The sequence below is a fragment of the Chlorocebus sabaeus genome, chromosome 17 (genome assembly GCF_047675955.1).
Source record: "Chlorocebus sabaeus isolate Y175 chromosome 17, mChlSab1.0.hap1, whole genome shotgun sequence".
NCBI classification, from domain to species: domain Eukaryota; kingdom Metazoa; phylum Chordata; class Mammalia; order Primates; family Cercopithecidae; genus Chlorocebus; species Chlorocebus sabaeus.
The window spans coordinates 60,734,492-60,806,580 of NC_132920.1; the positions used below are offsets into that span (position 1 = coordinate 60,734,492).

Here is a 72,089-nt window from a genome sequence, read left to right on the forward strand (position 1 = left end):
TGCTTGCTGATTTTCTTATAAATTAAGTCAATTTTAAGTCAGAGGAAATAAAAGAGAGATAAAGGAATAGAGGTAGTAAGTATATTAAGTTCCTGTAAGTGAACTTCAGGTAAATGACTTATTTTAATTTGTTTAGAATGTAGGTATTCAAGTAATTGTAACTGTGTTTCTTTCCTTTCTCTCTCCCCTCCTAATTTCTCTTAATACCAAAAATGAAGGATATGCTTTAAGTATTTCATTCAAGGTTAAGCACATTTTTAAAATGTGTTCTTTGCTTTCTATTTACAGAAATCATAGCAGTGAACAGTTTTAGACAATGAAATGAAGTGCAGGGATTTCAGTGGATTGCAAAGCCAGAAAAAACAAATTCATTACTATCTCTTTTATTGGGTAAAAAGCTATGTTTGTATTAGCTGGGGAATTTAAGAAAAAGAAAAAAATTTTGGAGAAGGCTTATTGAATTTTGCATAATAATACAGAGCAATGAAGGTGGATTGCCAGGTATAAGTTCCTCTAGCAATTATGAAGGGATTAAAAAAAATCATACCAGCACAATGTTGGAACATATCCAGGAGCTATTATTGATTTATAAATGTAAATCCAAACCAAAACTATTAGAAAATATAATTATTCTGTGACAATTCTTTTCCATACATATTATACAAACAGCATTTCACTTAGCTTAGAAAGCTTCATTTTTAAAGCAGCTTCTGGCCTTCCTATAATAATTCTTGCTTTTTACCCAATTTGCCAGTTGGATAATTTCTTTTAAAAACCTAAAAACTGAATTGTATAATTTGTGGATTAGTCAGGTTTAGGTCATAAACATGTATAACAGATTTTTAAGGCCAAATTTTTATTCAGCAAAGGTCTAAGAGGCAAGTGCTGAAGGCTTTATTGTTGTTTTTTGTTTGCTTTTATGAAACTGAATTTTTAAGAAAGGTGTTGGTATTTGATGGGTTGTGCAAGCCCTTTGGAAGTTATGTAGTACAAAAAGAGAGATTTTAATATGGGACACTCATCTAAAAATGCACATCCTGAACTGATTTAGAAAGTTAGCAGAGAACATAAGCAAACATAGGTCATACTGTATCATACTCTATAAGCCTGCTACAAAGAAAGGCAAATGTTTTGTTCACCTATTGTGCTGTCAATTTGTTCTATTCAGTGTTTAGTGTTTAAAAGAAAAAAGGAAAAGAAAACTCAAGCAATTCCACACAAACAATAAGTTAATTCAAGTATTTGGCCAACTTTAAATTTTTTAATAAGCTGTTTAATTAAAATAATCAATTTGGGTATACTGGGTAGACAAAATTTAAATAAATGCTTCAAGTTGATGTAATAAGAAACCCAGTTAAATGTATCTGTTTTATTTCTTTTCTTTACTTAAATATCCTCCATTAATAATATTAACTGCTAAACTGATTTTCTGTTAAATACAGAAATATGATGAAATCTTAAATACACATTTGTTTTTTTGGAGTAGGTCACTTATGACTGATCAGGTTCAGATCTATTATTCAGTATTTTCCTAATCCAAATCTCTTGTTAGGAGTTTGGACCCTTTATTGCCTCATTTGACAAATGGTAAATTTTCCTTTTTTTGTAGTTAGTAGTGATTCCTTAGTGCCAAACAGCTCAAATATTTAACTCAATGACTGTCGCAATCTTAGAAAACTCTCCGTTTAGAAAGATTGCTTTCTAAGATAAAACAGAATTAGCATCTAGGTGATGCTATGTGAAGACAGCAGTGAGCACCTGGGTGCTATTTTTTTTTTTTAACCTTTTATTTCCAGTTAAAAAGGAAGCAAAGGTTATCTTTAATAGCAGCTGGTGAAAAGATTGGAGTTTTGGAGGATACTTGGACTAGAAGCCTTGTATAGAGATACTTAGCGTAATTGTGTAGATATGACTCATCATGCTGTAATTTCCTAAATGGATTCAGTGCTTTATTTAAGAAAACAAAACAACAATGTGCTTTGTTGTTAAGAAGCGAATTTAAGATCTGGCTGCTCTTGTCATGTTCTCACATCAATGGATGAAACAGAGAAATCTGATACAAGAGGGGAAGATTGAGTGGTCAGGCAGAGAGAGGGTGCAGATTCCTGGGATCCAAAATAGGATTCAAACACACAAGCCTTAGTTTGACAGACAAGAGAATAAACTGTTTCCCTTTGAAATTTTGATAAAGCACTATGTAATTGTGCAGTGGGATAGCTACTGATGACAAACACTTTTTTTTAAGCCAAAGATGATTCTACGTACTACTCAAAGTATTTAAATTATAAGGTATTTCAAACACAGTGGAGACCTATGGAAAATTATATAACAATCCATGTATTCATTATGAAGATTATATACCTTTTTTTTTTTTTTTTTTGCCAAATTTGCTTAATATTTCTCTTTTTTTTTTTGAGATGGAGTCTCGCTCTGTTGCCCAGGCTGGAGTGCAGTGGCCGGATCTCAGCTCACTGCAAGCTCCACCTCCCGGGTTTACGCCATTCTCCTGCCTCGGCCTCCCAAGTAGCTAGAACTACAGGTGCCCGCCACCTCGCCCGGCTAGTTTTTTGTATTTTTCAGTAGAGACGGGGTTTCACGAGGTTAGCCAGGATGGTCTCGATCTCCTGACCTCGCGATCCGCCCGTCTCGGCCTCCCAAAGTGCTGAGATTACAGGCTTGAGCCACTGCACCTGGCCAGTATTTCTCTTTTTTAAAAAATAAAATAATACATTATATGACTAAAGCCCAGCCATTCCATGCCTTCCTGACCTTCTCTTCTCAGGTTAGCCTCTCTTCTGAATTTGATATGTAGCATTCCTATGAATGTTACTTAGTATTTATTGTATATATTTATGCATCTCAAAGCAATATTTGCTTTATTTTGCAGGTTTAAAAAATGGACATAAACAGTGTTGTATATCTTTTTTGCAGTTTGCTTTTATTCACCCTTAACATTATTTTTAAAGATTTATCCATGTAAATACTGCATTCATTTAAATTACTGCAAATATTCATTATATAGACATGCCAGTTTATTCAAATGTTTTTCTGCTTACGGACAGTTAGATTGTTTCCACATTTTGCCAATAGTCTTCCAATGAACATTGGTGTTTTCCTCATCTTATGGGTATGTGCAAGAGTGGAATTGTTGATTCATAGGATATGCCCATATTCAACTTTTATAGGTATTGTCAAATTGCTTTATAAATCAAATTGTATTAATTTTAGCACCTCAGCATTTGTGTGTACATGAAAACATTTCCTAATATCTCTGGTACTGATTTGGGTTATTGAATTAACAATTTTTCCCCAACCAAATGTGTTTAAAATAGTTTCTCCTTGGTTTGTATTTTATGGATTACTGATGAAGTTATGTGTTTATTGAGATATTACTTAGCTATGAATGAATCTTATTTAACATGTTTATAAAAGCTTGAAACCAGATCTATGAGTATATTGGAAGTTATTACTGTGCTGATGCCACACTATTTAACTTACTGTATGTAGCGTCATGGAACACTTTAATATGTCGTGGGTGACGGCCTTTTAATTACTTCTCTTCAAAATTGTCTTGCCTAGTCTCGACCTTTTCCTCTGATGAATTTTAGCCATAGGTAACCAAACTTTGGGAAAGAGTCTTTTGAATTTATAGCATTGAATCTATAGATTAGTTGGCAGAGACTGGCCATCTTTAAGTGTCGTTTTTGATATGGCATTTTTAAAATTAATTTAGGTCTTATTTACATTCTTCAGTAATAAAGTTTTTGTACTTTCCTCACATGTTCAGATTTATAGTTACCTAATAGTATTTATATTGGATACATAAAAACCAATATTTTAGATATGTTTTATTGTAAAGGGTAGCTTTTAAATACTTTTTAAAGCATTTATTAATGATAGATAGAAATATATTTGCTTTTTGATTATGATCTTGAATCCATAAAATATGCCATACTCTATTATTAATTCTGCTAATTTGTCAATAGATTTTCATAGATATTTTTATATAGGCAATCACACTGTTTATTTGTTTCCCTTGGATATATACTCAAGAGCAGAATTGCTCCGGGAAGAGAATACATAAATGTTTACTTAAGAGATACTGCTAAACTGTTTTTCAAAGTACTTATACCAATTTACATTTCATTCCACAATCAAAGAGTGTTACAGCTGTTTTTCGTCCTTGCCAACATTGGGTACTGTCAGTCTTTTAAATTTTAGACATTTTGGTGGGTGTGTGAAATCCCCTTGTCATTTTAATTTGCATTTCTTTGATTACTAATGACGTTTGAGTACCATTTCATATGTTTATTGGCTAAATAGTGTATTGATATTCTTTCCTGTAGAGTGCCTACTGAAATTTTCTCCCTGTTTTAAAATTGTATTTTCTGCTTTTTAGATAATTGAAAATATCATGATGGGTACAAATATAATTGATTTGTAGCATATAAATCCTTTGTTTGATGGAAGTATTCTTCCCAGTATGCAGTTAGTCTTTTTATAGTCTTTTTTTTACCTTCTTAATGATATCTTTTGGTGAACAGATGTTCTTTATTTAATGAAGTCAAATGTATCAGTTTTTTCTGTTGTTACTAGTACATTTTATGTCTTAAGAAATTTTTATCTATCTCCAAATTAAGAGTATATTCTCTTATGTTTCTCTTAGAAATGTGATCGTTTTGGCTTTCACACTTAGGAGTACAACTATTTCCAATTTAATTTTTGTCCATGATTATAATATTTATAATTATAACTAATTGCTTCAGCATCATTTATTGGAAATACCACCCTTTCTAACTGAGTTGAATTGGTACCTTTGTTATAAATCAGATGACTATGTGTTTGTTACCAATTTTAATATATTTCACTCTTACCTGCCCTAATTTTTTCTACCACTCATTATGATGTGTTTCTTTGAGCTATGTTTTAAAATTTCCAAATATTTCCTCTTTGTAATTCTTTTAAATTTTACCATGAATATGTAATGACTATGTTTGCTGTTAGGTACATATAAGCTCAAAAGCATAGTATTTTCTAGGTGAACAAATTCCCTCATTCACTTAACACATTCTATTGAGTATCACACATTTATTTTTAAGGGACTAGGGACATAGCAATGAGCAAAAGAAAGAAAAATCTGTTTACATGGGCCCTACATTCTATTGATTGAAGAAAGATAAACAACATAAGATATATGTGTGTGTGTATACATATGCATATACACATACATATGTGCATACATATGCATATACACATATACATATGCATGTACATATACATATGCATATGTAAGTACATATATGCTTGTATGCATACAAACGCATGTACATATGTTTACTTATATGTGTATGTATTTTTTAGATGGGGTTCAGTGTACAATGTAGAAAAATTGCTGGAAATGGTCACAGAGTATGTTAGAGCGAGATACTTGCGATTTTAAATAGGGAGAATAGTGAAGACCTCACACTTAAAAGGAGACATTTCAGCAAAGGCTTGAAGCAGGTACCTGCAGACACCTGAAGGAAGAAGATTCTAGGTAGACGGCACCGCAAGTGCAAATGCCCTGGATGACATGTTCCAAGAAAAGGAGCCAGTGTGGTTAGATTTGGTTAAGTGTGAGAGAAAGCAGTAAGAGACAAGTCATAGAGGTAATGGGACAAATAAACTGAGTAGGGCCTTGAGAGCTATCTGAATGCCTTTGGATTCTTATTTTGAGTGAAATGAGAATCCATTGGGAGGTTTTGAGCAGTGGAGTGATATGATACAGCTTCTGTTTTAACAAGATCACTCTGGCTGCTGTGTTAGGAACAGCCTGAAGGAGAACAAGGGTGGTAGTAGGAGACCATTAGGGGCTATTGTCATAATAGAGGGGAAAGACAATGGCTTGGACCAAAATGATAGATAGAGGTGGAGGTAGTGAAAAGTGCTCTGGCTCTGGGAATGTCTTTTGAAGACAGAGCCAAAATAATTTGCTGATGGTTTGGATTTATAATGTCAAAGAACAAAATGTCAAGAATAATTTTAAGTTTTTGGTTCAAACAACTTTTTTGCTCACTGTGTTATGTCCTATTGTATCTTTAATAATTTGTTTTGCCTTAAAATCTATTCTAAATTATATTAATACTGCTAAGTATTTTCCTTTTGTTTTCAACCTTTCTAAGGCCTCCCTGGCTCATAGCTGAATTTTCTTTTTAAAATCCATACTCAAATCTTATAAATTCTACTGGGTTAATCTATTTGCATTTATAATTATTAGTGTTATTTATTTCTATCATCTTGTTTTGTACTTTCTATGTATCATTCTTTTGTTTTTTTCTATCCCCTGCACCCCTACCTTCTACTATAGTGATTACTCTTCTTTATTCTCTTTTTTCCTCTTTATTGTTTTGAAAATTATCTATTTTATGTTTATTTACTTAGTAATTACCCTTAAATATATAACATAGCATTCTTGACTTGACAGGCTAAAGGAAATCAGTACTTCTCTACTCCTCCCAAAACATATCCAGACAGAAAATTCTTGAACTTGAATCCTCCTTTCTGTTTTATATATTATTGCTTTCAGTATTTTATTTTAAACTTTTCCTAATAGAATTTCACATCTGTTCACAAAAGCATAGAGAAACATATAATAAACGCTATGTACCCTTCACTCGGCTTCAATAACTACTTGTAAAGTCCCATCCTGTTTCCTATACCTCTTCATCCCCCCTCATCCCTTTCACGTATTCTTTAAGTAAAATAATTTCTTCTTTATTTTAAAACAAATTCCAAACATTTTAGATATAAATAATTGTATATGTTTTCCAAGAGAGAAATGAGCCACTGTTTTAGTTCCCTCTTGTTTGTATTCCTTCAGATTATTTATTTTTATTATTGTTCTACACTGTGGTATCTGTTTAGATTTAGCTGCACATTTACCCATTTTATTGCTCATCTTTGCATTTTGCATCTCATTCATTTGTTTTAGCTTAGTTCCCTTCTTCCGAAAGTACATTTTTAGTAGTTCTTTCAGCAAAAGTGATTAATTGTGACTCCTTGTGAATTCTCTTTGTATCAATTTTTAAAAATGTGTACTCCCTGTTGAATAACATTTATCTGAGAATAAAATACTTGGTTGACAATTATTTTCCAAAACATTTTGAAGTTATTTCCCCATTGACTTCCAATCTTTACTGTGCTTTTGTGAAATCAGTTATCAATCTAGTTGTCTATTTCATAGTATTTCAATTCACTGCTATATGTGAGGCTGTCGAGTTTTATTTATTTATTTATTTATTTATTTATTTTTTATTTTTTTTATTTTTTATTATTATACTTTGAGTTCTAGGGTACATGTGCATAACGTGCAGGTTTGTTACATATGTATACTTGTGCCATGTTGGTGTGCTGCAGCTATCAACTCGTCAGCACCCATCAACTTGTCATTTACATCAGGTATAACTCCCAGTGCAATCCCTCCCCCCTCCCCCCTCCCCATAATAGGCCCCGGTGTGTGATGTTCCCCTTCCCAAGTCCAAGTGATCTCATTGTTCAGTTCCCACCTATGAGTGAGAACATGCGGTGTCAAAAAGTGGGCAAAGGATGTGAACAGACATTTCTCAAAAGAAGACATTCATACAGCCAACAGACACATGAAAAAATGCTCATCATCACTGGCCATCAGAGAAATGCAAATCAAAACCACAATGAGATACCATCTCATACCAGTTAGAATGGCTGTCGAGTTTTAACCTATTTACCTGAGGTTTCTTAAAGCTGAGAATTCTTGGATGTAATCAATTCTGAAAATTTTTCACTATTATCTTTTTAAATTGTCTCTCCCTGTTCTTGCAATTATCTTTTGGAAACTCTTATTTAAAAAATATTGAACTCTTCATTGGTTTTCCATGAGTTTTAACTTTTTTTTTTTTTTATGATTTCTGTCTCTGGACAAGAGTAATTTTCTCAGATTTATTTTTCAGTTCTCTAATTTTCTTTTCAACTATAGGTTTCATTTCTCAAAGCTCCATTGATTTTCAGATAGTAACTGATTACCTATTTTCATAATGTCTTACCTTTTGGGGTAGTGCAATTAATTCCTTCTCATCACTTTAAACATGTTGCATTTATATTCTCTTTCAGTTATTTCACATTCCTGTTTGTGTCTATTGACTCTTTCTCAGGGTTGATTTATCCCCAAGTTACTGTGACTCATTTTTGAAGATATGTTGCCTTTTTTTTTTCCTTTGGTAGAAAATATCCCTTCCCTAAAGCCTAGAATGTGGAAGAATTCCTCCAGAGCAGTTGGCATTTTCTTTTGCTATATGATCCAGGGACACCACTGATCCAGGACGAATTTTTGTGGTATTAATAATTTCTCAGATTAGAGTTCCCCAGACCACAAAGGTAGAAGAAATTAAGATTAAAAATCTGTGTGACTAACAAACCTGGAGTTTAAATTTGTGAGGGAATATTTTTATTTCATTTTTTTCTTTATTTTTGCTTTTCTAGAATTACATGTTTTCCTAAGCAGATTTTTAAAATAAATAAATATCTAAAATGCCTAGACTGTCATAATATGCTGCAAAAGAAATTTATATTTATTGTAGTAAATGGGAAAAAACTAGAAAATACACAATGAATAAAGAAAAATTACTGATGATCCCACCACTAGGCTGATGATCACTTTAACATTTTGATATTCTTAAAGTTCTATTTTTTATAAATGTATATATTTTTCAAAAATGAAATTAGACCAGATAATACATTTTATAACTGTTTTATTTAAAATATTTTAACTAATTTATAATATTTATTAAAATATTTAAAATTTATTTTACTTAAAATATTGTAAAAAACCTTGCATATCTTTAAATATTTTTCTATAATACATTTTTAACTAAGATGATTTTGCTCTCCCACAGGACCTTTGGCAATATCTGGGGACAGTTTTGATAGTCATTAATGAGCAGTGACACTGGAATTTAGTAGGTAGAGGCTAGGGATACTGCTAAGCCTACAATACACAGTACAGCCCCTACAACAAAGAATTAATCAGTCCCAAATATCAATATTGTCAAGGTTAAGAAACTGTTCTACAACATCATTTGAACGGGTACTAATAAGATTGTCTTTCTAATGTGCTTTATTCTGATCATGATAGTCCTCAAAAACTCCAGTAACCTTTGTTGGTATTACTCCTTAAGCAGTAATATATGTTGTCTTGAAGTATTAATCATCTCTTTATGCTGTTCAGCTAGTCTATGTTCTTTAAGGAGCTGCTTCGCTGTGCTCTGTTTTGTTGATGACCAGTAGGCCCTCAATTCTCGTCAGATGATAATAGTGAAGTTGATCAGTATTACCAAATAATGAGAATATGAGCTCTCCTTTTGTAGAGAGGCAATGTAGTGTGTTGAAATACGCTTGGATCTGTCATCAGATTCAGGCTCTGTTTCTTAGCAGTTCATGTGACCTGGACTTATATTTTTCTAGCCTTAATTTAAACAGCTATAATATGGACATAATAATATTAGCTTATAGGGTTTCTGTTAGAATTTGAGAGCATGTGAGTAAAATGCCTGGTGAGAGTAGGTAATATTTTTATTTTTTATTTTTATTTTTTGAGATGGGGTCTTGCGTTGCCACCCAGGCTGGAGTGCAGTGCTGGCAATCATGGCTCAATGCACCCTTGACCTCCAGAACTCAAGCGATCCTCTCTCCTTAGCCTCTCAAGTAGTTGGGACCATAGGCATGTGGGTCCTCAGTAAGGCCCCACCATTGGGCCAGGGAGCCCCTGAAGGCTGGGGGACAGGCTGCCAGTCCTGTGGACCAGAATGGGGACTCATAGTGCCTGTTCTGGGCATATCCATGGCCACCCATGGACTAATTAGCATGCACTTCCTCCCCTCTGAGGTCCATAAAAGCCCTGGGCTCAGCCAGAGCAGGGCAAAGGATGGCCAGAGGACAAAGGGAGACATGGGACCTGATGACCAGCTGTAGAAAGGAGTACCCTCTCTGCTGAGAGCTGGAGACAATGCCATGACCAGCTGCAAAGAAGCTTACACTCTCTGCTGAGAGCTGCAGAGAGGACCTGCCAGGAAAAGAAGAGCTACCCTCTCTGTTGAGAGCTTCAGAGACCTGCTGAGATGTGGGAATGACTTGCTTGTGGAGAGAATCCACTCTCTCCAGGGCGTCCTTTCTGCTAAGAGCTGAACACTCGACTGCACAACCTGCCTACAGAGAGAAGCTACTCACTTCTCTGAGCTGTTCTAACACTAAATAAACTCTTCTTCACCCTTCACTTGTCTGTGTACCTCATTCTTCCTGGATAGAGGACAAGAACTTGGGCAAAGGCCCTGTGGCCACAGAGTTTTCCAGTCAGAAAAATCGACACCTCAGAGATCCTGTAACATTTCCGTCGCCTCCAGAATCATATTTTGATATACTACTTCTTTCTTATAAGGCTGATTAGGCCTTTGAAATTTAGGCAAATACTGAGAATCACTGAAGAATTGTAAAGTACTTGCAGGTACTGTATCTTAATTTATTAAACAACTATCATGGACAAGATACTGGGCCTGTTATTCTTGCATATATTAGTATCTCAATGAATCTTTATATTCTGATATAGATAATTTTATTTACAGATGAAGTGAAAAAGGTTGTATGAATACATCACAGAAGTTGTGAACAAACTCGTTTTCATACCATTCACGTAAGAAGAGTTACCATGTATTTCTCTTACTGGCCCTGAAAAACACCAGTCATTTCTGTGGTAGTTTGTGGTAAACTAGGAGATAAGGATTTCTGTACCTCTGTGTTCAAGGTTTCAAAGGATTCTGCCAGGATAAGTAGCTATGGGCCATAGGGTAGAGAAAGAAATTATTATGGTTTCTTTCATGTATTTCCTGTCATCTCTATTGCTAGTTATTCCTAGTCTAGTTTTGAAAAGGATGGGCCATAAATATATATGTTTATATGTGCCAATGTACAGAATGTGTATGGGCATGTGTGGCTATGTATATGAGGTTTTGAATTGACTTGGGTTTTGTACTATCCTGGTCCATTGACCACAATATCTCTCAACCAGTCCCAAGTAGTTTTAGAAAAAGTTAGTGTTGCCTCAGTATACATAACATCTGGTCTATCTTGTTTATCATCTGTAAACATTGAAATTTGTATACTTCCACTGCCTTCCCTTCCACTCGACGAGTTTCATTTGGGTTTGTAGGACTTTGGCGAATTTTGAAGAGACTTCTAGATAGATATTGTAGGACTCATTCACTGCTAGTCACATCTTACCTATAGTTTTATACTGAGAGAAAGCGAGAGCTTTGGAATCATAGAATGAAGTTCTAATCCTACAATATACTTACAATGTAACCTTCCAGAATTCTGTCTGTAAACTGGGGATCATAATATCTATCTCTATAATTTAGGGGAGTTGAAAATAATATGTTTAAAGTACCTACAGTGATGCCTGACACATTGTAGGAGTTTGAATAAAGGCCTAAATTTGTTTATGTGTTCATCTTATAAATGAACTATTGTATATGGAAGTCACTGAGCGCTGTGTCTTTCATATAGTGTTCTGTAATTGTTTTGTGGGCAGATACACAAATTGCATTTTATTCATTTGTTGTGTATATTCACTTATGGCACACAATAGGAAACTGTGAATACTGGTCCTTAAATATGAGAAATTCACAGCAGTCCACCAAGAAAGGCTGCTGCTTCTAGAATTTGTCTACAATGCAGTATAGACGACAGAATCTCCCAATTAAAAATTTTATGTTTGCGTGTGCAGTATTTGTGAGGTGAAAACATTTGTGTTGGCGTTCACAAATTGGTATGTTTTAATATTTTGAAAATTAGAACCATAGTTCAAAGAACAGATTCTTAAATTTCATGAAAATTATATGCAATAATTTTCTTAATTTCTCTTAATAATTTAGAGCTTTTTGGGTAATGAATGTTTCTAAAGTTGGAATAAAAGATGACCTACAGAGGTGAAATGCATTTTTCTTCTCTCCAGGCTTAGGATGGGCTGTTTCTACATATTAAGTGAAACAAGATCTTGACTGATGCAGTCTGTTTCAAAAAACAGGTCAAGGTTTTCTGACATTGCTCTGAGAGAAAAAGGAATCAGAATGTCTGGGGAAAAAATTGAGATGTTCGTCTTCTCTCTTTTACATGGGAAAAATAGAGCAAATTTCTGTTATTATCTCAGGATCTGAAGACTTAGGACAGTGCAGGAGAAAATTCTGTTTTGGATGCTTCTGATATCCCCAAGTCTCTCAGGAGGAACAGAATTCTGAACTCAGTTCTTGACTTGTGTGTGAATAGGATGACACACATTTTTGATTTTCACAGGGTCACTTTTATAGCTCAGTGCCTATAGGGCAGAATACAAAATAGGACTATAGAATACAGAATGCCCTAGAACAGCTATCCTTAAAATATCATTCTAAATATTCCAAGGAAAATCTCTGTTTATGATGGAAATAAAACCTTCAGCAATGCGTACAAATAATAATTCAAACAGCACTAAATATGTATCTCACTATGGTTTATGGTAAGCAGTGAGACCCTGGTGGAACAGTACTGGGTCATGGAGTGCTTTGGAAACAAAAAATGGCAGCCTGGATCTCTTGCTACATTGTGAATTCCTTCAGGGCCAGAGGTATGTATCCTTTACCTTTGCACCACTGGCAGCAACACTAAGACTGTCCTCTTCGTGTAGTTGACACTCAATAACTATTTGTTGATGGGATGAGTGACAGACATAGTTGACCACACTGACAAGGGACAGGCTTTAGGCCACATTAATTAGGGCTGTAAAATAGGTCACATGGAGTTCTGGACAGATCCACTATCTCTGTCTTTGCACTTCCTGGGAGAGGCAGGGCAGACACATAGTATTTCTTGTGGCTAGAAGCTGTCACCACTGCACTGTTACATTGCTCTGGACAGAATGAGTTTCTAAAAGAAGCTTGCCTATATATATATATATTTGCAGACAACTGAGCATATTATATAAGTTGATAGTATATCTGCATTGTTGTCTTGGTGCTTCTTGAATATAACTTCCTTGAAAATCACATTTGTGTCTTGTTCTGTTACATTGAGACACAGTGTTGTTTAATGGATAAAAAATAGACTCTGGGTCAGACTGCCTGCAGGAGAAGTCCTGAGTTTGGCAATTACTGTGCAACCTGGGCAGGTTACATAACCTACAGTTTCTTGGTATCTTCATCTGAAAAATGTGATTAGAGGGTTATTGTGAAGATGAAATAAAGTTAATGTACAAAAATAGACATCTAAATGTTATTTGTCATATGGTAAATTCTCAATAAAAGGTTGCCATTTGACAGTACTATGTACTTGTACTTTGCAACAGAATGTAAGAACAAAGATGCTTATTTTATAAGCAGCTACTCTATGCCTGTTGCTTTACATAACTTATTTATTATGAAACAAAGTGTTATATAAAGCATGTCTGTCTTGCCTCCTATCCAAGGATATCTAGTAACTGTAGGCTAAAGTGCTTATGTTAGTTTCCTAAGCCACCTATAACAAATTACCACAAATTTAGTGTCTTAAAAGAATACATATTTATTCTCTTATACAAATGGATGTCAGAAGTCTACAATCAGTTTCACAGGGCTGAAATCAAGGTGTCAACAGGGCCACACTCCATTTGGGTACTCTAGAGGAGAGTTCATTTCTTGCCTCTTCTAGCTTCTGGTGACTGTCAACATTCCTTGGCTTGTAGAGGCATCAGTCCCAGCTCTGTCTCCATGGTCACATTGCCTGTTCCTCTGCCATGTGTGTAAAGTTTCCCTTTGCCTCCTTCTTATAAGGATACTTGTGATTATATGTAGGACCCACCCAGATAATTCAGAATAATCTCCTCTTCTCAATATATTTAACTTAATCATTTCTGCAAAGACCAGTTTTGGTCATAAAGGTAATATTCACAGCTTCCAGGGATTAGGACATGGGTATCTTTTTGAGGGTCATTTCTCAGCCTACCACAGTATCCTATAAAGATATTTCAGAGAAGGTACTCTAAGACTCTGTAATAAGACTCAGTATACTTATTAAACCATCCTCACTGTTGCTATTAAATAGTCAAAATAATGGGGTATCTCAGTATCGAGTATCACTAAATTTGAGTTAATCATTATGCCTTTTTATTTTTTACTGTTATTTTAAACTGATTTTTAACAATTTCTGATACCATTTAAACATCAATTACATTAATCCTGACATTCTATAATTTCATATTCCCAACGATTCTCTGATTTTGTCATGAGTGATGTTATCTTTTTATTATAAATGAGAAAACTAGTGTTTAGAAAAGATAAGTGTCTTGCCCAAGATTAAAACTTTGAGTAGATCAATGATGCCAGCCAAGGTCTTTTGACTTCTAAACACATAAACATATATATATATATATCTCACTCTGTCACCCATACTGGAGTGCAGTGGTGCAATTATAGGTCACTGCAACCTCAAACCCCTGGGCTCAACCGATCTTCCCACCCCAGCCTCCCAAGTAGCTGGGACTATAGGTACGTGCCACCAAACCTGGCTGATTTTTTTCAAGTTTTTGTAGACATGGGTTCTTGCTTTGTTGCCTAGTCTGGTCTTGAACTCCTTGGCTCAAGTGATCCTACTGCCTTGGCCTCTCAAAGTGCTGGGATTATAGGCATGAGTTACTGTACCTGGCCTGGGTTTTTTGTTTGTTTGTTTGTTTTTGTTTTTTTTTAAAATAGGTTTTAATTTTTTGAAGGATCTTATACAAATTTAATAATTTTTTAGGATTTAGAAAACATTTTGATGATGAGCCAGGTATTATAGTTTAGAAAGGATAAATATTGCTCGGTATGAAGAAAAAGTAAAGAATAAGGAGGGAGCATTCTGGAAATTTTTAACTTTTTCTTCCCTATAGTTTAACACCCATAGTTTTTAAGAAAATATAAAGTTGCTATAGCATAACTCCTATGGAGTTCTGTATGTGCAAAAAGCAGGCTGATATTGGTCTGTTGAGCTGGCTGTGCACAATACAAGCATTAAAGCACTTACAATTGTTGCCTGGCAAGGTTGAAAGATTGGAGTGAAATATTGGCAATTATAGAAGGATTAACGGCAAGAAATAGCTAACAAAAGGAAATAGTGCACTGTTAGATAAGGAGAAATTGGTGACTGGCTGTGAAGGGGGCCTACATTATTAATATCTTCATCACATTTTTGTTTTCGTGTTTTGCTTGTTCTTCTGCTGTCTTGTAATATTTGCTCTCAGAGAATTACCAAAGCTATAATTGGAAAAGATGGTTCCCAAATGATTTTTTAATTCTTCATAGTTACAAGCATGAGCTCTAACCATGAAAGTCACATAAAGACTGTGCTTAAGTAGTTCTCCATCCAAAAGAGGAAGGGGGAGGTGTCAAGTAATGATTTATTCTATGTACATCGATTTAAAAAATTATAAAATTATAATATGGATTGAAAACATAGACAAATCTAATAGAATTATAACAAAAATTAAAATAAGTACATTTTGTGGTTCATTTTATTTACCATTATGTGAGGAAAATGGAATTTTCTGTAGCTATTTTGGAGAAATAACATCAGATTGGAAAAGAACAATAAAATGAAGCAAAACAGGAAAATAATTGTCCCAGATGTTTCCTGGATATCCCTACATCATGCATTGACTAATAAGTGACTGCTTTCTCTTTTAAAATCCATCAAAGGACCACGGGAAAAATAGTGAGTTCTCTAGTAGAATTGGGTTTTATAAATGCAAGGAATGTAAGATTTACTTAACACAAAGAAAGCTCTACATCAATTGAATGTTTCCAACACAGGAACATCATAAATAGGTTGGAAATCAGCAAATATGGTTCCTAAAATGGTCAAAGGGCATAATCACAAAAACGAGACCGACATTATTTGTGTAGATGCTGTAGTTTTTTGTTAAAACTATGTGTAAGCATATATGCAAAACCCATCACTGACCTCACCTTCAGTTTGATTATTCTCTCTCTCCCTGTCTCTGTCTCTGTCTTTCTCTCTTTTATTTACTTTGAAACAACCTTTGTGGTGAGGTTAGTATCTGGGAAGAGTGGCCCAGAACCTAAGGTACCTTAAACCAGCACTCCCCAACCTTTTCGGCACCAGAGATGGATTTCGTGGAAGACAATTTTTCCACGGAACTCTTTGGCTCAAGCAATCCTCCTGCCTTGGCCTCCCAAAGTGCTGGGGGTCAGGGGATGGCTTCACTATGAAACTGTTCCACCTCAGATCATGAGGCGTTAGATTCTCCTAAGGAGTGCACCCTCACATGCACAGTTCACAATAGGGTTCATGCTCCTATGAGAATCGAATGCGGCTGCTGATCTGACAGCGGAGCTCGGTGGTAATGCTCACCCACCCACTGCTGACCTCCTGCTGTGCAGCCCAGTTCCTAACAGGCCACTGACTGGTACCGGTCCTGGGGACCCCTGCCCTAGACTCTCAAATTATGATACAACATCAAAGTTTCATAAAATGGCTGAAGTGAAAGAAGTTATTGAGAGGCAAATCTCAATGAGTTAGACTATTGGCCTAAATTAGGGAATCAATCAGTTTTTGCAGCTTCAAAACCATCCCAAATCTCAGTGGTTCAAAATAACATTGTTTACTTTTGATCTTGGCTACATGTTGATGTGGGAAGGGGGGCCGGTGACAGGTGTCTATGTATCTCTCTTCCCCGAACTGAATTATGTTCTTCTCATGGTGATGGTGGAAGCCAAAAAGAACGAATCCAGTCACAGGAACACATTTCAAATCTCTGTGTCAAATCTGCTAACATCAACTCTGCAATGAGAATTGGCCAAAGTGAGTCACATGGCCAAGCCCAAGCTAAATGAAATGAAGATATTCTTCCTATGGAAGTTTGGGGAGGAGACTGAAAATTTCTGAACAATAATTTAAATTACCACAAATACAAAAAACTTACTTTTGCCTTGTGCATTGTAGCATGCAGAAGAACAGCACCAGCTACAGTATTCCATGGCATCTAATGCCATTTCTCAGACTGCCGTGGCTTCTAGAGGAAGCCAAAGATGCTGTGCACTGCAGCTACCACTTCCCAGCATGCTTTGCAACCTCCATTTCTGTCTGCTATGACCAGGAAAGCAAACTGCCAGTTGGTATGGGTGTGTTGTAAAGGGATGTGGGGTCCTGAAATGGAAAGAGCTTGGGCTAGACTGTAAGAGAATCATGGACCGAATTCCAGTTCTGACACCACCTGTACGACCTTAGATAATATCATTACTTGTGAGTCTCATTTTCCTGAACATAAACTGAGAATAATATTTTCCTCTCCGTATCCTTGTGCAAACAAAATTATCTCATAAATGATATGTCTAGCATGGTGCCTAGCCCCAAGCAGGTGTGCTCTTCTTCCCTAAGAATCTAGGAAGAGTAAGTAGAATGAGTGAGATCAACCTCTGTGACACAACCATTATTTCTATATTATTGCCTTGGATGGCACTTACCTCTGGTGGTATTGTCTTGCTTTTTATAGGCCTCTGTTTCTACAATTACATTAAAATATTTTTGGAAGGGAGGTTCTTATTGTACGCTCTATGTCTCACACAGCTCTTAGTACAGTCTCACCCTTGTGAGGCAGTATCAGGAGAGGGAGAACACTTGCCTTCAAAATTAAGCATCTCTGTTAGTTTTGGGTCTTGCCTGTAGCTGGCAATTTCCTTCTCTGGCCCTCTTTTACTCATCTCTGAAATGAGATTGGACTCCATTCCTTAAAACTGTTCCTGACACATAATAAACGCTTAATCAACGGTGAATGAATAATATCTATATAAAATTTCATCAGGCTCTAAAATTCTTTAATAAAGTTTAGTTCAGGCAGAGAAATAAGGAACTGAAAGTGTTTAAATAAAATGAATTAAATGTTATTTCTAATAATGCATAATCAGATTTCATATTTCTCCTTCCCAGAAAAATAATAAATTGAAGCAAATGAAATCCCAGGAAAAAAACATTTGCCGTGTGAAAAGACAGATGTGAGCGTGCTTTCCTTTTGAAGTAACTTGTGATTTCTATTTAACTATGAAAACAATATCTATTCAGGCAGACATCTTCCTAAGTTCATCATGATGACAAAAATCCCAAGTAGAGTATACAATTTGGCACATTTAGTCTGTCTTGATGAGTTACAGCTTTTATATGATAACTCAATGGATCTGTTGGACATTGAATAACTTTCATGAGTTCCCTATTGACTCTCAATGACAAAAATTCCTGTATCAACCAAAAATACATTTACCATCAAAACACAGGAATGTTCTTCATTGTTTTTTTTTCCTGCAAACACATTGTTTGTAACCCTGGTTTTTCTATAAAAACTTGAAAGAAATACATCGAAACATCTTAGTCTGTTAAAGTAGCAGGAGAGATGGTTGAAACCAGACTATTAGGCTTTCTTGTGAAATTCCCAGCAGTAATTTATGGAGCTTTGGGTAGTGTTGCTGTTTTTATCATTCCCCTGACACCAACCTTCCCTGAGAAACATTTTTTTTTCACTACCCTTAAGAAACTGTGAAGAGTTTTGAAGAGATAAGAAAGGACGGAGTATCTATTCTCTCTCTCTGGCCTCACTGTTCCAAGAAGCAGTCCTAGCAATCTCTTCTAGATCCATAGGATATTCTCAGTTGTCCTAAACCGGATGTTTTAGGCACTGTTGTATTGTGGTTAGGGCCTAGAATCTAGAGCCAGAGCTGCCTGTGTTTAAATCCTGGCTCCACACTTTGGGCAATTTGCTTAACTTTTTTGTGGCTCAATTTCCTTATCTACAGAATGGAAATAAAAGTTACTTCTGTTGTGAAGATTAAATGAGTCACTGTATGCTATGGGTTTACAGTAGTGCCTGGCATGTAGTAAGCTATCATTATTATATAATAATTATTATATCATTATATAAATTATATATTATAACTATTATTATTATATAAATAACGTCTTTCCAGGTTTATTGTTCTATTCCTGTTGGTTGAGGCTGAATGCTATTGTGGTTACGTTTGTCAGCTTCTTTCCTTTTGTCTTTTCACCATTTACTCCATTTTAAGAAACGTCCGTTCAAATTTGAGGAGAAACAGTAAACTCTTTAATAATAAAAGCAGTTCATCAGGCAGGGAGAAATTTCCAAGCTCTTTAGAGATGTTACTGTCTTTCTCTAGCTTTGGTGTGTTTTATGTTTTCCTTTGGGCAGCAAACTCATTTTGAAATTGTGAAGAGTTGTGAAGCTCTGGTCTTGCATCAGAATGATTTTGGATGCATCCAATGTGCATGCTGAAAATCATCTTTCCAGAAACACAAAGCCATGAGTTGGGGAAAAATAATCATTTCTCCAATTCAGTGTCAGTAAAGAACTTCCTGCAGCAGGAATGAAAGACAAGCTTAGAGGATACATCTGACAAGAAACTAAAAATGGTCAGATTTTATTTATAACGAAATTCACAATGTATTAGACACCTCTGGGGCATCATTGTGTTCTTTGCATTAGTTTCTCATATGTTCTGCTGTCCTTCATTAAGATGTCTCCTCTCTCTCTTTCTGGAGAATTAAACCAGAAATTTGAACTTCCAGGGCATATCAATAAGCCACCTGTTGTACAGATTCTTCATATCGTTGTTGTGCGAGTGCAGACGGAAAAAAAAAAAAAAAAAAGAAATGCAACATTTGAAAAAATTGGGGTGCTGCAAATTGGGTCAAATACTTGCTTTTAAATTTTAATCTCTTACAATACAAATTACTTATTTGACAAGTGCCCTAGACGGTTTATTAGAATACAGTAAGTGCGGTACAGATTGCCTGGACATTTTGCTGAAGAGAACAGCTTGCCTCTCTTGCCAAAAAAATCACTTTGGATACGGTCAGTATATCCCTAGAATATGTATTAGGAGGCAGCCTGTGTCCCTTGATAATGTACAGGAGAAATACTTAATGTCTGCTAAGAAATTCCAGTTTGGCATTTGTGTTTTGAAACAATGGTAAACTGGGGGTAGGAGGTGGGACCTTTTGTAGATCAAGAGCAGGTGGTCTACTTTTTGGGATACTCCAATGTTTAAAGACTATTAAAATAAAGGAATTGATTTTGAAAAAAACAAAACACAAGTATTGTTTCTATGAGTCTGATGAAATTTGAAAATGTGCTTGCTCTTATATTCACTTATTCCTTCCTAAGATTTAGGATGGAAACAGAAAAATGGAGATACAGCCTTGCTGCTATTGGGTACAATTCTTGTGACCTTTTCACATCTCTATGATGAAATGCAGAAGGTGAGAGGAGTAAGTTTCATCTATTCTTGGATAACATTTAAAAAACTACCTCTTTTCCTCCATTTTCACAGCCAGATCCTAATCAACTTTCCTCTGGGCTCTGATAAAATTTCTGTGTCAGCCTCCTTGCCTGGCCCTTCTATTAGAGCTGAAAAAATAATTGCCTTCTCTTAAGGGTCATTTTGGCCATGCTGTATCTCTTTATTTAACTGTTTCCTCTCAATTGCTTTTTTTCCCCTTTTTTTTTTTGGTCAGGAAGAAAACTTTCAAGCTTGTTTTTTAAAAGTTGAACACAGTAAATCGTGAAAACCAAAACAAGACAAAACTCCAAACTTAACTTCACCATAATCCCTAAACTGTTCCTATTATTGGGGTGGATGTATATGTACGTGTATACATATGTTTGACCCTATTTCTTGCAAGAAAAAACTCCAAAACTTAGTGGCTTAAAATACAACTGCTTTCACATCTCTTATGACTGTGTGGCTTGATAATTTGAACAGATCTTGGCTGGGTGATTCTTCTACTCCATGTTGTGTTGACTGAGGTCACTGGGTAGTTTTTAACTGGTAGCTACCAGGGTCTAGAGATTTCAAGGCAGCTTTACTCACCTGCCTGGTATCTTGACCACAGTGACTCTGCTGGGCCCTTTTCCCTCGCCAGATGAGCTGAAGGTCTCTCCATATGGTCTCTTCAGCTGGTAGTTAGAATCTTTACACTCAGGCCTTGGGGCTCCAAGAGTGAGTTTCAAGAGAAAGGAAGTGGAAACTGCCAGTGTTTTAGGGGTGAGGAAGCGAGCATGATGTCACTTCTGCTGTATTTAATTGGTCAAAGCAGTTGCAGAGTCTGTCTAGTTTCTCAGACAGGAGTGTCAAAGGATTTATGTCCATCTTTAATTTTCTATAATTTACCTTTTGGTCACAAATGATTTATATTTCACTCATATGCAAAATACGCTTGTTCTAGATCACCAAAACCTCATCCCATTACATCAGGTATTGGCAAACTATGGTCTTCCACTTATTTTCATAAAGTTTTACAGGAACACAGACATGCCTTTTAATTTATATGTTGTCTATTGCTGCTTTCATGCTATAACTGTAGAGTTGAATAATTGTGACTAGAGGCCTTATGGCCTGCAAGTCTAAAATATTTACTATCTGGCCACCTCCTGCTATCAGCCCAAAGTCCAGGATCTCATCTTTTAAATTAAGGTAAGGTACAGATAAGGATCCTTAAGCACAGTTCATCAAGTACAGTTTCTTCCTATCTAAAGAACTGTGAACTCAAAAGACTAACCTCCACAATACACAATGGTAGCTCAGAGACAGGGGAACCCCAATGGACACTCCATTTCAGAAAGAAATGGTAGGCACATAGCAGTCACTAGTCCCTAGCAATTCTAAAGTCTAATCAAGCATGTTTGCCAGTTCCTTGATTATGGCCCTGTCCTGCTCCTTGGGAAGACTTTTCCATGGCTTGTGGCTCAATCCTCTGGGCTTTTGATTCTGCCAAAATTAACCTTCCTTTTCTATGTGACCTGTGTTTAGAGCTGAGTAGTTTTCTCAGCTTGCTTCCTGCCCATAGAAGGTTGGGATCCAGTGATGTCTTTTCATTCTGAACTGTTTCTGTTTCTTTCAGTTAAAGTGAATGAAATTGTTTTATAAACTTTATTAGTTTGTTAGGTATCATTTTATAATAAACTTCTTTAGACAAAAGCCAACCAATATTTCTTTATTAGATATGCCCTTCTCTACCTTTGCCAGCTGTGAACCTGCTATGGGATAATACCCTGATGATTCTGAAAAGCCCAGCTGCTTAACTGAGAAGGTCTATGAAGCATACCCCAGAAATTCTTAGAAATCCTACTGGGACTTAAATATTTCAGAATGGTCTTACAGCCATGCCTTGAGATCCTTAACTTGGAGTCATGCTTTACTGATGGCACTCGGGATTTGAGCTTTTCCTTGAAGCTATTTCATTGAGAATATTTTGCTGGGAGAGACTGGGAATGAGGAATAATTTTTACTTTCAAACTAAGCAAGTCCTAGCTTCTTCATATTTTCTCTAAATTCTTCTGGAATACTGAATAGTTCCTTTTTAAACCTGTCCTTCTTCTCTAGTCTGTTGTCATAGGCATCTAGAAGCAAGTTGGCTCCTTCTACCTTCTGCGGGGCAATCTCCCCAGAAGAGATTCCCGAATTCATTAGGCATCCTTTCTATTTTCCACATGACCACAGGTGTCAGTGTTACCAAACTTCCCACAACACTTTTTTTTTTACCCTCTTCAAACTCCCACCAACAAACTCCCTAGGCCCTTTGAGTTTCTTTTTGTTGCCCAGTACCAGAACCAATGGCTCATAGTTTAGATTTTTTGTTTGGGCATCATTGCATTTCCAGGTACCAAATTCTTATGTATTTATTGCATAATTACTGACATCATTATCTTTTACCTACCCTCTCCTATAACTTGATATATTCTGTCTATTGCACACACACCAGATTAAACTACTCTTTCTTATTCTTTCTCTAGGTCTTTTGCTACAATGACTATATGTTCTGAATATTCTGAAAGAGTTAAGATTTGTGTGTCAAGGAATCCCTAAGTCAAACATAATTGTTTACACCTAAATTATTTCCTAGGATTGCTTTCCTCAATCTCTTTTCATGCTGCAACTTGGCAGGAAAAAAAATTTGAAAGAGAAAAACCGAAGGAAATTAAATATAAGGACAGGAGAAAGGTCATAGGCAGCTACCTCTTTATCTTTGGTGGAGTTTAGGAGTTGAGGAAATAACTTAAGAAGTGCTTGTTAGTTAACTGTATCATGATAAATGGCCGTAGCATGGACTCTGGCCCTTTTTTCCTGTTTTTGCTTCTCCATTCTTGAATTCGCTACACATCTTCAACCTAACAGACTGGCAAAGCTGAGAGGTTGGCAGGTGACTGTGGGCTGTGTATACAAACAATTAGTTGTTTCTGGGTTGCAAATACTGTTTTGTGTCAACTGGTTTTTGGTTAACTGTCGTAATTCACTACCACTATTTTTTCAGACCTATCAGGGCAGTTATTCTTGGGGAGGTGGCAGAATGGGAATAGTAGAGATGAAGGAAATGGAGGAGAGAGAAAGGAAGCATACATATTAGAAAAAAATCACCTGGAAAGCTTATTTAAAATACACATACCTGGACTTCCCAGTAGGAATCATAAGAGAGGTGGGGGTTGTTTTCTAAGGGCTCTTCACAGTCTGATGGTATCTTCTTCAATAATTGGGCTTTTAATTCTATTTTATCAAACAATTCTGCTTGCTTTACAATTTTTTCAGCTCATGGTTGGGCACTGGATTCATGGTCAGAATTTTATAGTATAGGGCGCTGAACAAGTAAGTTCTACTTCTTTGTGGGCCTCATTTAGTGCCCATCCTTCCTACCTTACAGAGGAGTTTTAAATACTATAATGGATTGGAAGTACCTGAAAACTCTAAAGAGCCTTGAGCATCCTTTCAAAGGGCCTTTGAAAGGCTTTCCTGTGGAAAAGGCTTTCCCGTGGAAGAAGCATTATCCATGTTGTCTGTGCTCCCACAGGTAGCACAATTTAAAATGACACTAAATCAGCTTCACTTTCCACTGCACACCCCAAGTGTGGGCAGCCAGCTACTCTGCATTTGAGAGTGAAGCATTAAAACATGATGAAAGACTTCCAAGGGGGTATTCAAAATCCAGTCAGGCAACCATTAGCAACTCTTCCTCTTCAAAGGAATAGATGGGTTCACCTGGCGTCCCGAAGATGATTATTTTGGAGAGAGCCCTTTGAGTGTTTTGACTGTCCCCAGTCATGTGTGGTAGGAATAAAGAAGGTACTTTTCTTCTCTTTCTAAGTTCAGGGAAAGAGGTTTCAGTGGACTGAACACTGTTGAGAGCTAGGCCTGCTTTTCTTAAAGTTGCTGTCTGGCTTATTCAAAAAATATATCTACGTGGCTGAAGACTGTGGTTATCTGGATGTGACTGTGGTGAGAAAAGAGGTAGATACAATGGTACTAACCTGCTCAGACACTGGGATCTTAATGCCATTTGACCAGACCATTGGTACTTGCTCCTTTAGAGTTAGTCTAGCTAAGGGTGCATGGTTATCTCCTCTGGGCTGGATAAGGTCATACAGGAGGAGTTGTCTTCGATCTCGCTCCAGAGTGTCACATAAGAAGGAGTCTGGGATGTCAAGGGAAGTACTTGCAAGAAATCCAACGATGGTGGGATGTCAAGGGGCTTGAAAGAAAGCCCAACTTTAAATTTCTGCTAAGACCAGACAGCATCAAACTTACATTGCCATGACAGTACCAATGAAAATGAAATCTTTCTTGATCTTTGCCTCCACTGTCTATCCTCAACCTGGAGGCGGCAGAGGTAGCCTAGTGAGTGACTGGGAGCAAAAGTGCCAGGTGGGGAAAAATATATATATATATCATACAAGTATAAAGAAAAAAGTCAAAGGGACTTTCCTAGTGTTTATAGGGGCATGAAAACAAAAGAATCAGCTCCTCAGAGCAAGCTTTAATGGCAGTGGCAGTAAAAATAAATTTATTTTCTGTTGTACTTTTGGAGTCTTAACTTGTTCAATGCAATGATTGTACAGATGCTTGTGTTAGAACCTAGGGGTGGAAGTTGCAGGCTTATTTCTAAGAAAACATTTGTAACCACAAGAATTGTTCAAAAAAAAGTTTTTCAATAGAAGAATTTTGTTTGACTTAATTATAAAAGTTGTGATAGCTACAAAATTAGGACTAAAAAATATGCTATATAATGTTTTTTTATTGTCCATGCTTATCAGTTATTTTCTTCCCCCCCTCACCTTATTTTACAAGTTACTTTTGGCTGAAGCTGATATAAATTGCCACATTATTCCACACAATTTCCTGGTCTCACCTCTACAGATAACATATGGATTTAGCTACTAACGTATTTTTCTAGCTTACAGAAATGTGGACAAAAGTTGGAAGCTGTATCTCATTTCAGAAAACCTACTAACTTACTGAGCGAGAGATATCATCCACCGATAATGAGGAAATAATCTTTTCTCATGCTGTGGACCATATTTTAATTCCAAGAGCTTATCTGATTAATTCTCAACTAAAATATGTAGACAGTAGATATAAAGATATGAAAGAATTCTAATTGGCACAACTTCCCAGAATCAGTGTCAAGGTAACAGTCTAACTGCTCATCAGAAGCAGAAACTGATAACAAATTCTTTGAGAAATACCTTTCAGAGACTGGAGAAGTCTCTTATTTTGAAAAGTTCTTCTCTGCTGCTATTTTCAGACATTGAGTAATGCAAAAGGTTTTCTAGGTGAACTCAGCTGACTACTTGTAAAAAAGTCAATAGTAGAAAAGGAAATGTAGAAATCTTTTTTCTTTTCCTTTCCTTTTTCTTTTTTTGGACCATTTGGAGTTTTCTAGGAATGGTTTGGGAGCTTTTCCTTTAATTACACCCAGGCTTTCTTCATAAAAATGAACACAAGATTGATCTATTCTCTAACTTTATAGTCTTTTACTTAAAAAACTCCAGCCTAGTAGATGCATTTTTAGGGCGTATGCCCGGTCACAGCCCTCTTTCCCTTAGAGCTGAACTGTCACTACCCACCCACGTGGGCAGGCCTAACAACAGTACATACAACTCTTCCTCTGGGGCCATAGCCAATCAGACTAGAGGTAAACTTCTAAATATGATGAGTCAATTTAGTCTTGTTTCCAGGAATTTGGAGTTGAGATTCAGAAATTCTAGTTGATTTATTCAGTTGTCTTAGTTGAGTAACACAAATTTCTGAAGAGAGGAAGGAATTTTCTATTGTGGTGGTCATTTTGAGTCACATTGGTTTCAAAGAAAGAGAAATAGGAAGTCAACATGCTGGGTATATACCCAAAGGAATAGAAATCATTCTACTAGAAAAACACATGCTGATAGACAAAGTGAGGAGACCACATAGATGGACAGAACGAGAGCAAGAGTGTGAAACGGAGACCAGAAGAGCCATTGTCTTGGTTTTGGATGGGTTTCCTCTGATGTTCCTAGACTTTGCTAACGCCATTGATAGGCCCTTGATTCCATGGCAAACCTCAGGGTCATCATAACATTTTGTCCCTTTTACTTGTCCTTTGTCCTTTTTGAATTAAGTGGGTTTTATTATTTCCAACCAAAAAACAAAAGTTAGTGGAATATTCACCCAATTGCAAAAGTAAATTTCGACAGCTCAACACACTCTTTGACTTCAATTGCTAGTGACTGATCACTTAGAAGGGTACTTGTAATGCCAACTCAGTAATCTCAAAGAACATACTGTTTGTATCCCCACATTTCCATGATTGTTTTTCTTGAATCCTCTGTAGAGCACACTCACTTATTATGTATCATTGTAGGAAAACAGACTTTAAGAATACATCATCAACCAATATTTATGTCTGTCACTGGAACTAGGGGTCCTCTATACTATGTCTTTTCCTGTTATTACCACAGGAGTCATAAAGACCAAGATTCAAATCCTTCAGCCTTTCCTCAAATCCTCCAGGCTTTCCTCAGATGATGAAGTTCTGCTGATGTTAAAAATCAGTGTAGACACCACACCTTCCTCTCTAGACTTCTTAGTTCCTTCTGTTGCAATTTACAATGTAGCCTTTTAATTTAATTTAATTTAATTTTTTGAAATATAATTTTAAGTTCCGGGATACATGTGCAGGACATGGAGGTTTGTTACATGGGTAAACATGTGCCATGGTGGTTTGCAATTATTAAAAAGTCAAAAAACAGATGCTGGCAAAGCTGTGGAGCAAGGGAATGCTTATACACTATTGGTGGGATGCACATTAGTTCAATGACTGTGGAAAGTACTTAGGAGATTTCTCAAATAACTTAAAACAGAGTTACCAATCAACCCAGTAATCCCATTACTGGGTATATATCAGAAGAAAAATAAATTGTTCTACCAAATGTCACTTGCACTTGTATGTTAATCACAGCACTATTTGTGATAGCAAAGACACACAAACAACTTAAGTGCCCATAAACAGACTGGATGAAGAAAATGTGGTACATATATACCATGGAATACTATACAGCCATAAAAAGAATGAAATCATGCCCTTTGCTGCAACATGGATGAAGCTGGAGGCCATTATCCTAAGTGAATCACTGCAGGAAGGGAAAACCAAACACCGCATGTTTTCACGTGTAAGTGGAAACTAAACACTTGTGGACATAAAGACAGCAACAGTACACATTGGGACTACTAGAAGGAGGAGGGAGGAAGGGGTATATGTGTTGAAAAACTAACTATTGGGTACTACGCTCAGTACCTGGGTGATAGTATCAATTGTATACCAAGCTTCAGCATCATGCAAAATACCCAGGTAATAAACCTGCACATGTACCCCATGAACGTAAAATAAGTTGAAGTTATCAAATAAACACATGTATTTTTTTAAAAAAATGTAGTGTTGGTCTCTGAAAGCAATCTTATTAATCATACCCAGATTTTGCACTTATTTATTGCCTACTGGTTTCCTCCAAGATTGGGAGCTGTGTTTAGATTCATCCTATATAATTGAGAAATTTTTTCCTTTTTCCATCTTTTCCTTGAATTTCTATCAGCTTTCATTCAATTGACCAATTATTATTGATCTCTCATCATGTTTTAGGCCATGTGCTAGACTGGCTATACAGTGGTGAATAATGAAAAATACTTGGTTTTGCTTTTATTGGGAGAAATTGATATTAAGTATATAAATGAGCATAATAATAATTCGCATTGGTGATAAGAGTTCTGAAAGCAAGTGAAAATATTGAAGACTACAGAGGAAACACAATTGCTAGAGGAGGTAGGGAAGGCTTCTCAGCAGAGGTGACATTTTGTCCATGATGGGACAGCTGACGTAAAAAGCCAAAGAAGTCAGTCCCCAGACAGGAAAGTAAGGGTTTTGAGATCTTTAGGATTTGAAGTAAGGGTGGAGGGCAGTGAATTTTACCTGTATGGAAACCCTGAGCTGGGAAAAAGTTTGGCATTTTGGAATATTTTAAGGGAAGCCAATGTGAAATCCATTTATAACAAGTATTTTACAGTACCCCTTTTACTATCCTGAAATGAAATTCGCATGTACTTACATTCATCATTTCAAAAAAATAAAATAAAATCAATATAATGCCTCAACTGGAATACAATAAAGAAACAAAAGTCAGTAAATATATTGCAAGTTAATAAGAGTTTTAATGTGTGAATTCTTGACCACAAATATTCTAGAAGGTACAATGAAGTTGTTAGACGTTTGTAATCCAAACATCAAATCACTATGAATGAAATACAGCATAGTTATGTTGCTTGGTAACTCACATTTCATGAGTTAGGTTGCTATTGATGACATGATATTCCTACATGAGGAACAAATATTTGGTAATTTTCTGAATAAAATGAAATCCACTTCCCTTGATTAACACAGAAGTCATTTATATTAAATCCTTGTAAAAGTTATTTCTTAAATATAAAAATATAATCACATTCAGGTAATAAGTTTGGAAGAAATGTTTTAACTTACATGAATATTTAGTGGGATATTCTAAAGTTGTGTGGAATGAAGGTAGTTTCTTCACCATGCTAGCTCAACCCATTAAATGTTAATAGTGACCTCCAGTCACTCTGATAAACAAGAATGTACTTCCCAGGGAATGTGCTACATCCTTAAGAGTCCCTGGAGTTAAGCCTTATGACTAATTGGAAGAGATACTCAAGGCAAGGCTGGAGAATGGGCAGGGCTGGGTCATCCAGAAAGTCTACAACCCAGCAGGCTGGTCAGAGTTGCGGGCCCCTCCTTCAAGGTCTCATGGGTCATTGCATAAACTTTTAACTTTTTAGTCTTTTAGCTTTGTTTTATGACTATTTCTTATAAACAACATATTTTTTTCTGAGTTGTTTTTAGACTCACTTTAAGAGACATTATCAACCCCTTGGGTCTCTAGGTTGCAAATCACTGTGTATAAACACAAACTGGAGCAGTGCCAATAAACAGAGGCTGCTCAAAATGTATTCGATAAGGAAATACAAATCAACTACTTTCTTTAATTTTCTTAAATCTTTTAGAAGTTATACATCCTGATTTTATTTTATATGTGGTTATTTGTAAATGTTCTTAAACCATTATTGATATTTTCTGTAATTATCAAAATTAAGAGTGAAATAGTTTATTTTGAAACCTCTTTATTCAAGAGGGCTTCTATTCTTCCCTTATTACTTGTCTTTGTTAATCAGGTCTTGGGATTTAGATCTATTTTATAACTAAGACTTTGTTTCATTAAGAAACCTTTCTTTTTGACATTTACCTCTAGTTATATAACTAGATTTGCAATTATTTGGATATCTGATTTTAATTGGTCTCCATGTTCACTGCCTGTTCTTTTACGCTGACTTTTCTGTTCCTGAGTTGTTAATTATATCTCTTCTTCTGTTTGTCTTCAAATAATTTTTTTCAAGAGGGTTACAAAGGTGGCATCTTTCTAGAGACCTTGTATTTGATCACCTTCGGTAAGAGGCCACTTGGATAAGTATTGAATTCTTGGGTTACAACCCTTGAATAATTAGCTCCTGAATAACCGAAAGTTGATTTGAATAACATAGCATTTTAAAGAACACCATTTCCAAGAACACTGTTATTTACACTGTTTCAAAATGTAAATTTTTCAAAATCGATTTTTGTTTCAGCTTCTGTATGTGGAGCAACTTATTTATTGCTAGATATGAGATGCCCTATCCCATCTCTCCCTTAGAAGATCAGATACAACAGAGACATCAGAGGGTTTGGCAGTCATTTATTCTTTCATTTATTCAACCAAGAATACAAAGGTGTATGATTCACCTAACTTTTATTGAGCAGTTACATTTTTGCTTATAAACACCGTTCAAAAGAAGAGAAGGTTATGATCCCTGACATTTAAGGAATTTACTATCTGGTTGGAGATAAGAAATCTATAAAAATAACTGGAGAGCCAATTTTAGGGCAGGATACACATAAGCCATGTCTGTAAAGCAATGAGTTAGATGTTTCATGCTAGAAGTAAAAAACTAATATCTATACACACTTAATATACATCAAAGTCATAAAACTACTTATTTATTTACTTTTGCATTTAGTGTTTGCCCATCTCTGTTTAGGATATTGAATACCTATCTAAAAGTGATTAAAATTGAGTGAGGAACTCAAAGAGTTTATAGAACAGTGAGAAAGAATCAGTCATAAGAAAATGCATCTGGAGTAAAACTGGACAGTATAGACTTCCTGGAAAGGGCATATATTGATGCTACCTCAGTGTGTTATTTGAGTAGATACACAGTTAAACAGAAAGGATGTAAAACCTCAGACTGAAGGTAAAGTGTCACTATGTTTATGATTTTTTTCTTTTGTTGAGTACAGGGGACTTTATTGATGGTACATGACAAGGTGGGGCTCCCTAGGCTTCTCCCATTCTTCAGGGGTCTGGCATTGAAACGGTGTTGAAGGGAGAGTCTCAGCATGTCAGGGACAGAATGTGGCAGGGACTTGCTAGCAGCCGAGGGCCTCTTTTCCTGTTGTTTTCTCACTGGGGATGTTGGTCTAGGACTGTGTGGCACGGACTTGCCTGCAGCTGAGGGCCTCTGTTTTCTTGTTGTGTTCTCACAGGGACTGATGGTCTAGGGGGCTCTTACTCCTTGGAGGCCATGTGTACCATAAAGTCTACCACCCTGTTGCTGTAGCCAAATTCATTGTCATACCAGAATATGAGCTTGACAGAGTGATCGTGCAGGATAATGCCAGCCCCAGGGTCAAAGATCGAAGGGTCAATGTCACTGTTAAAGTTGAAGGAGATAACTTGGTGCTCAGTGTAGCCCCACCATACTTTTGAGGGGACCCTTCCATGCCTCCTTCATTACCTTCTTGGTGTTACCATATCTGGCAGGTTTCTTTAGATGGCAGGTCAGGTCCACAACCAACATATTGGCAGTGGGGACACAGAAGGCCATGCCAGTGAGCTTCTCATTCAGTGTGGGGATGACCTTGCCTTGGCAGCACTAGTTAATTGCAGGGATGATGTTCTGTAGAGCTCCATAGCTGTCATCCCAGTTTCCAGAGGGGCTGTCTTCGTCTTCTGGGTGGCAGTGATGGCATGGACTGTGGTCATGAATCCCTCCATGATGCCAAAGTTGTCATGGATGACCTTGGCTGGGTGTGCTAAGCAGTAGGTGGAACAGGAAGCATTACTGATGATTGTGAAGTTGTTTTTGTTTTTCTCGTGATTCACACCCATCACAAACATGGGGCATCAGCAAAAGGGGCAGAAATCATGACCTCTCTAAGTGAGCCCTAGGCTTTTCCAAGGTAGTGATGATGATTCCACAACATAATCAGTACTGGTATCCCCCTGTTTGATTTGGATGGGATCTTGCTCCTGGAAGATAGTAATGGGATTGTCATTGATGACAAGCTTCCCATTCTCAGCCTTGATGGTGCGTGGAACTTGCCATGGGTGGAATCATACTGGAACATGTGGACCATGTAGTTGAGGTCAATGAAGAGGTCATTGATGGTGACAATAACCACTTTGCTAGAGTTAAAACTAGTTCTAGTGACCAGGCACCCAGTAAGGCCAAATCAATTTACTCTGGCCTTCACTTCAACCTTCGTGTCTCAGGGACATGGCTGGCACTGGACAAGATGTGACTGTCTGTAGAATGGGAGGAGCAGAAAGCCTATATTTATGATTTTTATATAATTGCATCAGCACGGAAGAACTATTGGTGCCTAGTATGCGTCTTGCATATTTGGCATCTAAAACTATTGCTTGATTTAATTGCATTTCAATCTAAAACTTTGTGTTTTTTTGTAATATTAACATTTGGGGGGATTTCTGCTCAACTGCTCTTCACAGAATAGAACACAGAGATGGTAGAATTGATAAACTGTAAACTAATGTGGCTGAATCTTTTGTAATGGTTGATTTTGTGTCACAGGGTGCCCAGATAATTTGGTTAAATATTTTTTCTGTGTGTGTGTGAGAGAGTATTTCTGGATAAGATTAACATTTGAATTAGTAAACTGAGTATAGCCGATTGCCCTGCACAATGTCCCCAGGCCTCATCCAATCAGTTGAACATTGAATAAAAACAGAAGGCTGAGTAAGGAAGAATTCGCTCTCCCTGCTTGACTTCCTTTGAGTTGGGACATCAGTCTCCTCCTGCCTTTGGACTTGGACTGAGACTGAAACTTATACCATCAGCTCTCTTGCTTCTTGGGCCTCACACTTGGACTGGAGCTATACCATCAGCTCTCTCTGAGCCTGCTGACTCTCCTAGCTTGCAGATCTTAGGACTTGTCATCCCTCATACTGCATGAGCCAATTCTTTATAATAAATCTCTCTCTCTCCCCCACCCCCAACACACACACTAGTGGTTCTGTTCTCTGGACACATTTTGTATGGAGTCTAATACATATTTTGTATGGCATCTAATACACATTTTGGTATGGAGTCTAGAGGAACAGAATCTTAAGAATGAGCTTTCTGAATTGGTTCTGGGGTTTTGGAATTGGCTGTCTAATGTAATTGGATTTAGAGATGCTCATAACTCTATTTCCAGTAGTAAAAAGAGCATTGATAGTACATGTTGTGCTCTGGTGATAGTGATACACAAAATAGCACCATTTGATACTCTTAACCACTTATAGGAAGTAAAGATCTGAATGACTGTTTATATGATACTTTCTAACATTTTTGGCAAACTAATGAGTATAATGAGATTGGCTGGTTGCTCCTATTGTCACTAGACAGAGTGGGAAAAATAAAGGATGAGCTCAGGGATTTGAATATGATAAAGATCAGTGTCCTAGAGGCTGATGGGTGGATCATAGGAATCAATTAGCCTGTTTACCTGAAAGGATGCTTGTACCAGGTGTTAACAGACTGGGTGAATAATTTGAGGGACTTGCTCCAATACTGGGAAAAATGAAAACATGAGGCCCACTTGGAAAGTTTTTAAGAGCAGAGATAAGCTTTGTTAATCTTTGAAAAAAATGCACACCCATGGGCTTGGTACCTTTTTACTGGGTAAAAGGTGCTTGGTACCATTTTACTGTGTTCAATAAAGGCTGGTTAAACTGGGCCACATTCTTGATGATGGAGCATTTCCCTTCCTGTTTAGGCTCTTCAATGGCAATAGAATTGTCTAGTAGCTGAAGAATGAGTGCTCAGGTGCAAATTCTGGCAAACTAATAAGGAAAGTTTATTGATATAAATTTGCCTTACTCCAGAATAAGTATTTTTTGGCTGGCGGTGTTTTTTTATTTTATAGTTGTCTCAACTACTAGCAATAAACTTAGGGCATATAAATTCTAACTTGGTTTTAACGGTAGGAGAGTATATGGCATGAGATCCCTCTCCTTCAATTTAAGTAGGATAATCATATTAACCAAATAATCAGGCTGTTATAAAATATATTTTAATAAAAATATCCCCATACCAAAGAATCCCTTTGGTGATTAATAAAAAGTTGGTATAATGAAGTTGTAATCTCCAGCTCAGTAGGAGGGAGGGAACTACAATGGGAAGTATTGAGATTCTTCAACCCCATCAGGGAACAATTACAATAATAATCATAATAACAATAACAATAGCAAAAAACCCAATAGTACTTGCCATTTATATTACGCTAGAGCCAGAAATTCTATACAGAGGGAGGGTGGCACCCTAGTTGGAAGGAGGTAGCGAGGCTAGGAGACACCTTGAGGTTGAATTGGTATAGCACTTTACCTTTGAGAAGATGACAACTGTTAGGATCAAATAATGGGTATGGGCCGGGCGTGGTGGCTCATGCATGTAATCCCAGCACTTTGGGAGACCAAGATGGGCGGATCACCTGAGGTCAGGAGTTTGAGACCAGCCTGGCCAACATGGTGAAACGCCGTCTCTACTAAAAATACAAAAATTAGCTGGACATGTTTGCGGGCACCTGTACAGCTACTTGGGAGCCTGAGGCAAGAGAATCACTTGAACACGAGAGGTGGAGGTTGCAGTGAGCCGAGGCTATGCCATTGCACACTTCAGCCTGGCCACAAGAGTGAAACTCTGTCTCAAAAAAAAAAAAAAAAAAAAAAAAAAAAAAAAAAGAATGGGGATGGGGCAGGTGAGTGGAGGTGAGGAATCAGGACAGGCGTGACACATATCAGGCTGACCTCACTACCAAATGAAAGACCCAGTGATGATTTTAAATGCATTCAATCCAAGCCTGTGCCTTTGACAGTCAGTTTTCTCTAAGAACTTATCCCTAATGTTGACAGGATACCCAACTAATTATCTTTGGTCACTTAATTAATTAATTCTTACAAGAAGTTTAACACCTGAACCCTCTTCTCACTCCCCACAAACTACTTCTTTAAGGCTGATGCATGGTGCTTTGCCATTTCAGAACTTGAAATAGTTTATTCACATCAATATGCCTATTGCAGATATAATTCCTGTATAGTCTTTGTTCAAATAAAATATTATTTGTTCTTTAATTTCTGTTATGTCATTCTCTCACAGGATGGTGCTAGCATATATAAAACTGAAACACCAAAGGCCTCCGTGGAAGTTAATGAGCTTCTGTGAGTACACTTTACGTTATATAGGAAGTTGTTTGGTAGCAACTAGCACATATTTGGGTGACAAGGGGTTAATATGCTTCCATCTACATAAAAGTTCAAAGTTTGATTATTATGCATTGCATACCAGGGTGGATGACAGTAGTTTTGATTTTGTCAGGATAAATGTGTTCTCCCTGCTCCAACCATTATGCCAAGGATGGCCTTATTCTAGAACCTCCTAATTCCGTTTTGAACATTCCTAGTCATCATACTTAAAATTAAAATATTTTCTACTAGTACATGAGCTCATGAGAGCTTTCATAGCTGTAATTAAAGATGCATAAAAGGCATGTAACACTTTCAACTCAAGTCACATGCTGGTGTGTTTTATCAACTATTCGCAAAAGTTCTCCTGATTGGTGATTAAAAGTGGATTAACAATTTGAGTTTCTTTCTTCAGGGTTATCAGATTCTTCAGCAGAGTATTTGAGCCATGCCTTGAGGCACATACTTCAAGTTGCTGCATCCAGTTTTAAACTCCAGATTGAGCTTTACATATTAAACGTGCACATTTGTTCTCACATTTTTGAGCTTTGCCAGGGGCGCCCTCTCTAATTAACCATCCCGCGGGCCTAGGAAACTTCTGCCCAGTCCTTTCTGATTTGTTAAAAGAAAGAGAGAAGGTTTTAGTCTGAAAAAGGCCTTATCTGATAAACATCACATTATATGGATTTTTACATTTAAGTACATTTTCTTTTTAAATCTGGTGGCTTTCCCAAACTAGAAAGATGGAGTGTTGGCATATATCCACCATTCACCAACATTAACAGAAAGAAAGCTTGATACAGTAAGGGAAAGAAACGGCTATTTAATAGTTCTTTTATTTTCCATTCAGATCACATACACATTAACCAAACGAGGCCTCACAGCATGGAATCTGATATCATAGCAATGTTTTCAGGAAGCAATAATTGAACACTCCTCATTAAAAAGGTTCATAAAAGAATCCTATTAAAACCAATACAAATAATAAACCTTGAAAATGCTGCTTTAAATTCCAAGAGGATGGCGAAGATCTGCGACAGTAACAGTCTTCCTATTCATAGAGTGATTTTGAAAATCTTGTGGGCTGAATTTTTCCAAGCCAAGCAGGCATCTCACTACCCAATGAAAGACCCAAGGACTATTTTAAATGCATTGAATCCAAGCCTGTGCCTTTCACAATCAGTTTTCTCCAAGAATTTATCCCTAATCTTGACAGGATACCCAACCGAAAGGCCAATTATTTTTAATCACTTAATTAATAGGTAATTCTTACAAAGAGCCCAACACCTGAACCCACTCAGTCCTCTTTGCATGGGCAAATCCAGCTGGCTTGATGCACTAATTTCACTAAATGAAATTTGGACAAACTGTATGTTACTGCAAATAATGGTAAATGTATCCAATTCAAAAACAGTAATAAAAAATATTTTTTTTGTTCCCCTTTTAATCACAGAGGCGGCTGTGGTAGGCCCCAAATGCACAGGGCATATGGCTCACCTCACCACCCCAGATGGTGCTGCTGGCCCAGCCTCCCCAGCGTCCATCCTGGCAGTCTTTCCTCATTTCCTTGGCCCTCACCCCGTCTCCTCAGCCTTCCAGCTGCACTGCTATTGTATGCTGCTCTTTCTCGACAATCTCCTTGTGTTTTCTGTGATGTCTCAGGATGTTTTCTTCTTCTCAGGGGTTTTCCAAGCTTCTTCCACACTCAGGTGCTCAGACCTGTTTATGGTCTGGGTTGTGAAGGAGATCAAAATTCATATGGACAGGCATTTGTGTATTAGCCAAGAGTTGCTAATGCATTACTTGATTATAAGTCTCAGAGAAATGGGATGAAAGATCTTAGATTTTTATACACTCTGGTTCAATGGTTTCTCAGTTCTTCTGATCTGAAAAGATTAAAGGACCCCTTTCAGCTAAGCACTGTCTGTTTTATTTCTTATAAAACCATGTCGTGGCTGTTATTGCCAACACAGTAGTCATTTAATAAACCCCGAATGTAGCATTTCTTCTCATTCGTTTCAGTGAGTGCTGTTCTTTTCTGTTTATTTTTTATTTTTTTTCCATGCAGTATTTCTTGCACCCTCTTATTACTCCTCGGTCTTTGGATTCTAGATCAGTGGTTCTCAAGCTTTGCCTGCATCAGAACACCTAAAGGGCTTGTACAACACTGATTGCTGGATCTCATTCCTAGAGTTTCTGATGTGGTAGGTCCAGGTGGGCCAGGGAATTTGCATTTCTAACATATTCTCAGATGGTTCTGCGGCTGCTGGTCCAGGGACAGCACTTTGGGAACCGCTGCTCTAGAGAGAAGAGAAACTAGAGGTTAAGTGTTTTAGCTTCAGGGTCAGTTGTAATCCCTGCTTCACTACCCTTCTAGCTGGGTAGTCTGTCAGCTGATAAACCTCCCCCAAGTTCAGTTTCTTCACTCTTAAAATGAGTTTGTTAAAACATCCCTAGCAGGATTGTTTAAAGGAAGAAATTAGATAATGTTTATTAAGCCTTTGAAAGAAAAGTGATCATGGTGTGTGTTTTGTTGTTATTACTTTTTATTTCTTCCTGAGGACTCAACTTTTAGGACTTCTAATTGAATCATAAAGGATCCTTCAAGCATCCAATTTGTTTAAGGAATTGTGTGTCTGTTTAGAAAATAAGAAAATGAAATCCTTTTGGGAGGATCTTGACCAGATAATGATTCTAAAATCTCATGCTCAATAATAGTCAACAGAATTTTGAAAGGAGGCACCTCTTTTGATTGGGGTTTTACCACAATCAAAACACAGTCACAAGAAATCAAAATATATTATAAAGTCACAAAAATCAAAACAGCATGGTATTGGCTTAGGAAAATGTAAATCAATTAAATGAGCAGAGTAAAAAAATGTATATCACATTGAGAGACAGGACTAGCTGGATTTCCTAGGCCAACTAAGAATTCTTAAGCCTAGCTGGGGAAGGTGACCACACCTACCTTTAAACAGGGGGCTTGTAACTTAGTTCACACCCAACCAATCAGGTAGGAAAGAGGGCTCACTAAAATACTAATTAGGCTAAAAGCAGGAGGTAAAGAAATAGTCAAATCATATATCACCTGAGAGCACAGGGGGAGGGACAATGATCGGGATATAAACCCAGGCATTCGAGCAGGGAGGGGCAACCCCCTTTGGGTCCCCTCCCATTGTATGAGACTTCTGTTTTCGCTCTAATAAATCTTGCAACTGCACACTCTTCTGGTCTGTGTTACGGCTCGAGCTGAGCTTTCACTCACCGTCCACCACTGCTGTCTGCTGCAGTCGGCTGATTTCCACCCCTAGGGATCCAGCAGGATGTCCATTGAGCTCCTGATCCATTGAGGCACCCATTGCTGCTCCCGATCGGGCTGAAGGCTCGCCATTGCTCCTGCGTGGCTAAGTGCCCTGGTTTGTCCTAATTGAGCTGAACACTAGTCGCTGTAATTCACGGTTCTCTTCCATGACCCACGGCTTCTAATAGAGTTATAACATTCACTGCATGGTCCAAGGTTCCATTCCTTGGACTCCGTGAGGCCAAGAACTCCAGGTCAGAGAACAAAAGCTTGCCACCATCCTGGGAGCTCTAAGGACAAAGACCTGCCGGTAACAACATGCAGGCACACACATATACACACATACTCACGTATATACACATATATATGTATATGAGTATATATAAATGTGTGTGTATGTGTGTGTATATATATGAATATAATTTCAAGCTAGTGAGGGAAATACAGAGTGTTAAATGATATTGGGGCAATTATTGATTTGAAAACAACTTTGATATTTGCCTTATGTCACACAAAATCAACTTCTGGATTGGTTTTTAAAGCTTAAAAAAATCAAAAGAAAATATAGTGTAATATTTCTATTATATTGGGGAGTAAAAGGAAATAAAGGTAAAAATGTTAGATTTGAAGTGACAGAAATTGGAAATTTCTGTATGAAAAAGGTGTTTATTATGGATAAATTTGAAAGACAGAATAGATTGGAAGAAAATATTTCCATCAGATTATGGAAAAGGATTAATACTTGGATAATAAAACTACCTTATCAAAGCAATAAAATACATACAATACAGTAAAAATACAAGTAAAGCATATCAATAGTCAATTCAGAAGAAAAAGAAGAGGAAGAAGAAGAAGAAGGAGGAGGAGAAGAAGAAATAATAATATTAATAGACATACCAGATAAAGATTGGTAAGATTTAGTACTGTTAAGGTTATGAAAACCCTGTCACTATCATTCAGTGTTCCTGGAAATGTAAATTTATCCTGCTTTTTGATGAGAAAACTAAATGTGCACATATCCTTTGAAACAGCCAGTCCACTTCTAGAAATATATGCAATAGAAAGATTTTTATGTAGGCACAATAATATATTCACAGGAATTCTTGAGACATTTCTATTAATACTAAAAAAAATAACAAACAATCTAAGTGTGCATTAACAGGAAAATAGTTAATTATGTTATGGTATATCCACACTATGGGATACACAGGTAAAAGGCAGGACTTGAAATTCCAGCAAAATGAAAATCAGATATCATGAGAGACCCTTTGCTAGATAAAATACCACTATCCATTGAGAGACATAGTTGAACTTGGAAGAAAGTAGGACATTTTCACGGGGGCCAAAAAGATGAATTAGAAAACCAGAATGTTAAGCAAGCCCAGAATGTTCTGAAGACCTTTGTTTAGAGTGGAAATTGGAGATGGTGAATAGGTGACAAATTCTTGGGCCTGTCTGGGATGGGGAGCTGGAACTGAGGCTTCAGGATAAGTGATTCCTTGTGGTAGATCTTCTGTGAAAGAGTGTGCTAGACATCTGCAACCGATAGCTAAGGAAGATGAAAAAGACACTTGTTTGTCTCAGGCTGGCCCTGAGGGGGAAAAATTAAATATTTGTAAACTTCTTCACATTAATCAGAAAACCCTGATACTGTCCTACAGAAAAACGGGAAAAAATACATGCAATTTTCAGAAGAGGAAACCTGAAGAGCCAATAAGTACACAAAAGAGGCTTCAATCCCCTAGTGATTAGGAAATTGCAATGTAAAATAAAAATGAAATATCCATCAGATTGGCAAACCATTACAGGTCAGAGGATACCTCTTAGTAGAGTATCAGAACTTATGGTGGGAGAATATGATGGAACAACTACCTTGCAAAATAATACGGCAATAACTAGAAAATTAAAGATACAATATCCTATGAATCATCAATCTATTTCTATATTCATACCTTAGAGAAACTCCTATACAAGCACACAACGATGTATTTACAAGAATAATAATAGCATTTGTAATAGCAAAAAATTATAAACAACCAAAGTAAAATAATGTATAAATTATGATATAGTCAAATAGTAGATGACATATTGCAGTGAAAATTAGGAAACTAGAGCACCCAGATGATCCTTAAAACACAATTTTGAGTGAAAAATTTAAGTTGTAGTGAAATACATACACTTTGATACTGGATAGGGATAAAGTTTCAAAATATGCAGAATAATACTGAATTCAGCTCAGAAGTACATACATTTCTATTTGTAGGAAAAAAATGAAATGGATGGGCTTGATAGACACATTTAGAAAAATTATTATCTTGGGTGGGGCCATGGGAAGTTCAGGTTGTTGTGGGATACACAACGTGGAACAAAATTTAGTGACTAGTGATAGGTAAGAATGTAATAAATGTTGACACATTTCAGAATATTTTCAATCTTTCCAAATGACAATTATGTAGATTACATATCAACGTGGAGAAAAATTTTGATGCATTTAATGAAAACAATACAAACTAGAGGTATGTATATTATGCTACATTAAAAAAAATGCAGGTGCATGTAGATGAAGGTTGAAAGGTATCTAGCAAAAATGGAAATAGAGTAGTCTGATTAATAAAAATTATCCTTAATTTTGATATATTTTCAATTCTTAATATTTTTTTAGATTCAGTTAAGAATCAGATGAAAACTTCCAAACACTATAACTATTAATCTGATAACTCAATCAAAATAGAAATAATCTGTCATTCAGAACTTTGACAGCTCAGAGCCACTAAAATATGCAAAAGGTCTGAAGGAGCTAACTGAAGCACCTGTAATTTTTGTTATGGATAAAGTATATATGGCAGTTTGTATTATTTAAGCAACTTTTATATCAATTTGAAATTTAAAAATAAAAGGCTAAAATATTCATGTGGAAAGAGTAAATACAGAGTAAAGATTCTAAAAAATAGGAGCAGTGAGAATTATCAAAATGTATATTAAAACATAATTTAAAGCTTCTATCATCAGAAGAATATGATACTGGAGGCAAATAACTAGACTTGATGCTTGCTACTCAGTTGGGAACAATGGAATCAGGAGCTATACCCAACCATTTGGTGAGACTATGAGTCTCAAGGTGGTTCAAGTTAGCTGCTTCAGACCTTTCCCACAGTTTAGTGGCTCTGAGCTGTAAAAGTTCTGAATGACAGTTTATTCCAATTTTGATTGAGTTTCAGATTAATACTTATAGTCTTTGGAGTTATTTTTATTTGATTCTTAGGTGAATCTAAAAAATGACTAAAAATCACTTGGCATTGACAAGCTACAGAAGCTCTGCCACAGCTCCCTAAGTCCTGGACATCCCCACCGCTGTCCTGTCCCAAGTGGTCATTGCTTCAGGCTGCCCTTTCCACATGTAGTTCTCATTTGAATGCATCTAGTTGGCATGACCTGGGCCACATTACCCACTTACTAGGGAGAAGAAAGTGTGAGAAATTTAGTATTTATAAATCTACTTTGGGAGAGTGGGACATACAATATGTGAAACTACCAAGATATCGAGATGTTTAAATTTGCTGGTCAATTAAGAATATAGATGGCCATTTAACTCCTGACTCAGGAAATGACTGTTCTTATAAAGGGTGTCCACAAAGGGACACCAAGGCTGAACTGAAAGACGGCATAGAATTGAATGAAGAGAAAAGTCAGAGAAACTAGACTAAGGGGTCTCAAACTTGAATGTGCATTGGAATCAGCTAGAGGGTTTGTTGAAGCACAGATTGTTTGGCCCCAGCTCCTTGTAGTTTCTGATGCAGGAGTCCTGGGGTGGGGCAGAAGAGTCTACAGTTCTCATAGAGTCCCAGGTATCTTGATAATGACAATCCTAGGGTCACATCCTGAGAATCACTGAACTACTCAGACCATACATATTTCCTTCTGTAATAGCTGGTTTTCACAAATTCACAAATTCAAGTTTTCACAAGTTCAGTCTTAACGTCAGATTGAAAGTTGGTAGCAAAAGTACAGTATAAATTATTAGTAATTTTATATTTTTTGAGTAAGTTTACATAAATTGAAAAACAGAGCATACTGGCACATGAATAGATAGACCTTTGTAAATAACAGAAAGTTCAGGGCTGGGCACAGTGGCTCACACCTGTAATCCCAGAACTTCGGGAGGCAGAGGCAGGTGGATCATGAGATCAAGAGATTGAGACCATCCTGGCCAACATGGTGAAACCTCGTCTCTACTAAAAATACAAAAATTAGCTGGGCGTGGTGGTGCGTGCCTGTAATTCCAGCTACCCGGGAGGCTGAGGCAGGAGAATTGCTTGAACCAGGGAACCGGAGGTTGCAGTGAGCTGAGATTGCGCCACTACACTCCAGCCTGGTGACAGAGCGAGACTCTCTCAAAAAAAAGGATAGAAAGTTCAGAAACAGAGACAGTATATATAGAAAACAGTATACACAGAAATTAAATATAGAAAGTAAATTTATAATAAATTTGTATATTAAATTACTGTGAACAGGATAGATAAAATGGTTTTGGAAAAACTGGATAATTTTGGAAAAAATAGAGTCCATATTCATAGTATGCAATTAAATAAACTCCAAATAGATCATCAATTTTAATGAACTCATGACTTTAATAGATTCTCTTTCCTAGCTCTGTCCACTGAAAGGGCCAAGATGCTGTGACACATTGCAAACAAGGTTATATTAGTTTCCAAATACTATTCCCACCAAAAGGGCAGGACTCCTTGAAGAATTACATGATTCCAGGTCTTGTATTAGATTAACATGAAACATCTTGTGACAGAAAGCAAGGAATTGCTGAAAGAGTAATGGGAAGATGTCAAAAGAGCATGGGAATGACCACCTGACTGGCTAAATTTGAGACAATGTGAAAATAAAAAAAATTAAAAAAAAAACAGCAATAATACATTATAGAACATTGAATATCCAGAAAATAATGACAAGGACCTTCAGACTGATCCAGATTGTAGGACGTTTCCTAAGACAATTGATCTGAACTCTTCAAAAAATGTCAATGTCATGAAACACTGAAATGAACAAAAAGGCAAGACACTAAGTTAAAGAGGAATAAAGAGACATAGAAACTAAATGGCGTGTGTGAACCTTGATTGGATCTTGAATTATAAAACACGGCTATAAAGGATATCTTTGTAGGTAATCAGGAAAATCTGAGTATGGACTGTGTATTAGAAAATATTGTATCAATGTTAAATTTCTTGGGTATGATAATGGTATTGTGTTTATGTAAAAGAATGTTCTTGAGATTTTCATGAGATGTAAGTAGTGGTGAGGTGTTATAATATCTTTAATTTACTTTCAGGTGGGTTTGTCATGAAGTGTACATGTCTGTGAGAAAGAGGGATACAAAGAGATAAAGCAATGTGAGAAGATGTTGACAACTGGTGGATCTAAGTGAAGGATTCTTTCAATTTCCTATAGCTTTGCAATTCTTGAAAATAAAAAGTAGAGAATAAAAATAAATAATATTATTAAATAATTAAATTACCATTTGTATGTAAATAATATTCATAGATCATGCAATTATGTCAAATTCTTTACAAATTAAGGCAAATGTAAGAAATAAATGTGCGAGTATATAAAGGAATAAATGATGTAAGTAGAAACCATCTGTCTCTTTACTTGGTAGATGAAGACACAGATCCTTAAATAAATTATCTCCCCTAAGGTCACATTCTAATATATATAAGATTCCATTTCTGTGAGCTTTATATGGCAACTGAACATCAAATGTGGTTCTTTGAATACTTGAAATTTTCTTTCCAATCTGTTGGTTTGAGGAAGCTCATTGTATTACACCTTATCAAAGAGAATAGACCTTTTGAGGATTTTGTTTTTATAGCTGCTATTTTTAACTCACATTTCAGTAGGGATTGAAATATCAGTAGGGATGCTTTCTGTTTCTTAACCCAGTTCTTTATAGACTGGTTCTTAACCCATTTCTTCATAGGTAGTTGGAAGTCCATTAGATCTGTGGAATAATGTAATAGAGATGCTGAAACGAACAATAAAGCCAGGATGTTAAAATAGATTCTAGTCAAAACTTAATATTTTCAAAATGCACATGGTCCTCTGTTCCTCTGAGTTAAGCAAGGATTCACTTTCCAACCATGGATCGTCACAGATCATGATGTCATACATCATTATCGCTACGACCTGCCTGGACAAAGGAAACTGTGTGACACCACTGATTGTTCCAGCAGTGCAGTTGGAGTGCTGGCTCCATTTCTTGCTCTGCCTCTTACTGGCAGTGTGACTTGGAGCAAGTTATTTAGCTTCTCTAGCTTCAGTTTCTTCCGGGGAACCTGAATGGAAATAACAGTATCTAATTGATAGATTTGTTGAGAAGATTAAATGAGAATGGCCATAGCACAGGGCTTTGTATAGAGTAAACATGTAGTGTTTTTTTTTTAAATTAAGCTGTATATTATTAGATATTTCTCAAATGACTAGAAAAAAATTTAAATGGTTTCTGTTTTACAGATCTCTCTGACCTTTCTATTTTCACATTTACATTTTATGATGATTTAATTAGAAATTGTTGCCCATAAACACTAGAAACTTTTATTTTATTTTATTTTATTTTATTTTATTTTATTTTATTTTATTTTATTTTATTTTATTTCATTTATTTATTTAGAGGTGGAGACTCACTCTGTCACCCAGGCTGGAGTGCAGTGGCACGATCTTGGCTCACTGCAACCTCCACCTCCCTGGTTCAAGCAATTCCCCTGTCTCAGCCTCCCAAGTAGCTGGGATTACAGGTGCACGCCACTGCGCCAGGCGATTTTTTTTTTTTTTTTTTTTTGTATTTTTAGTAGAGACGGGGTTTCACCGGTTGGCCAGGCTGGTCTCGAACTCCTGACCTCAAGCAATCTGCCTACCTCGGCCTCCCAAGGTGCTGGGATTATAGGCATGAGCTGCCATGCCCTGCTGAAACTATATTTTTGACATGAAAATACATTTAACAAAATAATCTGTCTGCCATGCTTCCAGAATTTTTATTTTGGTCACATGCAATTGTTTAATGTATGTTTCTTCTTATATAGAGAGAATCTATGAAAGTCATGAGTTCATTGAAATAGATGATCCATTTGGAGTTTATTGTAGTGTATGCTATGAATATGGACTCTTTCTTTTTCCAAAATTACCCGGTTTTTCCCACATCATTTTGTCTATTTTGTTCACAGTAATTTACTATACAAATTTATTATATACTTTCTATATTTACTTGAATCTAATTTCTGTATAAAATATATAGGAAATATTACTGTGATATATAAGCCAAAGTTAGGGGTTTTTTTCAGACCTTTAGCCAGAAACTGGTGCTGGTAATGCTTTTATTCTCACATTTTTTCTGTGGAGTAATTTCATATTTGATTGGCTTTTACAATACGTTTAAGGATTTGGAGTTAAACATGGACATTCAGCAATGAAGATTTAGGGTTCAACAAGGATCACTATTAATCTGACTTCTTATTTCTTTACTTCATATAAAATCAAACTGCACATTGGCTAATTTGCTCATTCTTCTATACGTATTTGTCAAGTGGATGCTATGTTCAGTGTTAAGGGTAAAAAATGTAAGGAATAGCACCTCTTCTCTAGGACCAACCAACATAATTAGAAATATAAATTATACACATAACCATGTATATAGCAATGGATGATAATATATAAATGGTCAAAATGAGGGATGTAGGTGGGTGAAGGTCAAAAGACCCAGAAATTGTCGGGAAGAGACCCCCTTAGGCTTATGTTAAATGAGTTACTTTTTAAAGAATGAGCAAGAATTATCTGGACAAGAAGGGAGAGGCATTTCTATATGAGGGGAGCTGCATGATCAAAGACTTAAAATGGAGACTTAGCTCAACATGTTGTCAAAATAATGAAATAATAAGCAATCTAGAGTGTAGGATAAGTTTTCGGGAAAAATCAGAGATATGTAGTGGAGAGAGAGATTACAGAGCATCTTAGCTAGAGAAATCATGTATTTTGCCCTGAAGAAAACAGAAAGCTTTAGAGAATATTCAGCAGTGGGATAACTTGATGAAAGAATATTTTATGGAAATTTAAAATGTGTTGGTATAATTAAAAGGATGGAGCAAAAGAAGCTGGAAGCAGAGAAAACTGATAAAAATATGCTCTGCATTTCGTTTTCCCAAAGAAGATGATGCTGGACATGTTGCATTTACCAGAATAGTAGAACACACACATGGGAATTCAGAGCTTCAGATAGAGCCTGAGTTATTATTTGAGGTTAGGCTGCCTAATATAACTATCTCAGTGGGCCCAAATGCCAGACATAGTTTTGTGAAGGATCATAGCATCATCGGTTTTGCCTAATGACTCTGGATTGGAAAACATTTGATAAGGCATTAAATGTACTGCCTAAGTGACTTAAAGGGGTTTATGTTCAATGTCCTTGCAACATGCTGTTTTTAACCTTTGGAATGAATATTATGGGAATTTGTGATCATAAAGAATATTCTAGATTCAAATGGAAAGACCACAGAATCTCTTTATTTCTGACAGGTGGATCAATCAGGAAGTCAATGGGGGAAAATAGTGAAAGCAGAAGGTTTGGTGGAGAGTCTTGTGAGCTTTTGTGGGTAAACTTTGATCATATCAAAGTTAGTATAGGAGAGGGAGTGGATTATAAAGGAGCTTGATTTTCAAAGGCCAACTATGCGTTAGGCATAATGTCCTGCAATCCAAGCTTAGGGCTACACATTCTTGGATCCAGGTAAAGACTGAGAAAGTCTGGTTCACCAAGTGTATTGCAGCTGTGAACAGGCATGGATCAGTGGCTTAGTCAAAAGCAAATGATCACCCACAGGGGCACATGGAAATGGGGACATAAAGGGAAGGGTGACTCTTCTCAGTTGGCTGGGGAGAGAGGGATATGATTGCCACCTGATTTGGTAGCCAACCTGACCCAGTTAGTTTTCTTGTGACAGCCTGGACAGTGAATCTTAACACAATCCTGGTCAGAATACTCACTGGACCTCTGGGGAAGCGCCAGAGATGATACTCTTAGTCTTCAGCAGCTTCTTGATCCTAAAACCATTTGAAGTCTGAGATGGAGATCTGAGCATAACAGCTTCTCCCTAGCCTTCATATTCCTACCTTCTTACCTGTGATCCTTTAAGGCATCCTCTTCTCTTGGGTGACAATACTATGCTGCCCTTGGGAGAGGGCGGTGGGGGGGGCCTTATCTTTCAATAGTTCTGTTTGGGCATTGGTCCACAACGTTTTCTTGGCTTAACTTACATCCGTTACTGTGCTCAGCGCTTTATATACGTTTCAAAACTGCTAGGGAATTACAATGTGAAATACCTGGTAATTTCTCTTATAATCTTGAAGGGCACTGGGGATTTGGCTGACAGTTGGGGAACAAACATTTACAGTGAGTCTAGGGAAAGAATAACATTTGAGGAATTTGGTGATAGCTAGGTCATTTTCTTTGCCTTAAACTACTTAAAATCAAATGATTTGTGTGTAGGCTTTTCTTGGAGGTGCCAAATATGAAGATAACATCCAAGGAGTGATTTTCTAATGAGTATGAAGTCTTTCCATAAACAACCTATCTCAATGGAAATATTGTCCTTGTTGAGAGAGAAACTGAGGAGAACTTACATCTCAGTATAAAAGTCATGGTGATTTTTCTTTTGGTAATTTGTTTCCTGGCCTGATACAATATTTGCCTATAAATACACAAGGAAAATTATAGAAATGGAGCTAAAATGTATTTTCTCTGAGTACGTGTTAATATAATACTATTGAAATGCAAAGATCTGGTTGTCTGAATACAATACTAAAGTATTCCTGGAACCCCACCTCAAAACTGGTCAATATTTATTAAAACATATCTTTATACTGAAGAGCAAAGAGAAACAAGTATCAACAGATGGACTTCTCATTGTTTCCAAGTGTGTGCATGTGTGCGCCTTCTCTGGATATACCCTTCCTCCTTAAGAAGAAATGTTATACTTATTCCTCAGAGGCTTATTCTAAGGGAATGATGAAAGCAAATGGGAATATTTATGTGTGGTTTGAGTTGTTAATTTTGTTAAATGTTTACATCCCTGCCTATGGGTTCCAGAAGAAAACAGAACGAGCATGTTTAAAGAAATGAATACATTAGAATCAATGAATTTAGATGACTTAATCCTATTAAAAATTCAGGATATAGGATAAATTGTAAGCAGAACATGGATGATTTAATTTTTGTTGTCTTCAATGGGAGAATATTTCATTCCCTGATCTTGCTATCTTGGAAGGGTACTAAATGCAATGTAGAGCTTTTGGGAAGCAGCTGCGAACCTGGATATCCCACTCACTTGCCAATATTTTATGACCAAGCAGATGTGTACGCAAATCACACCTGTTCTAGTTCCAGAAGCTCTGCTTCAGTCAATCACTTTAAAATAACTTCTGTCTCTAAGATATAAAATGTACTAAAGAATCTTGAAGGCTGGACAATGAAGGTGTCAGCAGCTCCCCGACCAAGGGCACGGCTGAAACATATGGTCACATTTTCCATGCTTTCATGGGACTCCAGGGAGCACTCAATGACAAATCAATGAAAACTTCTCATGGACAGAAAAGTGAGAAGCCCAGAGAATGTGTTGGGCGGACAATAAGGCACATCTTGCTCTGTAGATGCCTTTCTTTTGCTGCTCTGTTCAGGAAAATCTTGAAGTAGTAATGGCCTTTTGCGATATAGTAACAGCAGGTAAATCTTATTTCAAAATTGTTCTCTAAGAAGGTGCAAGGTGAAATATTTGGCATTAACTGCTTTGATTGCTTCTAAAATATTTTTGTGTTTGTCTGGCACAAAACAGGTATCATAACCTAGAAGAACAGACTGATACTTTTTCTGTAATGATTTACTAATAAAGTGAGAATTGCCTGGTTCTGTAACCCACATCCCTAAGCACCATTGTTTGAGTTGGATCCTGAGTATTTAAACAATTCTGAAGGATTTTTTTCCAGAACAATAAACGGGTTTTGAATTTATAATGGGCATTGTGTAATCTGGGTTCTGACAGATCCTTGTACTTTTCTTCTCTGCACATGGCCACATGTTATTTCTGCTTTGTAAAAGCAGGCTCTTTTGTATAAGGTCAGAATTTACTGTGTTCTGTTTGAACACAACACAATGACTTTTCATTGCATTCCTTGCAGACACTCAACAGTTAATTGTTGATGACAGCCACTGTCTCTATTGTGTCTGGCTTTTTAATCCACAGTAGCCACATTCACGGCAGTGTCCGTAGTTACCCAGCTGATGCTCTCTTACCGGTAGCCACTGTTCTTTGTCATAGTTTCACATCCTTTTTATTGTCAATTGTCCTTTCCTATATCACCATTGTAAACTTCTGGATATAAAGAGAGCAAGTTTAGATCTTTTTTAAAAATAATTTTTAAAATTTTATTGTTTACTGTTTATTTACCTATGACATGCATAAAGAAAAATGAATGTATTATAAGTGTGAATACTTCATGTAAAAATTAAAATGAACACACCCAGGTAACCAGGACCTAGATAGAAAAATGCAGTATTACCAGCACCACCTTCAGATTCTATCCCCAACTACCATAGATAACCACAGGTTTGGTTTCTAAGAGCTTAGCTTAGCTTTACATGTTTCTGAACTTTATTTAAATGTTTGCATGTACAAACATTTTTCTTGCATGTAGTTTAGTGTGTTTATTTTCATTGCTGTATAATATCCCTTTATGTAAATTGCCACATTTTTTTTTCATCCATTCTAGGATTGGGCATTTACACAGTCTGTAATGTTTAGCTAGTATGAAGAGAGTTGTTTCATTCTAGTAAATGCCACTTGATGAACATATGTATGCATACCTCTATGAGTGGAGTTGCTAGATTATGTATATGCTTGATTGTAAAATTTTTTAAAAGTAATCAAATTAGGCTTTCAGAAAGACTTTCTCACAGCAGTGAAAATAATGGATGAAAGAATGGTAAGAATAATTTAGATGAGGAATGATAAGAATTTGAGCTGATGAGTGCCAGTGAGATAGAAATAAAAAGATGATTATGAGAACTATTTGCATGGGAAAATAACTGAACTCGATGGCCTAATTAAACACGGGGTGAGGTCAGTATGACTTCCAGATGGTGTCATTATGGAGACATAGAATCTCCTTAAATTAACATTAATATGCATCCAGGAAGTTGTTCGTGTTTATTTTGGAGATGAAGAAATAGGACTGATACAGATAATACCGAATAAGTGGCTTTATTTCCTCCAAGATGTAATACTAATTCTTTAAATAGCCAAAATAGTGCCTGGACTCATTTACCAAATGCCATGCATCCTAATAATTGTACTCACTGACACCTACAGAGCGCTTAAAGAGAAGACCTTGTTTAAATCTACCTCTGTCATTTAGAAGTTACATGGATTTCAGCTAGTTAACATTTAAAAGGCATTTTTTTTTTACATGTAACACAAGGTTAATAATATACATCTTGCATAATTCAATGAGATCAAGTATATAAAGTTTCTTTTAATGCCTGGCACAAAGTAATTTTAAATGATAGCCATTATTATTGTTACATTTAGTCATTACATCTTAATGCTTTTTAAAAAAAACTATTCATATTCTCAAATAAAGAGATGGGACCACCTTTCTCTTCTCCACATCGTCTCAACAGATTTACCCTAAAATCTGAGCATTTAGACATTAAGTAAAAACTGACATTGTATTTAGCAGCTTTAAACCAGGCTTGACCATTCCGCCCACCTCCAGGTAGTTTGTAATTGAAAATAAGGATGTAAGCATGCTTAGATCTTAATACAAATATATTCCAATTTTATCCAGCAAGCTTATCCTGATCTTTCATTATTAAGTATGCTACAATTGCTTCCTAGGATCTCAAAGTTTGCACCCAAGACGAATCGTCATCTATAAGATTCCACTACATCTTCTTGACTTTTAAGGTATGAAACTCCACTTGTTTTGGAAACAAATTGTACAGAGTACAGTCTGGAAAAACTACAACTTCAGTTTTACAGCATGGGGATTATTACTATTCACCATGTGTACCGACATCTGCACAGAAAGCAAAAATACTCAACACAGCATCAGCTTCCAAATCCTGAGAAACATTTTTGAGACTCCATAAAAGCAATGATATTCTTTCTCTCCAGCTATATCTGCTTTTCGTGCTGCCATTTTCAGGAGCAACAAGCAAGACCAGGGGTCTCTTTGTCGTTGCTCTCTCATGTTCAGATCTGCTAACTGCAGTGCAAGGTGGTAAGGAATTTTGAGGATGAAAATTTTGAATATAATGTTGATTTCATCATTGAAACTGTCAGGGTAACAGAGGAATACTTTCATAAAGCCTTTTAAATCTTCAGCTATTTGTTTTTAGGCAAAGTATCCCCTCATTCCTGTCAGTTTCTCTGTCCCCTCACTCCCTTCGCATACAAATCCCATATAACTGTGTATTTATGTAGCGATTCAATGAAATAAAAATATTGTAGCAGTTTTGGCTAATATTATTATGAAGTAATGTTCATTATCTGTACAAGTTGACAGTGATATATGCCATTCAAAATTCACTGACTTTTCTGATATCTGCAAAGGACTCGGGATTGGATCTGGACTAGAACATATTAGTCATGTGACTAGATTCTCCAGTTACCAGGCTATAGAAAATTGTATCACATGACTATGCTTTGTTCTCTGAAAAACAGATGGAAGGTACACTGTTTTTTAAATATTAGATTGATTTTGGTGGTTTATTTTCATGTGACTTGCAGTAACTGAAGGAAAATGAACATGTTTTAAGATGAGCAGACCTGTACAAATGACATTCCTGTTGATTACAGGGAGGGTAGCTACTGCATATGTCTCATTAGATTGATTTGAAGACTCTGTAGGCATGTTTTGTTTGCTAAAACACTAGGAAAGATGAACATATACATAACAACAGCATAAAAGCGGTAAAGGCAGAACATTCTGAGGTTGCCTCCAAATGCTTGTCTCATGAGTCTAAACTTAATATCACCCTTAAGCATTACAAGGAATAACTTCGGGGATAATGCTACTCCAAACTGCAGTAGCATACCTTGGCAAAATCATCCCCTTACCACCACCCCAGCCGTGATATCCTTCAAACATTTTACAGTTCTTTACATTGAGACATGAAAATAACTAAGATGAATAGAATCTCAGAAATTCTGTTTACTATAGATGTTCAGAGTAGATAAATATAGAGTTATATGGATTTATTGGCGGTGGAGGGGAACCTATGAGCCAGACACTGGTAAAGGGTACTGGGGAGTGTAGTGGCATCCAAGTCCATTAGTTTGTAGCCACCACTAGGGTGCATTTATTGAGAATGCTGTCATTTTTCCCCATCATGGGCCTCTGGTCGTGTTGCCATCTTGATCACAGCCATCAGGATGTGGTGTGTCCATTCATTCGGAAGTCAGCCGGAGCAAGCTCTATCAGTTAAATATTGAAAATTTGTCCTATAACTAAAGCTATATTCTGTTGTGTTGTTTATCTGTCTATAGCAAATTCATGATTTCCCTATAAATTCACATTTCTACAGAAAATCGAGAAAAAGGCAGAGAAACTTGTTAAAAGGAAAACTTTACATATATTAAATTCAACAGAGTTTAATTGAACAAAGAATGATCAGTGAATCAGGCAACCCCCACCAACCAGAAGAGGCTCAGAATGACTCTGGCATTGTCTCGTGGTCTAAGAGAATTTATGAACAGAAAAAGGAAAATGACAAAAGTGAAGTATAGAAACTGCTGGATTGGTTACAGCTTGGCATTTGTCATATTTGAACATGGTTTGAACAGTTGGTTGCCTTTGGTTGTAGGAAACTTGGTGATTGGCACAAGAGTAGGTTACAGTCTGTTTACACATCCAATTAGGTTACAGTTCACTATATATGGAAAAACTTTAGGCCAAACATAAAATATGTATGGAGTAGCTTTAGGCTAAACTTAACAGGCTGAATGTTGTGAGTTTATTTTAGCATTGGTTTTCATGAGGACCCTGATTTCAGTGTCAGTGTCTTTGTTTTGATTTGTTGTGCTATTTTTTGACTTTCTGAAAGCATCACTCTGTTATCCTGACAGTTTCAACGATGAAATCAACATTATATTCAAAATTTTCATCCTCAAAATTCCTTCCCAGCTTGCACCACAGTTAACAGATCTGAACATGAGAGAGCAAGGTCAAGGAGATCTCTGGTCTTGCTTGTTGCTCCTGGAAATGACAGCACCAAAAACAGATCTAGCTGGATTGCAAGAACATTGTTTCTATGGCGTCTCACAAAATGTTTCAGGATTGGAAGCTGCTGCAGAGCTGGGTCTTTCTGTTTTCTGTGCAGATATAGGTACACATGGTGAAACAAAACAAACCGAATTTGTTTTCAGTTTTAGGCCTTTGTTTTATAAGCATTTTTACATTAAAACGTAGAAAAAGGGAATACATAAAATTTTTCTTGTGAGAGAGTGGTAATATGAATTCATAAAAATTTGACAAAATACAATGGATCTGTGAGATTCAGTCCCTTTTAATGACATGGATGATGATGTGTTATTTGAATTGCTCTTTCCAAATGTACATTTTATTTTCTTATTAAGGGTCTGTCTTTATCAGAGGGTCTGTCTTTATCAGAAAGTCCAGATACATTTTTAGTGTAATACATGTGACATGTATTTGTATGTAAATTTCCCCAGGCATTTTTTGGTCATAGAATATTATCATTTGGTATTTCCACAACTCCTGGAAATATTTTAAGCAGGATAGATGTTTTTACCTCAATCATATTAGGCATTTATTTAACATGAACCGTGCCAGATGGTGTTTTGTATATGAAACTGAGAATGTGCATGATATACAAAATTTGAAAGGTACAAAGAGGATTCAGTGAAAAGTAAGCCTTTATTCAGGGCCCCCAGCTACCCAGTCAGTGCATCTCCATCACCATTTTGTCATTTTATTCTCTATGTTTATACATAAATATACATAATACATATATCGTATGATATATGATATCCCTATATGTACATGTGATGTATATAATATATAATTTATTTAATCAAGTATCTATTGATAATTTTGGATTGTTTTCAATCTTTTACCAACAATGCTGTGATGATGGTGTGTTTAGAATACCTCTTCTATATATAGGTATCTATGGAGCTTCTTTCCTTATTTCCTTCAGGTTTCAGTTTAAATGTCACCTCCTTGCTAACTTACGTAAAGCAGAATCCCTTCCTCATTACTCCCTACTCCTCTTGTTCTATTTTTCTTCATAGCACTTGCCATTAGTTGACATATTATGTATTTATTTGTTTAAAGGCTCTTTCCCCAACAAACGTAAGCTTCATGAGTCTCTCTACTGTGCTTGCTGCTCTATCTCCAGTGTCTAAAACAAGAGCTGGTGTGCCGTTGGTGTTCACTAAGTATTTATTAAATGAATAGCTCATTTTACACATTTGTGAGTAGATTTGTAGGAAAAATTACTAGAAGTGGAATTGCTCTGTTAAAGGGTGTGGGCATTTTTAATTTAGACACATGTTGCCAAATAGCTTTCCCTGGAAGTTGTAGAAATTTATATTTTTGTCAGCAGTATACCTACACCTTCACCAGCATCAAACTTGTTATCAGTTGATATAACCAACGGTATCTCTTTTTAGGTATAATTTGTATTTCTCTATTATGAGTGATGTACATACACTACCAAAACTCTTTAACTGTTTATGATGACTAAACGTGTATGAAATATTTTCATTCGATCTTTTTCAAAGACCAAAAGATCTTCCTGACACTCATGCTCTTATACCAGAAGTTGCCTAATATCTGCCCTCCTTGACTCTGTAGGAGTCATAATTTATCTGTGTTGAACACTGACTGATAAAATCAGGGATTTTTGTAGTTGCTTTTGACTTCTAGATTTCTTATGCAATGAAATCTATCTAATCTTCCTTTTATCTTATGAATTTAATATTCTCCTACTCCCAGGTTATATTTGGGACTTCAGTCTATGCCACCTGGAATATTAACACCAAGTAGTATATCTTACCATAATGAAGTTAAAATTACCAGGGCTTTGATATAATGGGGTCTAATTTAAAAAGTGATATTGGCTAGGCATGGTGGCTCATGCATATAATCTCAGCATTTTGGGAGACTGAGGTGGACGCATCACTTAAGGTCAGAAGTTCGAGACCAGCCTGGCCAACATGGTGACACCCTCTCTAAAATTATAAAAATTAGCTGGACGTGGTGGCACATGCCTGTAGTCCCAGCTGCTCAGGAGACTGAGGCAGGAGAAGCTCTTGAACCCAGGAGGTGGAGGTTACAGTGAGCTGAGATTGCACCACGGCTCTCCAGCCTGGGTGACAGAGTGAGTCTCTGCCATAAGAAAAAAAAGAAGTAATCTCAATCCATTGTGATGTTTCCTAGTTAATCATATTTCAGGAATTCTTTTAACTCCCCCTTTAAAAATGTTTACATATACTAAACTCATGTGTTTGAACTATCATGGTTTTGCTGGAAAGTAAAATAGACATTTCCTGTTAGAATTAATTATTTGAATTGTTAGATGAAATATAAATGCACAAAATTCAGAATCCTCATAGCAAGAATAAAATAATGTCACAAAGATGATCTTCAACACTAGAACCTCTTGCCACTGCAACTCTAATCATACCAATACTTTTATATATCCTCCCCCGCCACTGACAAAAAGACGTGGATCATTTACCTTTTAGATACTGTACCAAAACTTTAATACATGGAACTATGATAAGAACACTGAGGCAAAGACATCAATTTTCAGGACTCCTGAAAACTTGTGTTGTCTGATTTCTAACAAGAAATAAAAAGCATTATAGCATAGGATTTTCTATTTTTGAGTGTTTGTCTAGGATCCTCTGAATTTTAATGTGGCTTATACTTATAATTTGTTATATGATGTTTGTTAAATAATACCTTCATTCCTTTTTTAAATTAGGTGAGGCATTATGAAGAGCCATTGTTTAACAAATATAAGTCATACTAATAAGATCTAATTTTTAAATGAGGTTAGTAATATATTGATTAATACATAACTGAAAATTCAGAGAAATATTTTTTTCTAAGGTTTCTTGCTGAAGTTTTAAAATCTGTAAATGTTATATTTGGAAATTTTATGAGCTAGAAACAGATCAGGTATAGATTTTCACTGGTCAAGGAAAGACAAGGTAACAAAGGATTGTTAGAAGAAATATTTTGCACTAATAATATTCATGTTGCATATAACCTTGATGAGAAAATTTTTATAAGCAGCAACCATAATGTTAGGGCTCAGTGATTATGAAAAACTACAGTGGCTAACAGAAAATAACCTTGACACTATAATATAAAATCCCTGAAGTGTTATGGATGACTATGTTGTATAAATGTAACTTAGAAATATCTTCATGCTGAGATTTAATACTTGGGGGTCAGTGCAGTGGTAAAGTTGGAAAAAAATAAACATATCAACTAAACAAACTTCATTATTATATCCACCAGGGAGTCTCAGTATGAAACCTTTTCACGTCAAGAATAATTTTAACACAAGTCAAAAACCCTAAAGCATGCAGATCAACTAAGCAACGACAAAATTCTTAAAAAGAAACACAAACTCCTGAGTTCTTGCATATAAAGTTTTATATATAACATATTTAAACATATATTATTTAAATATAGATGTCTCAAGTATACCTATATATATATATAATCCTTTACTTGTTTTCCAAAAGAGTTGAGTTAATCAAAAAGATTAAAATGTTATTTTAGAATCATCATCACATCAGATACACATAAAATTAAAGTATTAAAATAAGTTAAATAAAAAACTAATTATTTTATTTATGTTTATATTAAGCAATAGCTTTTTTGAGGTACAACTGAACATAATAAGCTGCACATATTTATAGTAAACATTTTGGTACATTTTCCCATACATGTACACTCATGGAAGTATCAGCACAATCAAAATAGTGAACATTTTCATTATTTTCCAAAGCTTTTTGTACCCTTTGAAATCCCTTCTCCTGCCCCATCCTATTTCATTCTCTAGACAACTGCTATCCTGCTGTTACTGTAGTTAAGTTGGCATTTTCTAGAGCCTATATAAATGGAATCATACAGTATGTAACCTTTTTGCCTTCTTTCACTTAGCAAAATTATTTTGAAAATCATCCATGTTGCATTTACAATAGTTTATTTCTCTTCTATTGCTGAATAGTATTTCATTGTATAGATATACCACAGTTTGTTTACCCATTTACCTGTTGATAGACATTCGGGTTGTCTGGATTGTTCTGGCTATTACAAATGAAGCTGTTATGAACATTTGTGTATAAATCTTTGTATGGACATATGCTCTCTTTTCTCTTGAAAAAATACCTAGGAGTAAAATGGCTGGACTATATGGTACATGTATTTTTAACAAAGTGCCAAGCTCTTTCCAAAATGGTGGTATCATTATATGTTACTACCAATAGTGTGATAATAGAGAGTTCCAGTTCCTCTAAATGTTTGCCAACACTTGGTACAAGAAGTCTTTTTAATTCTTAGACATTCTAATAAGTGGGTTGTAGTCTCCAATTGTGGTTTTAATTTGCATTTTCCTATGACTAATGATGTCGGGCATCTTTGCATTTGCTTATTTGCCATCCATATATCTTTTTTGGTGAAGTATATGCAAAAATCCTCTTTCACATTTAGGTTGAGTTTACTACCTTATTACTGAGTTTCAAGAGTTAAAAAAATATATTTTTTGGATTTGAATATACATATATATAGTGGATACAAGTTCTTTGTCAGAGAGCTGCTTTGCAAATAACTTCTCCTGGTTGGTAGTTTGCATTTTCATTCTCTGCATTTCATTCATTATGAGAAGAGGAATCTGCTGTTATCCTTATTTTTGTTCCCCTATAAGTAATGTGTATTTTTCTTTTAGCGGCTTTTAGGATTTCCTATTTATTCTTGGGTTTGAGCAATTTTATTATGATGTGCCTGTAGTCTTCTTTATGTTTCTTGTTCTTGAAGCTTGTTAAGATCCTTAATCTGTGGGTTTATGATTTTCATAAAATTGGGAAAAATTTCAAACATTATTTCTTCAAAGAAATGTCCTGTTTTCCCTTCACTATGATGTTCTTTCATGATTCCAATTACATATATATTAAGCTACTTGAAGTTGTCCCAAGTTCACTCATTTACTTTTTAAAAATATTTTTCTATGTATTTTATTTTCTAAAGTTTCTATTGCCATATCTTCATGTTCACTGAGCCTTTGTTTTGCAATATTGAATTTTCTTTTAATCCCTTCTACTGTATTTTTCAACTTTAGCATGGTAGTTTTCATATGTGGAAAAAGGTTGATTTGGATTGATTTTATAACATTTTCAATGTCTCTGACTTTTGGAGCACAGGGAATATAGTTATAATAATTATTTTAGTGTCCTTGTCTAATAATTCTAACATCTGTGTCAATTCTGGCCAATTGATTCTCATTGTTATGTAGTTCCTTGCTTCTTTGCATGGTAATCTTGAATTAGATGCCAGACATTGTAAATTTTATCTTTTTAGATGTGAGATATATATTTTTTGTTTTTATAACTCTTTTTGAACTTTGTTCTGAGATGCAGTTAATTTACTTAGAAACAGTTTGATCTTTTCAAGTCTTATTTTTATGATTTGTTAAATGGATCTGGATTAATGTTCAACCTAGGGCTATTTCCCACTACTGAATCAAGGCCTGTCTGAATATTCTACCTAATGCTCCATGAATTATGAGGATTTTGGGATCTGGCTGTTGTGATCAGGCACTATTCCCAGTCCTATGTTAGCACCTGGCATATTCTTTCAAATCATTTCAAATGGTTAATTCCCCAGTCTTGCGTAGTCTTCTCAAACACAAGTGCTGATCAATACTTAGCTAAATACTCCAGGAGACCCTCTGTGGATGTCTGTATTTCTCTTTCCATATAGCTCTCTCCTTTCTGGTATTCTGTCCTGTGAACTCTTGCCTCTTTGGTCTCCCTGGACTGTCAACTATGTCTCTTCAACTCAGAGTACCTCAGGCTCAAGCTAGGTTCCCCCTCCCTCTACTGAGGCCTGAAAACTCTTTCAGTCAGTAAACTGGAGGCAATTGCAGGGCTTAATTTATTTCTTGTCTCTTGGGGATCCCTGTCCTTTGTTCCTTCCTGTCCAGTGTTTTCAAAATCTTGTTTCCTTTATTTAATCTAGAATTTTTTCGGGGGGTTGTTTCAGACAAGCATTACTTCATCTTGTCCAGAAGTGGAGGTCTCCAAAGACTAATTCTCCAAACATTTATATATTTTTTTAAGAGAGGAATAAGTAATATTTTAAAGATGTAAGTGAGGAGAAAAGTGAATGCAACATTTCTGTTTATATAGAAAATTTATCCTGAGGTACGGTGTTAATAGTATGGGCTTCCCTTTTTAATTTGTTCTGATATTGAAATTTTTATTATTTAATATATACTAAGCCTTCTAGATATGGACTCCATTGCTGTATTGTAATTAATCAAATTCCTACTTTGAGGAACTTGAAATCTAATGGCATTACATATACATATATAAATAATATTTAATATTGGAACTCAAATATAGAATTAAATAGAATTAAAATGTAAGCGAACAGGGATAGCTAATGTGGAAATGCACTAGGTTGAAACTTTAATCTTCCCTTTTCAACCTTTCTTTAAATGGGGAGTCAAGCTACAAAGTAATAATGAAAGGAATAATTATTGAGAGTTATGAGAGGAGATAAATTAGGTGAATTTCCACAATTGGAATACTATTGGATGATCATACAGAAATAGAAAAGATGACATGCACCATATAACAACCTCCTGAGGCAGTCAGGCAGGTATTATCTCAGTTTTAAAGATGAGAACACTGAAGTCTTGGGAGAAACATAATGGATGCTTCAAAGACATACCTCTGCCAGCCACTCAAGTGGAGCTGATCATACCTGCTCTGGTGCCCCTGATTGTTCCTTTCTCATAAGGCTATGGGATCACACTGAACCTGAACCAATAGTTCACATGATTATCTTCCTTACTACAATGTATGTAGATTTGTTACATGGAAAATATGTATGTTTGGAGGGATACAACTTGACATGAAGAGATCTTTATGAGTTTATGTTTAAACTTTTGAGCAGTGTAACAATTGTGTGGTTTTGACACTGCAGCAGAACTGTACTATATCTTATCTATCTTTGAATTTCTATTATTCAGCATAGCATCATACATATAGTAAGTGGCCAGTAATTGTAGAATAAATGAATTAAGGGATACCCTGAATTTTAGAAGAATTGGAGCTAAGCATACTAACTTTGAAAGTAAAACAGTATTTTTTTAAATTGTGACTTCATTACTTTAAGTGGGGTAGAGGCAAATATTTGTTTTTAAAAAGGCAAGATTCAGAGTCTTCTAACCTCATATCTTCAATGTTTGAAAGACTAATGATGAATTTACTATTTTACACACTTTACTTTCTTTCATATCTACTGTTCCTTTTCTTCCAGTCTCCACCACTGCTCCCCTTCTTGAAGCTACCATGACTTCACCTGCACCGCATGATCTCCCTGCTGCCACTCTTGCCCCTACCATCTGTTCTCTACTCAGCAGCCAGAGTAATTTTTAAATGTGTTTTATCACTTCCCTAGTTAAAAATTTTCATGGGTTCCCATTGAACTGAAAATAAGTTCTAAACTCTATTTCATAATCTAACAGGCCACACAGGTGTGCTGCTGCTGCTGCCGTGCCTTTTTCTTTCACCAATCTCCTCCCACTCACTCTGCTTGTATTGGCCTTGGCGTTCTTCAAACACTACTTGTGTTGCACTTGCTCTCCCTTCCACTTGAAATGTCTTGCCCATTTTATCCCAAAGTTATTTGAATAATGATGTCTCTAATACAGTAGACATATAAAGCTGCCAATGGACTCCTCTGAAAAGCAACACACGTTTGGGTAGATAAGTTGTGGGTTTGTTAAAGAACCAGTCACAGTGACTTCTAGTTACAAAGCTTTTGGAAATAAAGATGGTTTACTCTCATTCTGCAAAAGGATGGCTTTCCATGTCTCATGGCTGTCTTGGGAGGCTGACATTACTGTTTGAACCATGAATTACCCAGCATCTATATTGGTAGAATAAGCAGCTGTTATTCCTTCTGTCTCCCTCAGTGTATTGTCGCCTCTACCATCGACATTTTCCAGCTTGAATGATCATCCTTAGGGATGTAACACCTCCCCTTTTCCCTCCAAGGTCAATTGTAGTTCAGTTGACAGGGACAGAACTATTTAGCTATGTTATACAATTTTTTTTTTTTACTCTGATCCATTTTGTACCATTAATATGGGTATGGCTGTTTTGTTAGAAAAAGGAACTATGTTCAGGGAGAAGAACATGAAAAATGACCTGGGAAGAAATGGGATCTTTCTAACAAAAAGATATATCAATGTAAGAACTTATTAAAAACATACCATTTGTAACGCACAAATTGTAGTCATTGCAATGGCCATAATTGTTATTCTAAACTGCTCCTCTAGACTTTCAAAGGAGACCAGTGTCCTCAGACAGTCTCTTTTGTCAATGATGGATTTTTTCTTTTTATGTTGCAGTACTGTAGGATTTGTTTCTCTGCTTAGTTCAGAGGGCTGCACTTCTGTTTATCCCTGTTTTCACCAATTTCCCTTCCATCTTGTCTCTTCTCAGCTGGTTACAAGAGCTAAGAATATTTTTTCCTTTCCAAAAATAAGCCAAACATAATTTACCTTTCAGCTTTGGGAAATTTAAAACTTTCATATAAATACTAATAAAAACATGATTCCTGTAGAATCTCTGTAACAATCCATTTTTGCTTCCCATAAGAATATTTTGACACCTTGCTTTTTAATGGCCAAGAATACTATGTATTTCTGTGATACTCAGGAAGATGGTGCATTTTACCACAGGTGGACTTTTTATATATCTACATGTAGAGTGTTTGCAAATATTTGGCTTCTCTTTTTCAGGGTAGAAATAGCCACTGTTGTATCACTTGAACCAGTTCAACCAGCATACTGATAATTGTGAATAAACAGAGTACGTAGAGTGTACCGGTCTCTAGGAGTCAGAAGTGGTATTGTTTAATTTGAAGGAAACTTCTGTGCTAGCAGCAGTGTGACAGGCCCAAAAAACAGTTCAAATGGAGGGAAGACAATATATTGTAGAAAAAGAACTATAGATAATTCTTTAATCTCTTCTTATATACTCAAAAATCAGGGAAGTAATGCAACTAGTGGAAATACTTTAGTGAAGAATGTGTGATCCACAGTGCTCAAGTCAGGTAAGGTGGTAGATGCTATTTGCAGATTAAGGGCTATTATGGACTGTTTTTGTCCCCCTCACATCAATGTGTTGAAATTCTAAACCCCAATGTGGTGACATTAGGACATGGAAACTTTGGGAGGTAATTAGGATTGGACAAGGTCATGAGAGTGGAGCCCTTGTGGTAGGATTAGTGCCCTTGCAAGAAGAAACACCAGGGAGTTGCTCTCTTTCTCTCCCTGCCACATGCACAACGAAGCGGTCATGTTGAGCACACAGTGAGATGGCAGCCACCTACAGTCCATGAGAAGGGGCCTCGGAATGAAACTATCTTCGTGATACCTTGATCTTGGACTTCCCACTCTCCAAAACTGCCAGAAATAAATTTCTGTTGTTTAAGCAACCTAGTCTGGGTATTATTTTATAGCAGCCCAAGAAGACTAACACGAGAGCTCTGAGAGGATGTGTGTGTTCCATTTGGCGCGGCAAGGGGAGAATCTAGTACAATGGTTTTTATATTAAAACCTTTACAGTCTCTCTTATGTTATAGCTGTTTGTGTATTGAGGTTGACCCATCTCGATCTCCCATCATATAATGAGCTACAACTCAAAAAGGAGTAAATTGTAAACCCTTGTCTCTCCCAATCAATGCCTGCTATTTATCTTATCTTAGGTCTCCTTTTTACTGAGACAGGTTTTTATTTTTGTTTTTTAATAAACAGAGGTTCAGAAGATGAACAACTTGTCATTTCATACATCAGCAACTCTGACGTGAAGTTTAGTAATAATTTGGGAGTCTTACTTCCCCAGTGATACTCAGAGATTAAACAGCACTTAATTATTGCTGGGAAGGTTGGGGGTAGGGAAGACAGGAGTAATTTGTTCCAGGAGCTTTTATTGTTGTCTGCGGGGAGGTCTGAGTCCTCCCCAGGCCTTCTGCTTCCTTCCTCTGTGTTTGTCTGGCTCCAAGACTCACTCCTCTCCTCCTGACTCCCCACGTCCCCCTGCCTGGCTGTGCCAGTGAGCTACTGTCTTAATAGTAAACAGCCTTTGGGAAGAGAGTGCCTAAAGAAATCAGAGGTAATCTACCCCCAGATATTTCAGAGAAGATGGTTGTTTTGTTCTAATGATAACTTTGAGTTATTCTCCTTTTCCTACGCTGTTACACATGACAAATAAGTGTTAACAATATTCAGTACAGATATTTATTGACCTGCATTTATATACTAAGCATTGTGCTAGGCCTCAAAGCACAAATAGGAGTAAGATCCACTCTGTACTTGAAGAGCTTCCATTCTAAGGTGTTGTAGGAGAGGGGTAAAGTGAGGCACTTAACAAATAATAATATATGATGTTTTGTAGTGGAGAAAGGACAGATTCACTCAGGAGGGGTCAGAGGGAGGATTTAATGGGGCTTCACAGGGAAGATAAGAGTTGAACTTGGACCTTGAATAATAAATGGAAGTCTCCCAAATGGGATTTGTCAAGAGGAGCCTTCTAAGCAGAGGAAACTGCCTGAACCAAGGCAAACAGGTAGGAAAAGGTTTGAAGCATTTAGAAAGCTGAGAATCTGCTTTATGTGGGTTTATGGCAGGGAGGAGGCAGGAGATGAGCTTGGAAATTTAGGCTTTAAATGACAAGGCTAGGGGTTTCTCTTACCCCAGTCTTGGCAAGGGAGGGCTACCAAGAGTTTTAAGCAGGCAAGTATTATGAGAGGTAATTTTTTAGAAAACTCACTTATGCTGTATGTAAAGAGTGGATTGGTTGCAATTAGGGAGATCGAGTTGGAGCTTGCAGAAATCTTTGCAGGTGATGGGAGTGTTGCAATTTAAAAAGTGGAGATGGAAGGAAGGAGCCAGAGAGATGCCAGAGATAGAATTGACAGTTGATCTAAAAAAGAACAACAGCTGTTGGGTTTGCCTATCTATAAAGCTTTGGAACTGGTGAAAAAAATTAGAAAGTAGATGTCTTCAGTGGGACATGTGGGAATAGAATCTGGTATGATCACTTGTACCTAAAGACACTTAGATTCATATCACATGAATACTGAATTCTCAGTGCAGTGGTGATGAAGGATGCCTAGTTTTTTTCTATGACCATAGATTTTTAGTTGGTTTACCCACCTCCAAGAACAATATAAGGGAATAACCAGTGTCATACTGAAACCACATAAAACAAATTAATGTCAAAGTTAAATCTCATTTAAACTTAGCTTTACATAGAATTGTTCACTTAAACATGTGCTATGGAGAATGTATGTGTCCACCCCAAATTCACGTGTTGAAGTCTAGGGCAATGGTAGTAGAAGGTAGGCCTTTCAGGAAGTGTTTGAGTCGTGAAGGTGGAGCTTTCATAAACGAGATTAGTGTTCTTATAAAAGAGGCCCAAGGGAGTTTGTTTGCCCCTTCTACCATGTGAGGACACAGAAGATACTATCTAAGAACTAGAGAACCAGTCCTCACCAGATATCAAATCTGCTGGCATCTTGATCTTGAGCTTCCCAGACTCCAGAACTGTGAGAAATAAATTTCTGTTGCTTATAGGCCACCTAGGCTAAGGCATGTTACTGTAGCAGCCCAAATAGACACAGACATTTTACGCATTAATTAACCACAAGCGTAATTTCAATAGATAGAACTGAAGACCATACTTTATGAAGTCCTCTTGCCACCTCCAATTCCCCTCTCCACCTCTTACCTATCACAAATCAATGATAATTTGAACTACACATATTTAAAGAAAGAAATGTAAGTTGCTAAAATGCCTTCCAAGGAATCACGGGAGTGAAACATATTTTCCAAATTCCAATTTTAGAAAATTCTCTTTGAATTCTGAGAGCTCATTACTTGGGATTTCATGAATTTCTGAGGCCTGCAGACTGTCTTTGAGACACAAAGTAAAAGCTTTATGACATCTTTTTCCTTAGTCTTAATTAAAACAATATAAAGTTTTATTTTGCTTGTGTTTTAAGGCTCAGATATTCCCTTTTGGAATAGCATTTTATTCCTTGCCAAGTGGTTTCTTTCATAGGTCCTTATAAAAGCAAAGCATGAAAAACAAAATAGTTTAACGGTGGTCTGTCAATATTCTAAAATGTTCTGCTTTTTATTGGTTAATAAAATTTCTACAATAGTTAAACAGCCAGGTACATAGATTTCCAGCTCATTCCGTATTTTTTTCTGGTTTTTGTTCATTCACTTATAATTCAGTTGTTAAATATTTATTGAGCATTTACCATGTGCCAGGCCAATGCTAGGTGTTGTCTTGCTGTCTTTCTGCTGTTTTTCCTCCCTTCCTGCATTTTTCTCCCTTCCAGCCTCCTTCCCATTTTGTCAGGACAGCAGGGCTAAAGAAACGAAGAATAAAGCATGATTTTTGTTCTGAAGAAGTTCATGGACTATACTTACTTACATGTATATGCAGTCACACTTGTAATATCTTTGTGTTAATGAAAAGTATATTAATTTTTAAAATTAGAGTAATCATTTGATGCAATTGCAAAAAGAAGTATTGGACATAAAATATGTGAAATCTTATTTTAATTGGCAAAATCACATTTTTTTGATTCTTAGTTTTTAATGAAAGAAAATCCTCTAATTTATAATGAATTTCAAAATTAGAAGTTTTATTAAAACTTTAATAAAGTTTTATTGGAATATGTATTTTTAAAAAGTTTTATTGGAATGTGTATTATTTTATTCAAAGTAATGCTAGAAATGTAAAGTCTTAAATTTAATCACTTAAAATACTTAAGTGAGAAAGGGATAATTTTATCAAAAATCTTTGCATTGGCTGGGTGTGGAGGTTCAGGCTTACAATCTCATCACCTTGGGAGGCTGAAGTGTGGGGACTGTCTGAGCTCAGGAGCTCAAGACCATCCTGGGCAACACAGTGAGACCCTGTCTCTACAAGAATAAAAAAGAAAAATTAGCCAGGCTGATGGCATGTACTTGTAGTCCTAGCTACTTAGGAGGCTGAAGTGGGAGGATCGTTTGAGCCTGGAGGTCAAGACTGCAGTGAGTTGCAATCACATTACTGCACTCCAGTCTGGGCAATAGAGGAAGACCTTGTCTTAAAGCTACTTGCATTTGTGATCACCAAATGCTCTTTCCTTCCTTTAACTTTTCATCTCTTGAGATCCTATGTTCTTATGCTATAGACACATTTCTAGGCACTGGATCATACTCCTTGACACTGAGATGCTTGTAGTTTAGCAAGCAGGACCTCAAAATGTAGGTGTTACATAGAGACATGTAGGAGTTGGTCCAATGTGGAATTTATATTGCCATTGTTTAAATATATTGATACCAATAGGCAAAGATACTTTTCACTTTAAAGTAAAAATCAGTGTGTTTATCCTTCTGTAAAATATTTTAAAATATTCTAATTTACACTACAAACAAAGTAATTCTGAGAAAAATATTTTAAATGTTATTTTTATTTTCAATTATTAAATTTTTACTCCAAATATCTTTACTGTAGACTGGTTAAAGTAACTTTTATAACGGGATCACACTGATATGGCATGATAGAAATATTAATTCTTCTGTCTTTAGTGATCACAGTACCTGAAGACTGCTTTGGGTCAAATTAAACTGATCAATTTTAACTCATTTGAAATAGACAAAATATTGGGTTTTTCCTGAAGCCAATTAGTCACAGTAATATATAATGCTATATTAAGAAATATAAATCTCTATATGAAATAAAATTTTTCTAAGAAAACATGTCACCAAAACTTAAAAGTTTATAACTCTTATAAAACTATGATCTATAAATTGGATAACTCTTATTAGAAATATGTCTTGACAGGAATTCAAAGTAATGGGTATTCCAAGATGGCCAAATAAGAACAGCTCTGGTCTGCAGCTCCCAGTGTGATAGATGCAGAAGATAGGTGATTTCTGCATTTCCAACTGAGGTACCTGGTTCATCTCATTAAAACTGTTTGGACAAACGGGTACAGCCCATGGAGGGTGAGCAGAAGCAGGGTGGAGCATCACCTCACCTGGGAATGCAAGGGGTCAGGGGATTTCCCTTTCCTAGCCAAGGGAAGCCATGACAGACTACCAGGAAAAACGGAACATGCCTGCCCAAATACTGTGCTTTTCCCAAGGTCTTAGCAACTGGCAGACAGGGTGATTCTCTCTCATGTCTGACTCGGTGGCTGCCATGCCCATGGAGTCTTGCTCACTGCTAGTGCAGCAGTCTGAGATTGATCTATGAGATGGCAGCTGGGATGGGGGAAGGGCGTCCACCATTGCTGAGGCTTGAGTAGGTAAACAAAGCTGCCAGGAAGCTTGAACTGGGCAGAGCCCACCACAGCTCAACAAGGCCTACTACCTCTAGACTCCACCTCTGTGGGCAGGGCACAGCTGAACAAAAGGCAGCAGACAACTTCTGTAGACTTAAACATCCCCGTGTGACAGCTCTGAAGAGAGTAGTGGTTCTCCCACCATGGCATTTGAGCTCTGAAAATGGACAGGCTGATTCCTCAAGTGGGTCCCTGACCACCGTGTAGCCTAACTGGGAGACACCTCCCAGTAGGGGCCGAAAGACACCTCATATAGGTGGGTGGCCCTCTGGGAGGAAGCTTCCAGAGGAAGGATCAGGCAGCAATATTTGCTGTTCTGCAATATTTGCTGTTCTACAGCCTCCGCTGGTGATACCCAGGCAAACAGGTCTGGAGTGGACCTCCAGCAAACTCCAACAGACCTGCAGCTGAGGGACCTGACTGTTAGAAGGAAAACTAACAAACAGAAAGGAATAGCATCAACATCAACAAAAAGGACCCCCACACAAAAACCCCATCTGTAGGTCACCAACATCAAAGACCAAAGGTAGATAAAACCACAAAGGTGGGGAGAAACCAGAGCAGAAAAGCTGAAAATTCTAAAAATCAAGTGCCTCTTTTTCTCCAAAGGATTGCAGCTCCTCGCCAGCAACAAAACAAAACGGATGGAGAATGACTTTGACGAGTTGACAGAAGTAGGTTTCAGAAGGTTGGTAGTAACAAACTTCTCTGAGCTAAAGGAAGATGTTCAAACCCATTGCAAGGAAGCTAAAAACCTTGAAAAAAAGATTACATGAATGGCTAACTAGAATAAACAGTGTAGAGAACACTTAAATGACCTGTTGGAGCTGAAAACCATGGCATGAGAACTTTGTGACGCATGCACAAACTTCAATAGTCGATTCAATCAAGTGGAAGAAAGGGTATCAGTGATTGAAGATCAAATTAATGAAATAAAGTGAGAAGACAAGTCTAGAGAAAAAAGAGTAAAAAGAAATGAACAAAGCCTCCAAGAAATATGCAACTATGTGAAAAGACCAAATCTACGTTTGATTGGTGTACCTGAAAGTGATGGGGAGAATGGAACCAAGTTGGAAAAGACTCTTCAGGATATTATCCAGGAGAACTTCCCCAACCTACCAAGGCAGGTCAACATTCAAATTCAGGAAATACAGAGAACACCACAAAGATACTCCTCGAGAAAAGCAACCCCAAGACACATAATCGTCCAATTCACCAAGGTTAAAATGAAGGAAAAAGTGTTAAGGGTAGCCTGAGAGAAAGATTGAGTTACCCACAAAGGGATGCCCATCAGACTAACAGCAGATCTTTCAGCAGAAACCCTACCAGCCAGAAGAGAATGGGGGCTAATATTCAACATTCTTAAAGAAAATAATTTTCAGCTCAGAATTTCATATCCAGTCAGACTAAGCTTCATAAGTTAAGGAGAAATAAAATCCTTCATTGACAAGCAAATGCTGAGAGATTTTGTCACAACTAGGCCTGCCTTACAAGAGCTCCTGAAGGAAGCACTAAACATGGAAAGAAACAACCAGTACCAGCCACTGCAAAAACAGACCAAATTGTAAAGACCATGGATGCTATGAAGAAACTGCACCAATTAACAGGCAAAACAAGCAGCGAACATTATAATGCCAGGATCAAATTCACACATAACAATATTAACCTTACATGTAAATGGTCTAAATGACCCAATTAAAAGACACCGACTGGCAAATTGGATAAAGAGTCAAGACCTATCACTGTGCTGTATTCAGAAGATTCATCTCATGTGCAGAGACACACATAGGTTCAAAATAAAGGGATGGAGGAAGATCTACCAAGCAAATGGAAAGAAAAAAAAAAAAAAAAAGCAGAGGTTGCAATCCTAGGCTCTGATAAAACAGACTTTAAACCAACAAAGATCAAAAGAGACGAAGAGGGTTGTTACATAATGGTAAATGGATCAATTCAACAAGAAGAACTACCCTAAATATATATGCACTCAATACAGGAGCACCCAGATTCATAAAGCAAGTCCTTAGAGACGTACAAAGAGACTTAAATTCCCACACAATAATAGTGGGAAACTTTTACACCCCATTGTCAATATTAGACAGATCAATGAGACAGAAGGTTAACAAGGATATCCAGGAACTGAACTCAGCTCTGCAACAAGCAGACCTAATAGACATCTACAGAACTCTCCACCATGAATCAACAGAATATAAATTCTTCTCAGCATCACGTCACACATATTCTAAAATCGACCACATAATTGGAAGTAAAGCACTCCTCAGCAAATGTAAAAGAACAGAAATCACAGCAAACTGTCTCTCAGACCACAGTGCAATCAAATTAGAATTCAGGATTAAGAAACTCACTAAAAACCACACAACTATATGGAAACTGAACAACTTGCTCCTGAATGACTACTGGGTAAATAATCAAATGAAGGCAGAAATAAAGATGTTTTTTGAAACCAATGAGAACAAAGATATAACGTACCAGAATCTCTGGGACACATTTAAAACAGTGTGTAGAGGGAAATTTATAGCACTAAATACCCACAAGAGAAAGCAGGAAAGATCTAAAATTGACACCCTAACATCACAGTTAATAGAACTAGAGAACAAGAGCAAACAAATTCAACAGCTAGCAGAAGGAAAGAAATAACTAAGATGAGAGCAGAACTGAAAGAGATAGAGACACAAAAAACCCTTCAAAAAAATCAATGAATCTAGGAGGTGGTTTTTTGAAAAGATCAACAAAATTAATAGACCACTAGCAAGACTAATGAAGAAAAGATAGAAGAATCAAATAGATGCAATAAAAATGATAAAGGGGATATCACCACCGATCCGACAGAAATACAAACTACCATCAGCGAATACTATAAACACCTCTATGGAGATAAACTGGAAAATCTAGAAGAAATGGATAAATTCCTGGACACCTACACCCGCCCAAGACTAAACCAGGAAGAAGTTGAATCCCTGAGTAGACCGATAACAGACTCTGAAATTGATGCAATAATCAATAGCCTACCAACAAAAAGGTCCAGGACCAGATGGATTCACAGCCAAATTCTAACAGAGGTACAAAGAGGAGCTGGTACTATTTCTTCTGAAACTATTCCAATCAATAGAAAAAGAGGGAATCCTCCCTAACTCATTTTTTTGAAGCCAACTTCATCCTGATCCAAAAGCCTGGCAGAGACACAACAAAAAAGACAGTTTTAGACCAATATTCCCAATGAACATCGATGTGAAAATCCTCAGTAAAATACTGGCAAACAAAATCCAGCAGCACATGAAAAAGCTTATCCACCACGATCAAGTTGGCATCATCCCTGGGATGCAAGGCTGGTTCAACATATGCAAATCAATAAACATAATCCATCACATAAACAGAACCAATGACAACAACAACATGATTATCTCAATATATGCAGAAAAGGCCTTTGACAAAATTCAACAGCCCTTCATGCTAAAAACTCTCAATAAGAGTATAATATTCTCATCAAGGTATTGATGGAACATATCTCAAAATAATAAGAGCTATTTATGAAAAACCCACAGCCGATATCATACTGAATGGGCAAAAACTGGAAGCATTCACTTTGAAAACTGGCACAAGACAGGGATGCCCTCTCTCACTACTCCTATTCAACACAGTGTTGGAAGTTCTGACCAGGGCAATCATATTCCATGCCCATAGATAGGAAGAATCAATATCGTGAAAATGGCCATACTGCCCAAATTAATTTATAGATTCAATGCCATCCCCATCAATGTGCCAATGACTTTCTTCACAGAACTAGACAAAACTACTTTAAAGTTCATATGGAATCAAAAATGAGCCCACATTGCCAAGACAATCCTAACCCAAAGGAACAAAGCTGGAGGCATCATGCTATCTGACTTCAAACTATACTAGAAGGCCACAGTAACCAAAACAGCATGGTGACTGTTACCAAAACAGATATATAGAACAATGGAACAGAGCAGAGGCTTCAGAAATAACACCACACATCTACAACCATCTGATCTTTGACAAACCTGACAAAAG

General features: G+C 36.5%; 1 long non-coding RNA gene across 1 annotated transcript; it reads left to right on the forward strand.

Annotated features, from left to right (window-relative positions):
• The first annotated feature begins 2,173 nt into the window (after nt 1–2,173).
• Nucleotides 2,174–37,000, forward strand: LOC140708950 (uncharacterized). The gene is made up of 3 exons (XR_012089262.1): nt 2,174–2,539; nt 34,917–34,978; nt 35,418–37,000. It is a non-coding gene; the product is annotated as an uncharacterized lncRNA (long non-coding RNA).
• The last annotated feature ends 35,089 nt before the right edge of the window (nt 37,001–72,089 follow it).